This window comes from Apium graveolens, chromosome 4, assembly GCF_009905375.1.
Source record: "Apium graveolens cultivar Ventura chromosome 4, ASM990537v1, whole genome shotgun sequence".
In the NCBI taxonomy this organism is placed as follows: Eukaryota; Viridiplantae; Streptophyta; class Magnoliopsida; order Apiales; family Apiaceae; genus Apium; species Apium graveolens.
The window spans coordinates 302,934,110-303,006,198 of record NC_133650.1 but is presented as its reverse complement, the minus strand read 5'-3'; the positions used below and the strand labels follow the sequence as shown (position 1 = coordinate 303,006,198).

The window sequence follows — 72,089 nt, the reverse complement described above, 5'->3', positions numbered from 1 at the left end:
AAATGTTAACCTGTTGTATATAAAAACACAAACCAGCAGAAATATTGTTACAACACCGACCTCACTCACAATTCCACCTACTATTCCCTGCCATCAAAAGTAAGTCGGCATTACATTGTATTACTAATTACACGGAATACACATACCGAACCATTCCTAGTAATTAAAATAATACTTAAAAGCATAATCATACGTGCAATATTATTAATAAATTTAAACATATAAGTCAGATATATGGCTCCATATGGACATCTGGATCAAATATAATTTGTCTTTTAAAGGAGAATTGAGCAATTGCCAATAATACTGCTAAACTGATGAGCAGATCCAAAAAATTCAAATGGTACATATAGAATATACTGTGTAGGTATCAACCACGATCAAGTCATTAACATGGGATATTAGATCCTATAACTCCTTACATTCGCCATCTACTTGTGCCACTAACACCCACCAACATAGTTATCAATTAACCACCTGGTGACACTCTAGCGATCTCATGCATTTTTTTGTAAAATTTAGCGATCTCACGCATTGAGAAAGCTAATTGAAAGAATTTTTCAGAATTGAGACTTTTTTTTGTAAAATTTAGTGATCTCACGCATTGAGAAAGCTAATTGAAAGAATTTTTCAGAATTGAGAAAATTTGTTATATACTTTATGCATAAACTCGTATAGGTAGTTTGTCAAACACTGGTCTGAGCTGGTAGAACATTAGGATACAAAAAAATTTGCATGGAGAAAGAACTTGACACTATAATAAGAGGCAAATTAAATGCAGAAAAAATATACATACCTGTTTTGTGTAATTTTTTTGGATCCTTAATATAGTGCATAATTACTACCACTATAGCTCCCTTCCCGCATATTGGCTCTTAGAAAGCCATCTTCAAGCTAATAAATATGCACACTTTACCTGTAAATTATTAATAGTTGCACTTGAATACTAACAAATAAATATATACACTAAAGTTATAATGCGGGCTATTATGTATGATCAAAAATTGTGTAATCTAAAAATATATCTAGAAAGTGGTTTTTGCATTTCGGAGTTTAAATAAAAAGAAAGCAAATAGCCGACAAATTGAATAGCAAAATAGGTTACTGAAATTTATAAAAGCTAGTAGTTTTAATATTCAATTCCCTGTTAGGTCACACAACACTTTAGACGGGGGTTGAATACAATATTTATACAATCAAATCGATTTAACACAAGTATGTAACAAAGATCAAATATATTGAATAAACTCTGTTACAATATGAACTGTTGTTCTCTCTCAGTGATGAACAAATATCACTAAGAGCTGCTAGGTTACTATGTATAATCTTCTCGATAATGATAACGTATATAGTGTAAACCCTAATTCTGTTTTTATATAGTACACAGTTACAAGATAACTTCTAATTGATATGGAATACAATTCTGTCTCCTAAAATATATCAATTAGATATCTTCTACAAGTCTTCCAGTCTTCTAACTCTTTCCATGCATATCTTCTTTTGTTTTAGTCCAGATCTTCTCTCCTGTAAATCAGCCGCATTCCTTATTTGAAAGTCTTCCTGCACTTAAGTTCTGATATGACCTTAAGTTCTGATATTAAGTTCTGACTTCCAGTAAATCCTGATTTCAGTAAGTCCTGATTTGTCTTGTTGTTAAGTTCTGAAAACTAAACATAAATCATATTAGACATGACATCTCAAATATATCTAACAATCTCCCCCAACTTGTAAATTATGCAAAATATACAAGTTAATAGATTTGATGATGTCAAAAACACTTAAGTACAAATGTAATAAGAGTTTAAAGATAACTAACTACAACTTACAGTCCTTGTAGCTTTTACCAATCTCACTGAGTCAATCTGAATCCAAAATAATTCTTGACAAAGCTTGATATCAGCTTTTCTTCTTTATTCCTCAAGACTTGAGACATTGTAGCTTTGACTTGCTTCATCTCTTTATTCTGACTTCCAATCTGATAGATTGCAGTCCTTAAAGCAGATATATGGTTTCTTTCTAAATCATCACCCAGTATTATTACATTTGGATGAGAAGAATCTTCATTGTAGCACAAACATTTCTCATTCAGTAACACTTCAAGCTTAGCAGAATCCTTCTTCATTAGAATTTCACTTCCATCATCTTCAACAATATTAGGAATGAATTCTGTAACTCTTGAACCAGAAATTCTTGCTTTATCCCTGATGGTCTTCAATATGAAATTTGACCATCTCCTGGTAATATCAGACTTTACCTCTAAAAGGTAATGAAAGAATTGAAGTTCTTTCAGTGATTTGGTTAGCACATCTGATTCTGACATTTGATATGTCCTTCAATCTTCAAGAAATAGAATCAGATTTTCCTTGACATTGTGCTTGTCATGAACATCCAGTACCACTTGAACAGAGATAAGCTTATCAAGGTGTTTCTGTATAACATCTTCAAAAGGTCTGTCAGTTAGCAAAAATGGATCTCTTATAAGCACTTCAACTCCTGTTTTGATCTTAGCTTCATCAGAATCTAGTCCAGCTCTATCCCTTGCTTCTCTGGCTTTTAATCCAACAGTCATGAAATAAGATAACAATTGGCTTTTCTTTGGATCTGATGGTTTGACATTCTTCCACAGAAGTTTCTTTTTATCAACTACTTCCATCTTGTCTAAATCAACTTAAACTCTGTCAGAAGTTGATGTCTTGATGACTTTATCAGAACTTGTTATTTCTGTTGTAGCTTGCAGTTCTTCACTCTGAACAACTTGAGCCTTGTCAGAGGTTGTCTTTGATTCTTCAGAAATCTTCCTTCTTTTTAGAGTTTGAACATCTTCATCCTCAACAAGAATATCATTATGAACTTGAACCATGTTGCACACTGGTTTCATCAGGAGTTGAGGAATTTTCATCTCCAGTGGCTTGGTTGGTTCATTAACTTTTCCTTTCCCTTTATCTTTGGGATCAATCTCAGTCTGTGATCTAGTTTTGGGCTTTGATGCCTCAGTATTTGATTTCTCCTTGATCACAATGCCTTTTTCCTTAGGCCTTGGAGGTTTCTTTGTAACAGAAGCTTTAGACTTTAGATTTGTCTTTTCAGCTTTAAATCTAGCTTCTTCCTCCTTGAGATTTTCTAAATCCATTCCAGGATTATGCTTCAGAAATAATCTTCTAGCAATTTCCTCATCAAGTGTCTGAATCTTGGGATCCTTGAAGTAGGCTGTAGTCTGATTCCCCTTGAGCTTCGGAGTTTGCATAGACTTTTGAGAGTCTTGACTTCCACCTTGTATCAGAACATCAGGCTTTGTCATCAAACTTTGCTCATCAAAACTTGATATCAGATTTTGATTATCAGTACTTGCTATCAGATTTAGAGTTTGAGCAGCTTCAGAACTTGTCTTCTTTTGAATAGAAGATTTGATTGCATCAGTAATTAGTTTCCTAGAAGAAATCTTGCTGCTCTGTCCTTTACCTTGAACTTGACCTCTACCCTTGCTAGGGTTTCCCTGGTCATCAACTTCATCATCTTTTTTCTTCAGTACTTGATCATTAGAACATTTGGACTTAACTATCTTCTCCCCCTTTTTGGCATCATCAGGTAGTAGGAGAGAGAAGAAGTTCAACTGAACAGTGGATTTCATCCAATTGAGCTTTCTGAGAGGCTTGATTGTGTAGGACCTCAGTAATTTGGGCCTATTGCTTCTCTTGTATCTTCTCAATGGCTTCAACCTTTTCAGAAATAGGTCTGATAAACCTCTTTATATCAAGCTTGGTCTCCAAATCTAGCTTTTCAGCTCTTTCAAGAAGTTTGCCAACCTTTTCTTGAGTAACAGAGTGTAGACCTTGAAGATTTTTGGTAGACAGGGCTGTGACTTTGAGTTGTGTCTTGAAATCAGAATTTGTGAGCAACTCATCAACTTTTCCAATATGGTATGTTAGTACTTTGGAGCTTGGAATGAAATCAGTGTCATTCCACTTCTTGGTCCACTCCACACCTCTGTGAGTATCTTCCCAAGGAATAGGTGCAGCTTGCTCAACAAATTTCTCAATAAGTGCCTCCTTTCCCAGAGTAGGAGCTGGAGTATCAACAGAAACACTGTCTCCAGTACTGGAAGAAGACTCATCATTCTCTGATAAGACAAGTGTATGTGAGGCAATGGGAGATTCTGGAACTACCTCATTTAAATTCCGATCTTCAGGTTCCTGATCAAGAATTGGTGTGGATGGTATCTCAGCATTTAAGATTGGAGAATGAGTTGGAGATGGCTGAGCTGCTGTAGAAGCTTGCAGATAAAGAACAGTAGGTATATTCAAATTATGAATATCTATATCAGAACTTGTTGCTTGTTCTTCAGCATCATCTGTTGCTTTTATTAGAGAGACAGGAGGGGTGAGCACTGTATCAGGAACAGTGTCTTTTGTTGCTGGAAGGGATTCAATGATAATTAGTTCTTTTGAGATCAGAGATTCCTGATCCCCTTCCTCAGCTTCTTCAATATCTTCTGATGGAGGCTTAGCCAAATGCCTCCTAGCTCTCATTTTCTTCAATCTCCTTGATAGTGGAGGAGTTGCTTGAGCATCAGAACTAGCAGTTCTTTTTCTCTTCAAATTACCTGAACCATCAGCTTCAACATTTATCTGTTGGGTTGACCCTTCAGCTTCTGTTTCTTTCTAAAAAACCACAGTTTCAGCTTCAACAGTCACAGGTTCTGATGCATGAACCTGTGCTACCTCATCTTCACTATCAGATTCATCCCTGAGAATCATCTTCCTTCTCTTTGATGGAGGTTGAGGAACAGACTTTGCCCTCTTAGGCCTGGAAGATGAAGGTCTGATGGTAGGTGCTGATGGTTGTTGTTGTGAGGATTGAGCTGGTTGGAAGTATGTTCTGATGGTAGGTTGAGTTGGTTGTTGTTAGGTCCCAATTTGTTTGTAGAAGGGGGGTTGAATACAAACAGTACCGAATAATCGAATTAAATGCGGAATAAAAAATGTGAAACAAAATTCAAGTTAAATAAAAATATTATTAAACTTGAAAGGTGTTACAACAACTGTATCGATTACAAGGTATTAATCTCAAATCAATTATCACAAATCTAGAATAAATTCGACATGAACTTTTTCTATTTTTGTAATTAAAAGATCAAATGCTAAACGCGATTTGAGATTAAGTTCTAGGGATTTTGATCCGCTAGATTGTTACACAAGAACAAGATAAAGATTTCTAGTTGATTGGATTTAACTTTGCAATCTAGAAATTGATCTTTGAAATAAGCAGATGAAAAATGAAATATTTGCTGCGGCTGCTGTGTTCTTGTTTTTTTTTGACTTGTGTATTGGATGGATGATGTTTAACTGCTGCTTGTCTGCTTCTTTTTAATCAACATAATAGAATTGAACTGGCAAGACAATCCTGAGCTCAGCAAGACAATCGGTAGGACAATGGATTGAACTAGCAAGACAATCTGAATGAACTAGCATGACAATCAGAATGAACTAGCATGACAATCTCCTTCCTAGTGTAACTTTCGGTGAGACTATTGAAAATGGCCTAGCATGACAATCGGTATGACAATCCTGATTGTCATGCTAGTTCATTTTCAATAGTCTTGCTGATTTAATGCAGATTTTAATCCAATTAAAATTCTGAAAATCATTAATATTAATTCAGAATTAATTAATCAATTAATTCAATTAATCAATAAATTAATCTTTGCAGATATAATTTATTTTCGTAATTAAATTATATGTCTTAATTAATTAATAGAGAATTAATACTAATCTTGAGCAGCAACCATTCTTCTGAAAATCTTCTGAAAATTACTGTCAAGTATGAATCAATTCCACCACTTCAATGTTGACACTCGATGTACTGTCTGGTTCATGAGTGACTAACTTCCGTGACGTTTCTTCAAGTCTTGACCTTGATACTCTTGATTTTCTTCAGACTAAATCCTTGTAATTAATGATACTCTGACGAGATCTCTATCACTTGATTAAATCCACGATCTTGATTTATATCACTGAGGCATGATCAACTTCTTGAACTTCTTCCAGTGAATTACCTCCTCAAGTCTGTAGATGAACCTTGTTTCTGAATCCTTTGACAAATATTACTTTGCGAGATCTCTCTGACGGTCGATCCACTATTTACTTATTACATTCTTATTTGAGTTGAGTTGAATCCTCGAATATACAAATAGGTCTATGACATATGACTTACAATCTCCCCCTATTTGTTTGTTAGACAATAACACACAAATACCTAGAGGATAACTCAACTAACAAATAAGAAAAAGATATAAATATACAAGCAAAGTAAATAGTAGAAAAGTTCTGGACTAGATTTAACATTTTCCAGATTCCAAGTAGATGTTCCTCTAGACTGAACATATCTTCAAGTAGTTTCATCTTCTTTTGTACAACCACATTTCCTGTTGAGAAGCCCATATCTCTTGCTTCTCCCCCTATGAGAATCAACTGATTAAAGAAGATCACCTTCGTTTTACCACCTCTCCCGTACAATAGGATCCGCAGATAAAAACCAATGGTACTCCCCTAACTGCTTCTTCCCTTACTAGGAAATCACCTTGTGTTTACCACCTCTCCCGTACAATAGAATCCGTAGTTAGAAACAACAATGGTGTGGTGTAGTGTACATTTTTAGGATCTTTTTCTTCCCCTCCCTGCTATTTCTCCCCCTTAGTTGAGGAATCCTCCAAACTATTACTTAAGCTTTTATCTCCCCCTTAAAGAAGGAATGTATGCTGTCGTCTGAAAGAGTTCTCATATTTCACTTGGTTGGAAAAGAAATAACAAGTAGTTTCTCTTTCTTCCTCACTGTGAGTGTGTGATTGTGTTTAGTGTACCTCACATGAGTTTCACTCTTCTCTCCACTCGTGTTTACACTCATTCTCACAAGTGTATCACTCTTCTCTCATAGCTCCATAATCCAGCTGTACCTGCAAGGAAAATCACCTGAGCCATCCTTAAGGAGGTCATAGGTGGTGCAATGGGAGTTCGCAAATCCCCATCCTTGTTAAACTCGTCAGATGAATCTGAGTCATAATTTACAAGTTGCTAGTTTCCCTTTTAGGGTTCCAGATTTGAATTCTGGGAAGGTAAACAATGATCCAACGAATTTAGCATAAAGATCAAGGTTCCCTTCTAATGTCTGTGAAGACATTTCCTTGTGACTCATCAGGTAATATCTGAATCATTGTCAACAAGTTGCCGATCTGCACCTATGTCAGATCCACTATCCGCAGATGCATCCAGGGGATTTAAGCCTGGGGAGGTAGACACTGACCACTGACATATGGCTTTTGGATCAGTATCCTCTCCTAACACCTGTAAAGGCAATTGGTCCATTAACGAACCTTGAACAATCGAATCTGACCTTAAAATGGTCGAAACTCTTGTTTCCGTCAACTCATCCTTTGTGTGTGTAACCTCTTCTTGTGCATCAAGAATTGTTTATGTTTGAAGTGGTGACACTACATCGGATACCTTGGCCGACAGGCAAAATTCAATAGACTCACCCTGTTGAGAGAATGAATCTAGTAACTGTTTTTGTGCCTTTTCAGCCATTACATCTTTTTGAGAAGATGTATGGGGGCTAGCAGTTGTCTCGGTTTAAATACTACTCATCTATGTAGGAGACAGAGCTACTGGGTTGACTACAGAACCTTCCTTATGTGGTGCACTAGGCACTATCTCCCTCACGCTCATTCATACTACTTTTAGTGGTAAAAGAGTGTTGGTTGGTTCTGTTTTTGTGTTTGTCTTTACAGTCTGGGATAGACGTTGTGGGTTTTCAACCTCATGACTGTTAATGAAAGAAAGTCATTGGAGAATGAACCTGTAACACAGAACATATGGTAATAGAGTGAAAATAATTTACAATAGTGATTTCAAAAGATTTTACATGAAATAAGAAATCACTAATGTAGAAAGAAGTTTGATTTTGTTTTTCAATATGAATGAGTTTTTGATAAAACATTGATCACTTAGGGTAAAGTCTAAGTAGTTCTCATTCATATCAAAAGCTTACAAATATCTGCAACATAATGTTAACAACATATCATTGACCGATACTTGTCAAGTACTTTAGATACTAATTGTTATGTTGCATAAACAATATACCACTGCACATATAAAACAATATGATTGTGCTTAGTGATAAGATAGTTATTAATATGACGACTCTACTTATTCATATAAAATTATAACTTCTGTTAGAGTGCCATACCATGTCCTTGACGATTGCTTGAGCAGTATACTAGTTCATACCAACCTGAAGTGAGATTGTGAAGAAGAAATTGCATAGTCCAATAGATCTGCAGCTGCAAAGTCCATGAACTGTGGTGCATTGACTTCCTCTTTTGACTTACCAACCAGGAGTACACTTGTACACATCTTACTAGAGTACAATTCCAAGTGTAATGTGCAGCAGGTGTCTGATATGTCGTAATATTCTCAAGTCTCGTCACTGGTGCTATATGTTAGATACTGCTTCCTGATAATAACCTAGCACAATATACAAAATTACAATGATAACATTCCCAGCTTGCAAACAGCCATATCCCTCAGATAAACCTTTGCTGTTATCTCCAAAGGTAACCAGGGGGGCAGCTTTCTCAATCCTCATTTGATAGCAGGGCTCTATCTCCGGTCATATGTCTTGATGATCCACTGTCAAGAATCCACACTACCGGTTACACCTGTTTAATGCCCTGCACTACAAATGGATTAGACCTTCTTCGGAACCCAAACTTGGTTGGTCCCGGCATACTTGTAGAACTGTCCTTTGTCAGGCAAAACAACATTTTTAATTTTAATTGTCTCAACTTTCTCAATGACTGAACATTTGACCTTGTAAACAGCCTTAACAAATTTCTGTTTAAGCTTAGGCACAAATGTCTCCTTTCTAGCCTTAGAAGGACTGGCAGTCTTAGACCTATCATGCTTCTTGTTATTCACATGCTGACGAGGAGTAGTCTTATCATTAGACACATGCTTACCATTAAAATAAGCATACATCATATTAAAAGCACAAGACATACAATTAGCAACACCACATGCTTTATGAGAGTGATTAACAGCAGGTAATTTATGCATGGTAGACATGGCATTATTGTTATCCAACTCATGTGTGTCTGAGTTAGTCTCAGTTGCTTTCACAACTTTGACTGGAACTTTCGACTCACTTGACTTGGAAACAATCTTCTCATAAGCATGATCCTCAGCACGTATTTCTTCTTGAATAACAGAAGAGGTCGCATCAAATGGTTCAGCAATTGATGCTTTAAGAGGGGTTCATCAACACCCTTAAGCACATGTGGTACTTCCCTCCCTTTAGCACATACATGAGGAGGGGAGTTTATGCCTAATTCTCCAATAGCAGCATTGTAATCATATCCTATTCCAGATGTTTGATTAACAGCTTGCTTACTGTAGAACTCTTTAGCCTTCGAACAAGAATTGAAGTAGGCTCTAACCTTAGTCTCAAGACCGGTGATCTTGTCTTTGAGAATAGTTTCGAGTTTTCTATAACAGTCAACTCTATTCTCTAGAAAAGATACCTGTTCTTTTAATTTGTCTTGATTAATATGCACAAGTCTTAATTCATTGACCTCTTTCTCAAGGTCTGTGATCTTTAAACTTAACAGTTCATTATCACGACGTGCACAATCTAAGTTACCTCTTAGATGATAAACCATTTCAGCATCAGAAAGTTTTACCTCTATTCTTGACGATGAAGCTTTTCCATCAATAGCCATAAGAGCAAGATTTCCTTCATCTTCATCTTCACTGTCAGTATCATCCCAGCTTCTTCCCTTTGCCAGATAAGCCCTTTCAGAGTTCTTTCTTACTTGCTTTGGCTTCCTACATTCTGTGGCAAAGTGTCCCAACTCATTGCAGTTATAGCATCTAATGGTGCTTCGATCAACCATCCCTGTTTTGTACCCACCACTGCTGGTGTTGGAGGATGAAGATCCACCTTTCTGGAATTTGTTGTAGTTGGACTTGTACTTAAGCTTGGGATTCCTCCTGAATCTGACATGGGAGAATCTCTTGACAATTTGGGCCATTGATTCATCTTCCAATTGCTCCAGCTCTTCCAAGGAATAAAAATCATCACTTGATTGATTTGTAGTAGGAGGATCATATTCTGCTACTAACTCATTTTCCTCACCCTTGGAAAACTGTACCATTCTTTCTAACTGTTGAGATTGTTGTTGTTGTTGACCTTCAGCTACAAGTGCAGTAGATGTGCTGACCATTCTATCCTTCCCGTAGACTTCCTTCTGTTGAATCTGCTCCAACTCATAGGTTTTTAACACTCCATAGAGCCTGTCCAAAGAAATCTCACTCAGATCTCTAGCTTCTCTAATGGCAGTGATTCTATGTTCAAGATGAGCTGGCAGTGTTAAAAGGAACTTTTTGTTGACCTCCCTGATTGAATAATACTTTCCATTGATGTTCAGGTTGTTGATCAACGCATTGTACCTCTCAAACACTTCAGTAATTCCTTCTCCTGGATTTGATTTGAAATGTTCATATTCAGAGGTTAGGATTTCCAACTTGTTCTCCCTAACTTCCTCTGTGCCTTCATTAATCACCTCAATAGTTTCCCACATGTGTTTGGAATTTTTACAGTTCATCACATGTCTGTTCATCAAGGGATTAAGGGAATCAATTAATATTAATTGAAGGCTGGCATCCAAGGAGGCTTCTTCCTTCTCAGCAGGAGTAAAATCTTCAGGCTCTTTTGGATAGGTTCTAGCTTCAGTAGTCACCACACCATCTATTATTACCTCCGGTTCAATAACCATCGGAGTTTTTATACCCTTCTTTAACAAGTTTGAATATTTGGGATTTGCAACTTGTAAAAATAATAGCATCTTCTTCTTCCACATGATATAATTCTCTTTATCAAATTGTGGAATTTTAACGATTCCAACTTTATGTGAAGTCATTATGAATTTTTGAATAAATAAAAATTCAAGGAGTTGAAAAATCACAAAAGTCTAGGATCTTGATTTGTTCGTTAATCAGAAGACTCTGATACCAATTGTTAGGTCCCAATTTGTTTGTAGAAGGGGGGTTGAATACAAACAGTACCGAATAATCGAATTAAATGCGGAATAAAAAATGTGAAACAAAATTCAAGTTAAATAAAAATATTATTAAACTTGAAAGGTGTTACAACAACTGTATCGATTACAAGGTATTAATCTCAAATCAATTATGACAAATCTAGAATAAATTTGACATGAACTTTTTCTATTTTTGTAATTAAAAGATCAAATGCTAAACGCGATTTGAAATTAAGTTCTAGGGATTTTGATCCGCTAGATTGTTACACAAGAACAAGATAAAGATTTCTAGTTGATTGGATTTAACTTTGCAATCTAGAAATTGATCTTTGAAATAAGCAGATGAAAAATGAAATATTTGCTGCGGCTGCTGTGTTCTTGTTTTTTTTTGACTTGTGTATTGGATGGATGATGTTTAACTGCTGCTTGTCTGCTTCTTTTTAATCAACAGAATAGAATTGAACTGGCAAGACAATCCTGAGCTCAGCAAGACAATCGGTAGGACAATGGATTGAACTAGCAACACAATCTGAATGAACTAGCATGACAATCAGAATGAACTAGCATGACAATCTCCTTCCTAGTGTAACTTTCGGTGAGACTATTGAAAATGGCCTAGCATGACAATCGGTATGACAATCATGATTGTCATGCTAGTTTATTTTCAATAGTCTTGCTGATTTAATGCAGATTTTAATCCAATTAAAATTCTGAAAATCATTAATATTAATTCAGAATTAATTAATCAATTAATTCAATTAATCAATAAATTAATCTTTGCAGATATAATTTATTTTCTTAATTAAATTATATGTCTTAATTAATTAATAGAGAATTAATACTAATCTTGAGCAGCAACCATTCTTCTGAAAATCTTCTGAAAATTACTGTCAAGTATGAATCAATTCCACCACTTCAATGTTGACACTCGATGTACTGTCTGGTTCATGAGTGACTAACTTCCGTGACGTTTCTTCAAGTCTTGACCTTGATACTCTTGATTTTCTTCAGACTAAATCCTTGTAATTAATGATACTCTGACGAGATCTCTATCACTTGATTAAATCCACGATCTTGATTTATATCACTGAGGCATGATCAACTTCTTGAGCTTCTTCCAGTGAATTACCTCCTCAAGTCTGTAGATGAACCTTGTTTCTGAATCCTTTGACAGATATTACTTTGCGAGATCTCTCTGACGGTCGATACACTATTTACTTATTACATTCTTATTTGAGTTGAGTTGAATCCTCGAATATACAAATAGGTCTATGACATATGACTTACAGTTGTGGTTGGGAGGTGGTTGGTTGTGTAGTGGTTGGAGGTGCTGATGGAGGTTGGGTTGGTTGTACATCAGGATATTTAGTAGTGTATGTGGTTGGGTCAGAGTTTACTAAAAAATGTTTGACTGATGTATGAATTTGGAGAGGTCTCAAAACAGTCTTCTTATTATCAGCAGATAATAAGTCAGTAAATGCTCTCTTAGCAAGTTTAAATGGTAAAATTAACTCACTTGCTACTTGGGGTGCATCAGAGTTACAAAAGATGTAAATAAGTTGACAGAATCTAGCAAAATATACAGTATTTCTATCTTCTGTCATCATATCCCCTATGAATCCTAGTACAGTAGTAGCATAATCAAAATGAGATTGAGTAATCAGAGCATACCCAATATGCTGACTTAAGATAGAAATTGCATCAAAGTTTGAACACTTGTTTGCAAAGGTTCTTGTGATGCAGTCAAAGAAGAAACTCCATTCCCTCCTTATGTGGGGTCTCTTCAACTGTCCAAGCTTTGCCAAGGTCTTCTCATAGCCCAGATTGGCCATTAGCTGTTGAAGAGCTGGCTCCTCAACTGTTGAATAAGTGCAGTTTTCTGGCAGATGGGGTGTTTGTCGAACTGTGGCCAAAGTCACCACATGAGCATCCTCCCATGTTGTGAATATGATACTTGGGGACCCATTTGCACCACCATCATCATAAACTCCTGACTTTCAGAACTCCAGCACTTGAGTCCCTGAGATAGCTTCAGGTTGGGTCAAAACATAGCCTATTTCACTTCGAGACAAAAAGTCTTGGATGAAGTGAAGTTCTGATGGAGCTTCATCCTTAGAGATAATAGTTGATTAGTTGTTAGGAACAAACTTAGCTCCACTGAAAATGATGTCTTTGGGTGCCATTTCTTTGAAAAAACCAAATGAGAAAAAGAGTGTTTGCAAGGTGTTTGATAAAATGCATGTATGAAAAATAGCTTAAGAGAATATTAGTGGGTGAGAGAAAATAAGAGAGATGGGAGAATAAGAAAAGTAGGTAAAAGATTAGAAAATCTTTTAACTCTCTTATTTATACAGCCCATGTGATAACAACTATATTTTTGAAGCATGGCAAAAAATTTACACCTGACAACTTTTGAACAATCAGTAAAAAGTTAAAGCAGGAGTTAGTGGGCACGAGAACTAAGCAGTAATTAATTTGCACATGCAGTTTTTCAAGATAAACATGTTTCCCACTTAACCAAATGATTATGACTATTTTTATCTCACCTAATTATATTCTGATAAAATATGACCGTTTCAGTATTTACCACAAATAAGTCAAGTAAATAAATAATGTCATGTAAGCATCATAGTTTCCATTAGGATTTGCATCAGAACTTGACTAAAATCAGAATTTAACGGTCATTAGAACATGGCTTCTGTACTCAAAAAGTGAATGTTTGTTACTGTGATTCTTCATACAAATACTGACTTGTTTCTTCAGAGTTTAATCATCATAACTTGTCCTCAGAATTTATGCATATGACACTTAACTGTTTATCTAAAATAACTTAATCACCACAGTAATTTTCATCATTCATATGGAGTGATAGTGTGTGCATTAGCAGAATATCAGATAAAGATTAAAGTCTGATAAACTTCAGTACATCTTAGAAATAAGGCATAACTAAGAAAAGTGCTTAAAATCTGTCAGTAATAATGAAGTCTACTATAGATTGAGTTTATGCAAAAGTCCACCTCAACTGTTTGTGCTCATTTTATGCATCTTTTAAAATTCCTTTTTACAGTGTCTTCTCAGTGTAAGTGAGTCACAACTAGAGATGCATAAAAGGCCCACCGGGCCGGGTTTTGATCGGGCCTTAAAAAGCCTGAGCTTTGACCGGGCCGGGCTTTTTGGGCCTTGACTTTGACCAGGCCGGGCCGGGCTTTCCGAAAATATCAGAGCCCGTTTGGGCCCTCGAGGCGGGCCTAACCGGGCTTTTTTTCGGGCCGGATCGGATCGGGCCGGGCTTTTTTCTAATTTAAATCGGATCGAGTATTATTAGAGATTCCGAAGAATACATATGTTAGCAACTAGATCATCGTAAAAATATATTAGTTTACATGGAATATTTTATGAAAATATTACTTCGTTGAAAACATTTAAGTTCTCCAAAAAATAAACATGTTTATATAATAATATATTTTATCATTGTTATGATAACAATGATATCCAAATATATATAGTGTACTTATTATATCTTCTTTCATTATTTATGCAACGAAGTATATACATAATATTATTAATCACAAATATATAAATATATATGTGTTTAAAGTATTATTTATATTTATAGTAAATGTGAATTTATAAATATATAAGAAAATATATTAGAATAATCAAATTATAATCGGGCTTTTTCGGGCTTTTAATCGGGCCGGGCCGAGCCGAAGCCCAGGCTTTTAACCGGGCCGGGCTTTGCCTAAAAATATAGGGCCCGTCAAAGCCCGAAGCCCGGGCCGGGATCGGGCCGGGCTTTGACCGGGCCGGGCTTGACCGGGTTTTGACCGGATCGGGTCGGGCCAGATTTTCGGCCCCGGGCTTTTTGTGCATCTCTAGTCACAACTGCTATCAGAATTTATGCTATTATCAGAGTATTTTTCCAGTAATCAGAGAATGTGAAAAGTCGCCAAGAAAAATTTATTTGCTTTTCTAATGCATATAACTTAATACCAGCAATGCACTTGGGTCTTCCCTTCCACATATTTACTCTAGATCTTAAAGGAGTACCTGACTTCAATTTTCTATTCTTTTCTTTTCTTCAGACAAGTGAGGCTTATCAAGCATGTGGTTCATCCTTAAGATTTACTGACATCAGAATTTGACAGATGAAAAGCAAGAATCTACTTTGTGACTTAGTAATAAGATATAAAAAGTAAATTTGACTAGGCTCAAAATCAGAATTTGCTTGTGTTAATGAATTTCCACATAAACAACTAATTCAAACATGGGATTTCTAGTATGTTAAATACTACTAGGTCAACATTTAGCACAGTAATCCTCATTGGATTGAATAGTCACATAACATTCAAATCACTATCAGAGTATATTGATCCACATCATATAACAATCTGCATTTAATGTATTACAATTTAAGCACAGATTACATAAAGATAAGACAATCTATAAACACTAATCATAAAGTCTGATGCATGAGAACAAAAACCAAGCAGATTTTGAGAAAGAACCTGAAACCATTCCAAGTTCATTTACCAGTCTTGTAAATGTAGCTTCACATAGTGGTTTTGTGAAAATATATGCTAGTTGTTGATCTATTTGAACAAAATGTAATTCCACTGTACCTTCCATCACATGTTCCCTTATGAAATGGTACCTAATGTGGATGTACTTTGTCATTGAGTATTGAACTGGATTACCTGTCATAGCAATAACACTTTGATTATCACAGTAAATAGGTATTTTAGAAAATTCTAACCCATAGTCCAGTAACTGATTCTTCATCTAAAGAATCTGTGCACAACAGCTTCCTGCAGCAATATATTCTGCTTCTGCAGTTGATGTAGAAATTGATTTCTGTTTCTTGCTAAACCAAGAAACCAATCTGCCTCCAAGAAATTGGCAGCTTCCACTAGTATTTTTCCTGTCTATTTTGCATCGTGCAAAATCTGCATCTGAGTAACCTATTAGCTTAAAATCTGATTCTCTAGGATACCACAATCCTAGATCAGCTGTACCCTTGAGGTACTTGAAAATTCTTTTCACAGCTATTAAATGAGGTTCTATTGGATCAGCCTAAAATCTTGCATAAAGACAGGTAGCATACATGATATCTGGTCTACTTGCAGTTAAATAGACTAAAGAGCCAATCATACCTCTGTAGTTAGTAATATCTACTGATGAACCAGTATCTTTATCTAACTTGGTTGCAGTGGCCATGAGAGTGGATGCAGTTGAACACTCTTGCATTCCAAATTTCTTCAGTAAATTTCTGGTGTACTTGGATTGATTTATGAAAGTACCTTCTTCATTTTGCTTGACTTGAAGTCCCAGAAAATAGCTAAGTTCTCCCATCATACTCATTTGATATCTTGACTGTATTAGCTTTGCAAACCTTTCATAGAGTTTGGCATTTGTAGAACCAAATATGATATCATCAACATATATCTGTCCCAAAAGTAAGTCCTTTCCATGGTTGAGGTAGAACAAAGTTTTATCAATTGTGCCTCTGTTAAATCCACTTTCCAGAAGAAATTGAGCTAAAGTCTCATACCATGCTCTTGGAGCCTGCTTAAGGCCATTAAGTACTTTGTCTAATCTGTAGACATGATTTGGAAATTTTGGATCTATAAATCCTGGAGGTTGTTCAACATATATTGAGAAAAACACTTTTCACATCCATTTGAAAGACTTTAAACTTTTTGTGAGCAGCATAAGCCAAAAAGATTCTTATGGCTTCCAATCTAGCAACTGGTGCAAATATTTCATCATAATCAATACCCTCCTGTTGAGAGTAAATTTTAGCAACCAGCCTTGCTTTGTTTCTTGTAATTATGCCATCACTGTCAGTTTTGTTTCTGAACACCCATTTTGTGCCCATAATTGATCTGTTCTTTGGTCTTGGTACTAGGGTCCAGACTTTATTTCTTTCAAATTCATTTAACTCTTCCTGCATTGCTTGCACCCAATCAGCATCTTGAAGAGCTTATTCCAATTTTTTTGGTTCAGTCTGAGATAGAAAAGAATGATAGAGACATTCATTTGATGTTGCAGTTCTAGTTCTGACACCTGCTTCAGGATCTCCAATTATTAAGTCAGGTGTATGTGGTTTGGTCCACTTCCTTGCAGATGGAAGTTGATTTCTAGAACTGGATCCTCCCCCATGATCCATGTTTCTCCATCAGCATTTTCTGATGCTCCCCCTGTAGTTATGCTCTCTGAGACTTCAGAATTTAAATTGGATCCTTCAGGATTTGAAGAATCAGAGTTTCCAGAATTATCAGAATTTGGCTCATCAGAACTTGATGAATCTGAACTTGAAGAGCCAGTGACAGGTTTTGATGCTTCTTGAGAGTCTTGAGGTGTGGTAGGATCTGTAGCTTGCTCCCCCTGAACAGGTGCATTTTCCCTTGGGGTAGTTACCACAGTTTCAATGACATCAGAACTTAACCCGTCAGAACTTACAGGATCAGGATTTAAGTCACCAGAATTTACAGAATCAGAATTTAAATCTTCATTTTCAAATCTCAGCTGATCATGATCATTAAAATCTTCAAGTCCAGTAATTTTTTTATCATCAAAAGATACATTGATAGATTCCATGACAACCCTTGTTCTTAAATTGTAGACTCTGAAGGCTTTTGTGGAAAGTGGATATCCAACAAAAATTCCTTCATCAGCTTTTAGATCAAATTTTGACAGCTGTTCAGGATGAGTCTTAAGAACAAAACACTTGTATCCAAATACATGAAAGTATTTCAGATTTGGCCTCTTTTTCTTCACCATCTCATATGGTGTTTTTCCATGTTGTTGATGAGTGTAGCATTCTGTGTAAAATAGGCAGTCTGCACAACTTCAGCCCAAAAGTAGGTTGGCAGCTTTGCCTCATCAAACATAGTTCTTGCAGCTTCAATGAGAGTCATGTTCTTTCTTTCTACAACTCCATTTTGCTGTGGAGTTCCAGTTACAGAAAATTCCTGCTTAATTCCATGCTCTTTGCAGAACTCTTCCATGATTGAATTCTTGAACTCAGTGCCAATATCACTTCTTATAATTTTGACAGAATCTTTGACCAATTTATCCATCTTTTTGACATGATTAGTTAGAGTAGATGCAGTCTCATTCTTCTTGTGCAAAAAATACACCCAAGTGTACCTTGTGAACTCATCCACTATAACCATAGCATATTTCTTCTTTGCAATAGACATGACATTGACTGGACCAAATGGATCAATATGGAGTAGGTGATAAGGCTCAAGAACTGAGTAATCAGTTTTGCTCTTGAATGAAGATTTTCTTTGTTTTGCCTTTTGACATGAATCACAAAGGCCATTTATATTGTTGAAATTTAAATTAGAGAATTTCTTGTGTCAATTTCAGCTTTCTTCAATTAATGCTCTACTCAACAGACAGATTGCAGAACCATCAGAACTTGTTGAAAGTCTGGCTTCATATATGTTACCATGCCTGTAACCTTTCAGAACTACTTTACCTGTAGAATTGCTTACAACGTCACAGTGTTCTTAAAAGAAATTCACATGATAACCTCTGTCACAGATTTGACTCGCACTTAGCAGATTGTGTTTAAGTCCTGAGACAAGAGCTACTGATTCAATGATGACATTCCAAAGATTGATATTGCCATATCCCAGAGTTTTTCCCATGTTGTCATCTCCATAAGAAACTCGTGGGCCAGCTTTCTCCACAAAGTTTCTTTATTTCCAGTCATATGTCCTGAACATTTACTGTCCAATACTAGGATGTTTTTCCTATTGCCCTGCAATCACAAAGACCACTATTGATTAGTTTTAAGGACCCAGACTTGCTTGGATCCTTTGGCCTTTTTAAGTTTGTTAGCATTTGCAGCGGATTTAATTTCAGAGTTTATGCTAACATCCTGTTTATCAGAATTTATATCAGACTTTGCATCAGACTTTACACTAGAAGGAATAATACTCACTTTCTTCAAAGAAGGTTTTATTTGATAATAATCATAGTACAAACTATGATATTCCTTACAAGTATAAATGAAATGCCATAAACTACCACAATGAAAATAAGGATTTTGTGGATTAAACCTAATAGACTGACTCTTAACAACTGATTTAGGAGGTAAAGAGTTTATATCTTTATTTTTCCTGTAAAAAGAAGCAAGATGGCTAGAGTTTTCACAGTTATAACATTTCTTTCTAGGAGCATGAGGAACAGGCATATAGTTATTGCTTTTATTCACACCTTCCTTTGCATTCCTATTTTTCCTAGCTTCTTTTACCTTGTTCACATTTCTAATTTCTTTTAGCTTATGCTTAAACTGCTTCTTTGTCATTAAGCCTGTGTTAACTTCAGCTGGTTTATCCTGTTTTAATTTGTCAGAAGTTGACTTTTCTTTGACTTCTGTCCTAGACTCTTTCATCTTTTCAGAATCAGACTTTACAGTTTTTGTTACAAACTTAATAGGATTTACCTTTGGCTTAGCAGTCTGTTTAACAACAATTGGCTCAATTTGAACAGTTTCTTTTTCACTTTTATCATCTCCATAACCTAAGCCCTCTTTCCAGTTTCCACTACTTAGAAGATTCTGAGTTGTTCTGCCAGAGTTAGTCCAAGTTCTGATATTCTTTTTTTCCTTTTCTAAGTCACATTTTAGAGATTCATTCAATTTTAACACTTCATCTCTAACATACAAAGCGTCATCTCTTTCTTTCTTAGTTTGATGAAGAAAAACTAACTCCTTTTTCTAAATAGTCATTTCTCTTTTTAAAAGCAAGATTTTTAGATGTTAATCTTTCACATGTTAAAGTCTGATCTCTATAACTAATAAACATGGTTTTAAGATATAATCTCAACTCAGTAATATTATCAGTATGAAAAGCATAAGTTGTTTGAGGTACCTTCAATTCAGCAGTTTCAGGGTTGCTATCAGCATTTGCCATCAAGGCATAGTTCACCTCATTTTCAGAATCTGAAGTGTCTGTCCAGCTTTTCTTCTTTGTGACAAGTGCCTTGCCTTTGTCACTTTTTCCTTTCTTGTAGTCAGGAGATATATGGCCTCTTTCACCACAATTGTAGCATTTGACATTTGAGTTGTCTCCTCTGTCAGACTTTCCTCCTTTTCCTTCAGAATTTCTAAAACCTTTCTTATCAGAACTTACACCTTTCTTGGAAAACTTCTTGCCCTTTCTGAATTTAATGTATGCTATCTTTGTGATACCCTTCACCATAAGAGCACACAGTTGCATCATCTCTGCATCAGCATTCATTTCAGGTAAACTTTCAGTTTCTGAATCATCATCATCAGAATCTGATGACTCTGAATCAGACTTTATGATGAGAGCCTTTCCTTTGCCCCTTTTTGAGGCAGCCACTTTAGGAGATTCCTCCTCGGCCTCAAGAGCAACTGTCCTTGACTTTCTTGCATGCCTCTTGCTCCTTTGATCCATCTCAAGTTCATAAGTCTTGAGCATACCATAAATTTCATCAAGAGTAGTTTCAGTAAGGTCATAGTTGTCTCTTATGGTAGTAGACTTCAAATCCCAATTTTCAGGAAAAGCTAAAAGGAATTTTAGATTTGAATCTTCAAGATCATATTCCTTGTCCACCAGTGACAGATCATTCAAGAGTTTGACAAACCTGTCATATAAGTCAGTTAATGACTCATCAGCTTTTGAGTCAAAGTGCTCATACTCTTGAGTGAATATAGTCCTCATGTTTTTCTTGATTACATCAGTTCCATGGCATCTTGTCTCCAAAGCATCCCATATCTCCTTTACAGTCTTGCAATGAATTACCCTGTTTGACATGACATTATCAATGGCACTATACAGAAAATGCATTACCCTTGCATTCTTAGCAATTGATGAGATGTCTTCAGCTGTGTACTCACTTTTCTCCTTTGGTATGGTCTTTGCTGGTTGATCATCAACTACAATAGAGAGCTTGGTAGGCTTATGTGGTCCTTCATTAATTCTGTCAAGGTATTCTGGATCTGTAGCTTCAAGAAACATAGCCATCTTCACTTTCCATATGGGATACTCAGAAGGTCTCAGTATGGGAATCCTAATAGTCTCATATCGACTGTGGGTTTGAGTGTTTTGAGTTTTGGTGGGCTTAGTTGGGGTTTGTGCTTCTTCAGACATGATTGTTTGGATCTTTACTGTATGTTTGTTAACAAAAAAGCTCTGATACCACTTGTTAGGTCACACAAAACCGTAGAAGGGGGTTGAATACAGTGTTTATACAATCAAATTGATTTAACACAAGTATGTAACAAAAATCAAGTATATTGAATAAACCCTGTTACAATATGAACTGTTTTCTCTCTCAGTGATGAACAAATATCACTAAGAGCTGCTAGGTTACTATGTATAATCTTCTCGATAATGATAACACATATAGTGTAATTCCTAAGTCTGTGTTTATATAGTACACAATTACAAGATAACTTCTAATTGATATGGAATACAATTCTGTCTCCTAAAATATATCAATCATATATCTTCTACAAGTCTTCCAGTCTTCTAACTCTTTCCATGCATATTTTCTTTTGTTTTAGTCCAGATCTTCTCTCCAGTAAATCAGCCGCATTCCTTATCTGAAAGTCTTCCCGCACTTAAGTTCTGATATGACCTTAAGTTCTGATATAAATTCTGACTTCCAGTAAGTCATGATTTCAGTAAGTCCTGATTTGTCCTGTTGTTAAATTCTGAAAACTAAACACAAATTATATTAGACATGACATCTCAAATATATCTAACAATCTCCCCCAACTTGTAAATTATGCAAAATATACAAGTTAATAGATTTGATGATGTCAAAAACACTTTAAGTACAAATGTAATAAGAGTTTAACTAGATAACTAACTACAACTTACAGTCCTTGTAGCTTTTACCAATCTCACTGAGTCAATCTGAATCCAAAATAATTCTTGACAAAGCTTGATATCAGTTTTTCTTCTTTATTCCTTAGGACTTGAGACATTGTAGCTTTGACTTGCTTCATCTCTTCATTCTGACTTCCAATCTGATAAATTGCAGTCCTTAAAGCAGATATATGGTTTCTTTCTAAACCATCACCCAGTCTTATTACCTTTGGATGAGAAGAATCTTCATTGTAGCACAGACATTTCTCATTTGTTGGTAAAATAGTGGATCTGGAATAAGTGGAGTAGCGTGCACACTTGGTTAGTAAATGGGTTATTGGTGGATAATCCATGGATCTCTACTTTTATATGTTAAATGGGTCATGGGTAATTTTTTTTTACTCATTGAGTAAATTAAGGAGAATATATAGATATTAGATTATTCATTTATCGAGGTCAAAAAAATATTATTTTGGGATCAACATTTGAGGAGAAATATTCATTTATCGAGATTCTACTGTAGGTGGAGAAAAGTGGGTTAAAATACAGATATAAGAGTTAAAATTAATGAATATAAATATAATTAATATTTATTAAAATTGGAGCAAAGTGGAGAAAAGTCAAGAATGCTCCCCCTTCCCTTTTTACCGTTAATTTTGTAGCATTATAGTTTGTATTTTCAGTAGTATTCTTGTTAGGCCTGTCAAACGGATAATTATATCCGTATTCGTATTTGCAATTGTTGAATTCATATGGATAATATCAAATATGAATAATATCCGCTTTTTCTCGGATTCGAATACGGATATTTCGGACGAATGTCGGATTTTTTGATTCCCCTACCGTATTGACAATGATTTTAGAACAATATTTTTACGAATAAAGCTCAAATGATATTTTTATATATGTAAAGTATTTGTATAATTATATAAAATTTGTAAAAATGTATTATTTAATTCATATACATACACTACAAGTTAATTGAATAAATTTCTAATTATATATAATTATATTTTATATAATTTAAATAACATATATGTATTTAATTTCGGATTCGAATATTACGGAATCAGATCTGCTTTATTTCGGATACGGATAATATCCGTTTTTTCTCGGAAACGAATGCAAATTTTTCTAACGGATATCGGATTTTTAGAATTCTTTTGACAACCCTAATTCTTGTCATTATGCGCCATTAAAATTAATGAATATAAATATAATTATTATTTATTAAAATTGTTTTAAAACTTTAGTTCACTTCACAAATTCGAAATTGCAAAGTAAAAAATAATTTAATAAAGGGAATTATTTTCTATAATTATCTTATATATGTGAAAAATTCACTATAATATTTGAGAAAAAATTGATTTAATGTTGAATTATAATATAATATAAAATATACAGCGTAATAAATTAAATTATTTTTTACTATGAAGTTTTAAATTTCTAAAGTGAATTAAAGATTTAAAACGTCATAATAAATATTAATTATATTTATATTAAGTAGTATTAACGGTATTCATATTCAATAATTTTGGTAGTGCTTAATGACAAAAATACTCTTATAAAAGTAAACTTTAACAATGAAAAATTAACGTTAAAAGGGAAGGGGATGCATTGTGATCCGTTTTTTCTAATATGCTTTTATGAAAGATGTATATCAAAATGAATTTGTTGTAAAGGCAGGGCTGCAACCTACATTTAATTCTAATATTAATAACTAAAATTTTAAATTAAATAAAATATTTATATTAATACATTTTTTACATGTAAAAAAATTATAGCTATTTTTTTATTATTAATTCTCTAAATTAATCATAATTCTAAATAATAAAAAAATATTTATCAAACAAAATTTATGTTTATATGAAAATCTAATCATAGTTAATCATAAAGGTTCTAAAAATATATTTTTCGAATTTTTAAAATTATATCTAGTAAAATTTAAAACAATTGACATTAGTATTATTTTTATAATTTGAAATCTAACTTTTAGTTTAATCTGAAAAATATATATTATTATTTAAATGATATGCTTAATTCCAATTTTACTTTCGAATATATAAATATTTTAAAAAAAAAATGTCAAAGGGATACATGTATTTGATATCAAAAGTTAAGGGTTGCAAACTGTATCAAAATATACAGTTTGTTTTTAAATAAAAGATGGGATTACAAAATGAAATTAACTCGTTTTTTTAACCTAACCAATTAGCCATTTGGCACTAAAGTCTTTTTTTTGGACGCTATGTGTTGTTTCAACATTCGTAAACCTTTAACTCTAATCAAGTACTTTATCACTAATTTGTTTGATTTATCAACCAGCCGCAAAATAAGATTAAGTAGGTTGTTTCATCTATCCCTAAACCTTTAAATCTCATTAGGAAGTCTATTACTTTGTTCGATCTATCAACCAGCAGTAAAATAGTAGTCAAGTAAATATTAATCTAAGCCTTAAGATAAAGCTGGTTAAAAGCTGGTTAATGAGTAAATTTGTTAAATTGTATTGAGTCCGCCATTTAGCAAAAAGAATTTAAAAAGCCATCAAGCCTTAATAACTGATTACTCGCTTGTGAAATTTCTTTTCTAGATTCATTTGTAGACTACTTTGTCGATGAAATGTGCTTTTAAAGCCGACATAAACAAAATAAAAAAAATTTAGTATAAGATTTACAAAAGTGATAGGTGGAATAATAAAAGAGGGAGGTCCTCTAGCCCCAAAAATGGAGGCTTAAAAGGAAAAAAATAAAATCTCTGAGACTCTTCAAATGAGAGTCAACATATATCACTTTTACTGAAGAGGATGCGAGGTGGATTCACCATCCACATAATGATGCTCTGATTGTCACCGTGTCAATTGGAGGTCTGAATGTGCACAAGGTCCTCGTGAATAATTCAAGCTCAATTACTCTTATTGCATACAACACCTACAAGAAGATAGGATACCTAGATAAGAAATTGAGGATTGCATAAATTGTGTAAGTGTTGAATAGCTTCATTATAGACCTCCCGGTAATCTTAGGAGCGGAACCTCGTATAGTTACATAACTTGCAGAATTTATGGCTGTGAATGAAATATCTCCAATAATGCTATCATAGAAAAATAGAGAAAAATTAGTACTTAGAAATATACATTAATATAAAATTGATCATATATTATTTTCAATCAATAATATACAATATTTCAACATGAATGGCATTATTTGGAATTTGGATGATGTATTGGATGATAACTTTGATATTATATGAAATAGACATTAAACTTTGATATTAATATGTAATCTGGAACGATATACCCATATACCCAATTATCTCATTTACTTTTTGAAGACGAAAAGGTCATTAAGTTGTAGTTACTGGATTTATACTGTTATATTCATTTTTCGGCTTTATGCTTTAAGGGCCGAAAAGTTCCGGAGCCATTTTTTTAAATGTCTATTATTTTCAGTAGTGCTCTGTTTTTCTTTTAAGGCTTGCATGTTTTGTCATGTGTTAATTTGTGTACAATGTACCGTAAAGAAGAACATGAAAATATAGAGATACATGGACTCTGATATGAAATTTAATATGAGGAGAAATCAATTAATATGCTACAGAAAAGGGGAAAACACTATAATTAAAATTTGGTAAGTCGCATAAAAGAATAAGCTAAACTAATTGTTAGGCCGAGAGAATTTAAAATTTTGCAGGCCGAGGAATATTTTCTAGGACAAGGATAATAAAAGAAGGAATTAAACATTATATCCAGGACCGACCCTGAATTTTGAGATGTCCTATGTCATCTCAAAAATATTTGCCCCACAATTTACTTGAAAAAATTTCAAAATAACTATTTTAGATTCTTGAACACGAGGCCAATTCATTTTGACCCTACGAGAGGGCGAAAGCGAATGTTGCAAGCTAAAATCAAAGTACTTTGATCTGTTTGCGCTTCTCGCTTTCGAGGGGCGAAGGTTGCGCCACTAAGGTCAAAGTACTTTGATCTTTTTGTGCTTCTGACTTTCGGGAGTCTCTTTGACCTCGTTTGTTTCAAAGATTTTATAGTTACGTGGTAACTTAAATTCCATGAAACCTAGTTGCAATGTACTAGTTACTGTGAAGAGTAGAAACCTGTGTTTGGTTTGTAAATACGTGATTCATTATTACTTTATTTTTTTAAATTTGACTTACTGTCAAAAGCTATATTATTGATTATTATTCATCTAAAATAATAAAAATAATTTACTTGTTGAATGACAAATCTATTTAATTATAAATAATAATAATTAAATAAAAGAATATGAATTTTTATGTAGCAATTAAACTTAAAATAAGATAGTAAATAAGATACAATATATATATAATAATAATAATAATTTAAAGACAAACAAATATATATAATGAAATTATCAATATAAAATGTTAGTTAATGAATTACACACAGGGGATGAATGTGTTTTTGTATTTTTATACTTTTCTTGAAGTATTTATGTTTTGAACAAAGTAAATGTAAATCGTGCAGTGATATATGTTAATGCGGAAATTAAAATAAGTAATAACAGTGAACACAGATCTTTCAAAACTCACTTAATTTTATATTAAAAAATAAGAATATTTTGCTACAAAATTTCTAGGCTCTTTATTAATAAAGAGCTTAGCTTCTTCCTTGAGAGAAATACAAGATTTTTCTGATCTAAATTGTTACAACTAACAAAGGACCAGTGTTAACTTTATATCACAGTTAACTGCTGGTTTACACAGTGTATAATAAGAGATGTTATTCACTTTAGTAAACTGTCACTTATCATTTCCATTTTAGGAAAAGTATATCTTCCATTTCTGGCTTAGCATATCTTTGCATACGGTGTTAATCTTGATCTTTCTTTATCAGTTAATCTTCACCCTTGATCTTGCACACTCTTCAAACTGCTTTTTGTAGACTTGCTAATCCAACTGGTTGGATTGTTTGTTGATTGTTAATCTTGGATATTGAACTGGTCTGTAATTTATACTTTGAGATTTTACCTCGAGATCTCCAGTTAGGCATATAGAGATCTTGACATCTCAATAAGTATATTAACTTATCGAGATCTCTAATACTCCATATTTGATTTGACTTGTAGAGGTCTCTGGGTTCTCTATAAGAGAATTTGGCTTATCGAGATCTCTCATCTTCATATCTTCACTTTGGCTTATCGATATCTCTGAGTTCTCTAGTGACTTATTGACTTGTCGATAACTCAGAGTTCTCTAGTCAAATTTGACTTGTCAATAACTCAGAGTTCTCTAGTGAATTTTGGCTTGTCGATATCTCTGAGTTCTCTAGTGAAATTTGACTTATCGATAACTCAGAGTTCTCTAATGAATGTTGAGTTGTCGATAACTCTGAGTTCTCTAGTGAAAAATTGACTTGTCGATATCTCCAATCTCCATATCTTCAATTTGGCTTGTCGATATCTCTGAGTTCTCTAGTAGCTTTTCTGAGTTCTCTATAAGTCATTCTGGAGTTCTCGAATGACTTCTCTATAACACTAAATATGTAACTTGTAGAGATCTTAACTTAGAACATTTTTCCCAAAACAGATTTATTCAACTCCAAGTTTCTTCATAATTCTTCTGAGGCATGATCTTCTTGATCATCTTCCAGATAGAATCCTTAGGCTTGACATTGTTTAAAGAAAAAGACTCAAGTCTGCTCTTTTGACATTTTTACAAACCTTAAATGTTACAAGTACAAAATGCAAACTAAGATTACAATACTAAGTGTTGTCAATTTGACTTAGTCTTGTTAAAGTACAGGCATGTCTTGCATAACATAAAATAATATATAATTTTATATTAAAACTAAAAATAATTTAAATTTATACTTATATATATAATATGACAATATGAATAAATTTTAAATTGAAATTAATTTATTTTAACACTTAATCTAATTTAAAATTTTTATTTATTTTATAAAATAAGAGTTTTGGTAATTGATATATGATACCAGTTATAAAAATTATGAATATACGACAAGTAGGTAACTCTGAAAAAGCACATATCACATAAGTAACTAGGTTACAGTATTTTTTAGGAACTAGAGGTACCATGAAACTTTGATTTACTTAGCTAAATCTAAATATTACACAACCAAATATGAGATTTTAGGAAGTTCCAATAAAGTGTGAGCGTTGGGTTACATTGAACCAAACAAGGCCTTTGTAGGATATACGACCAAAGTGTAACCAATTAGCCCATAAGTAAATATCTCGAAATTTGAAACTCTTTGTTATCCCGTATGTATAGGAATTTAGTCAAAGTCATTGGGATTCGTCGGTAAAAGAATTGTTCCAATAGATAACTTCTCCTCCCGAAACATTTTTTAAAATACAAAAATAGTCGTGAGGATGGTTTCGGTGAAATTGAAGCTTATAAAGTAAAGACATAAATCACACAAACATAAACTAGTACCAAAAGTAAGTTATTAGGTTTAGATTTTTTCATGTTGTCAAATAGTTGAACAATAATTTCTTTGACAAGAAAAGAATGTTGTTATTTATAATAAAAAAAATACTATCAAATATGCTCTCATTACATAAAAATTATAACAAACATATGATAACTCATAATTAGAAATTACTTTCCTCGCATTTTTGGTACAAAAATCTTTAATTAAATCTTTAAAATAAGAATTTGTTAGGATTTATTTCTGGATCGATCACATAACCAACATATACAACAATTTCTTCAAATACAAAAATTGTCATGAGGATGGTTTACATGAAATTGACGCTTATATAGTAAAGACATAAACCATACAAACATATAATAATACCAAAAGTATGTTATTATTGAACCGTACAGCACATGGTACATAGCTTTAGGTTTTTTCATGTTGTCAAATAGTGAATAATAATTATTTTGACAAGAAAAATATGTTGTTATTTATAATAGAATAGAAAAAAAAGCAATAGTATCAAATAAACTCTTATTACACAATAATCATAACAAGCATATGTTAACTCATAACTTAAAAATTACTTTCCTCGCATTTTTGGTACCAAAATCTTTAATTAAGTTTTTAAAATAAAATTTTGTTAGAATTTAATTCTGGATCGATCACGTAACAAACATATTCAACAATTTTTGTGATAATACTAGAATTGAGATATGACCTAATCAATTTCAAATTCCAAAGCTCCTTTATTTTTTCTTTCGTAATTATTATTTATTTTTTTTTAAAAAAAAATTGCCTCTGAATTATAAATGTCCCATGTAATGTCTTGTATTGTTTGTACTCGAGACGGCATATATAATCTGGTTTACTAACTGTGGTTACTCGAATAAAAATTAGATTCCCGATCTTACTCCCCCGTTTTGCTACAACAATATTTGCTATCGGCGGCTTTTACTCTTTTACAAAATGTACTTGTTTATTTTCATAACTAATTGGAGCTTCCAAATCTATGTAACTAATTCTGAAATTTTGAAATAAGATTTATACAAATGACATTACACCATAAAACTTGTAGCAATATTTTTGAAGATAAACACTTACACTAGTATTAACATGACCGACTAAAATGGGCTTTATGCATCTTAAAAACTAGTTAATAACCCGTGCTTGGCACGGGTCGAGATCAAAATATTAATATTAAATAATAATTATAGAAATTTATTTTAAATTATAATTAAAATTGTACGATTATTGCAATTTTTCTTTTAAAATTATATGTATTGTTCATTAACTCAAATCTTATTAGAACAACAAACTCAACGTTATTATGTATCTGTTGTTCAAAATACATAACTAATATTTTACAACAAAACTTTAGTCAAGTAATGAGCAACACGACGACTGACGAATAATTTATCAAAAAATTAATCCAACATTATTAAGTAATTGAATATTAAATTTCTTTTTGTTAGTTGAATTTGTGTTTTTATATAGTTTGTGTTTGCATAATTTTTTCTAATAAAATATTCATTATATATGTATAAATTTGCATTTGGTGCTAAAATATAATTTTATAGGTATGAATCTGGAAATTACAATATATATACTATTTAGTTTATATAAAAACAATATAAATATGTTGTATATAAGAATCAAAAAAAGGTAAAACATTACATATAAAATTATAAGTCATATAGGAATAAAAAAAGAATAAAAATTATATATTTATAGCTATAATAAGATTTAAAAAGGGATGAAACCAAAAGTTCTTAAAACCGAAAAGAGGTGAAACCAAAGTATCCGTTAAAAGAGGGCTTCCTTATTAATTAATAATAACAATGTATAAAGGATTCCATTTTATTATTTTAATAAAAAATAAAAAAAATATGAAAAATAAAAATATCGTAATTATAATATGATTTCAATCTATATTTTGTTAAAAACTAACATAAAACTCTAAATGAAAAAAAATATAGGCATGAAAATAAAATACGGCGTTTGTAAGATGAAATCAAGTACCCTATCAAGAAATAATTTTGAGTTCTATGCATAGAATTTCAATCATATTACGGTTCGAACAATTTTATTATTTTCTAGTGGTGAAACCAAAACACAATTTTTATAATATTAATATCATTTTATTAAAATGGAATTCCATCAACAAATTAAAAAATTCTAAATTAAAAAATTCCAATTAAATACATGGCATATTTACTTGGTCGTGATTTATATTTTTCGGAACTTATTTAGTTGGGCCAATTTATGAACTTATTTATTTTAAAATACAATAAAAATAGGATTCAAACCTATAAAAATAATAAGAAAGCATGGCTACAAAAATTTAAAAAATGAGTAAAAATAACGTATAGAAATATAGAATAATATGTTGTATAGGAATTAAAAAGAATAAAAATAATACACTTAAAATTATAACATGAATCATAAAATGTGAAACCAAAAGGTGGTGGAACTAAAAAATAAGTGAAATCAAAGTGTCACTTAAAAATAGGTTTCATTTATTAATAAAGAAAAACGGGTAAAAATAATACATATATAATTATAAGTCATATATGAATCAAAAAAGATAAAAATAATGCACATAGAGTTATAACATGAATCTTAAAAATTAAAACCAAAAGATGGTGGTAACAAAAAATAAGTAAAATCAAAATATCACTTAAAAAGTTTATTAATAAAGAAAAATGATATATAGAATGATAAGTCATAAAGGAATTAAAAAAATAAAAATAATACACTTAGAGTTATAACATGAATCATAAAAGGTGAAACCAAAATGGTATAACCAAAAAAATAAGTGAAACTAAAGTAACACCTAAAAAGTTTATTAATAAAGAAAAACGGGTAAAAATAATATATATATATATATATAAAATTATAAGTCATATAGAAATATAAAAATAATATAATTAGAGTTATAATATTAATCATAAAAAGTGAAATCAAAAGGTGGTGGTAGCAAAAATAAATGAAACCAAAGTAACACTCAAAAAAGAGGTTTCTCTATTAATAAATAAAAATGGGTAAAAATAATATATATAAAATTATAAGTCATATAGGAATCAAAAGGATAAAAATAATATAAAGTTATAACATGAATCATAAAAAGTAAAACAAAAAAGTGGTGGTACTAAAAATTAAGTAAAACCAAAGTATCACTTAAAAACAGATTTCGCTGATTAATAATAGAGGTTATTAGTGCTGGAATCATCGATTCATAACATATAAGATGCGAAGTGTATAAAAATATTTAAAGATACAATATACTATAGTTTGTATTTTGTAAAGTTGAAATCAGATGAGAAATATATGAAAAGGGCACAAAGAATAAGAGCATCTCCGATGATTTTAGCTATAATTGATTGGCTAAATTGAACTTGTAGGATAATTTGTAAAATTTGTTGAAATTCTAAGTCATTGTACTTCGATGGTATTGACTATTATTGGTTAGTTATATTTTAAAAATAATATATTATTAAAATTTTATGTTGTTATAAATTGAATATATTACTTTAAAATGGTAATAAATGATTATATTTTTTTTAGGTATTTTTTACAGGTATGAATGGTTCAACAAATATACAACATTAAAAGGTTGACTATACATAAGCTCTATATTTTCTATTTATAATATGTATTAATGATTTTTAGCTTCTATGTGGTTGGAAATACTCTAATTTGTATATGAGGAATTTATTACATGAGTAGTGCTAGGTGTAGAGAATTTTGTATAAAATATTTGTATATAATGACATGGCATTTGATGTGGGGTGTTTTAATAGGTTTTGTTAATGTAAATGCAGGGGCATTCCAATTAAAACACACTGCTGTTATTATGTACAAAATTTGGTACACCATTATACCATTATGTACACCAAGCATTTTGTTTATTACATAACTAAATTTAAGATAGAATTAAGTGATATATAATCCACATTATCCACAAAACTCCACATAAAAGCCCAGAAAGATAGAGGCAAACTGTCAATTTATCAGCTTCTTAGAAAATCTGGGGAAAGTTTTGTCAAGTTGTTGAGAGCAGAGGGAAAATCAGGGGTGGAGAATGTTCTTTGTATCACATGGGCACCCAACAGCTCTACCTTCACTCCTTCCCTAATAAATTCTTTGAGTTCATCATGACTATATGTTTGCCTTTGTAGTACAATCTGAATTCGATCTCCACTTCGAACTGAGATTTCATCTCCTCTTATGCATTTTGCCACATAACATACATCAACATCTCGAATGTTTTTATATACAGGAATCAGACAGGACCTTGTTGTTCCATTTGTTTTATTGGTAACAACAGCTTTTATGCTAAAACCAAATTTACCGGTTTCGCTCCTAAAAAGAACCGAGAGAGCAAGACCTAAGAAGTTATCAGCTGGCATTGTAGGGATATCAAAACAGACTGAACGCCCAGTGCTTTTATAGCTGATCCATTCTGCAATCTTAGGTAGCTTAACTTTATCGGAACGGGGGAACTGTTTTCTTAAACCTAATACCTGCAGCATAAATAATCGAAGTTATATTTATAAAAGTGTGATTCTGTATAAAAGGAGGGAGTTCAGACAGAAACCAACCTGAAGGAAACTCGAACCAACTGGTTTCCGCATGTTAAACATACCAAAATTCAAATCCCTCAATTCCCTCGGCATTGACAAGTCTGATAGATGTGGTAGGCTTATGCAGTCATAAACTTGAAGTACTTGAAGATGAGGAGGAAATGATGAAACGCGGTTGAAACTCTCTATCGCCAACTTCTTCAACTTTTTCAAGCTTGATAAATTGGGTAGATGTACTAGCATTTCATTGTGACCTAGGTATAAGGCTGATATATTAGGAGGAAGATTCGGAAGTGATGGCCATAAATTTGTACAGTCATTCAATGCTAGAAACTCTAGGTTGTGAAGCATAGAGAGACTCAATGGTTCGGACGGTTCGGTTATAGAAAAACTCTCAGCCCCAGCAGTAAGAATTAAAACTTTCAAACAAGAGAAACTTGAAATCACAGGCAGCCATGCTCTTACATCACACTTCAGACACAAAGTTACCAACTTTGTATTGTTCACTGTAGCAGGCAGATTAATTATACCGATGTCCTCTTGGAAAATATTTAATTGAATAAGTGATGGAAGATTCCATACACTATCTGGCAGATTTTTAAGCTTGTTGCAGCGAGACACCTCCAATATTCTTAACCTACTCAGTAGTCCTATTGTATCTAGTACTTCTTCGATGGCTGTTCTGGCTGCATACAGCTCTTCTAAAAATTGCATCTTCTCCAATTTATGAGGCAATTGCTTCAGCTTTAAACACATATTGAGATCTAGTACTTGAAGCGACTTGAGCTTCCATAGGCTATTTGGAAGATATCTTAGATTTTTGCAGCCACTCAAATCCAGTATCTCCATATTAATGAGGCCTGCAAACGAATCTGGAAGTTGTTCAATTGCAGTACTACTTGCACGGAATGTCCTTAAGCCTTCCATATTCCCAATCTGCTCCGGCAGCTTTCCAAGCTTCTCGCAACCCACCAAATTCAAAAAATACAATTCCTTGAGTTGGGTAATTGAATCTGGCAGTTTCTCAATTGCAGTGTAACTTGCATCAATCGCCTTTAACCATTTCATTCCACCCAATTCCTTATGCAATTGTCTTACATTGATACAGAAACCTAAATCCAAATGGCGCAGTTCACTTGACTGACCCAGTGATTCAGCCAAAAATTTCACAGGGCTGCATTGGTTCATATTCAACATACGCAAACCAGTTAACTCTCTAACTGATGGGTGGACTTCTTGCAAGCTCTCACAACCACGAAAGTATAACCACTCAATAGATCTTGAATTTCCGAAGTTGGGAGTTGTTTTCAAGTTCACTGAGTATTGAACATTTATCATCTTCAGGCTCGTGAAGGGCTATTCAAAAGAATACAAAAGACAAAAAATTTAATACACAGTTACATTCCCTTTAAGATTATTTTAGTAAAGAAATAATCAAATTTGCTAGTTCTTAGTAACAAATTTTTACATATTACTCTATATTTTATATTTTGGGATAAATAAAAAACAATATATATATATTATTATTTCAATATTAAATGAACAAAATATGTATAAATTCTATTTTTATAAAAGTAGTGAATAAATTCTAATTCATACCGTTGCATCATCCCATAACGTCTTGAAATTGCCGTGTTGCATATTCATAGAGACCAACTTTTGTGGTCGAAAACTCCGAGGCAACCGTGTCCACGTACAATAATTCCAATAGATACACCTTAATTCTTGAAATGAATTTTTAAAATACCCTTTAATGCCGTCAACATTACGTATTTCGAGTAATCTTAATTTTGGGTAGCTTCTCAAATATTTGGGAATTGATGTGTTTTTCAGTTGATTGAGTTAGATCTAAGACGAGACCTTCAATATCGTGCAAACACAAAAAATAGGTAGGATAAGTATAGTTTGTCTTTACACGGACAAAAATGTTCATTTAATCACAATTCAGTCTTTTCAAAAAAATTAAAATTAATTCATAACTTTTTAATTTGATGATAGTTTATTAATTTTATAGACTTAAAGCTACTAATCTCCTTCCGATATCAATTCCATTGAATTAGGATTACTCATATTTTACAAATTTATATGGGTTTAAGTTACCTTCCAATTCTGCATATACTCCCCAGCATTTTCTTGCAAGAATAAGTGTTTGCCCTTTGAAACTTCTCTTCCCATATCTTGTATAAGATCATGCATCCCAAGTACACCGGATCTATCAATCGTAAGTGGACATCTTTCCAATAGTTCCAGTATACCAACTGTTGGAGAGTAATCACAAGATATAAATACGATATCAGCCTCATATTTGAACTTTCCAACAAAGAAGAATGCAATATCCCGAAATATTTTGCATTCTCATCCAACTCCTTGTAGCTCAGTTGAAGAATTTCCATTATCTTGTTCTCTGGATTTTTATTAACTTCCTCAAGTTTGGCTTTCCAGAATACCTTATCCTGAGTTCTACCTCGCAAAGAAGAACCCAACACTTTCAAAGCTAGCGGAAGACCTCCGGCATAAGTTACAAAGCCAACTGAGAGCTCTCTTAAACGGGCGGGCGGTGTTACTTCTCCGAAAGCGTAATAATTAAATAGCTTCAAAGAATCATCTTGTCCCAATTCATTCACCATGTATAGCTCTACATGTTTTAAATCAATTTTTAACTGATTTAGCAGGTGTACATTTCTTGACGTAATAACAATTCTACTTCCTACTGAAAACAAATTGCAGTGCTTTGATAGAAATTCTGAGTAGCTTGATTGGTCCAAATCATCGAGAACTATGAGTGTTTTCTTGAAACGGAGGATTTGTTTCAATTGTCTAATTCCTCTGTCAACATCTGATGTTGACCTTATCATCCTTGAGTTCGAGAAGCACAGTCAATAGTTTCTCAATTAAGGGAAGTAGAGGACTACCTCCCTGTGAATATTGTTTGACATTTTCAATAAAGCAGCAACTATCAAAATTGGGATGATATTTGTTATAGAAAGCTTTGGCAGTAGTAGTTTTGCCAATTCCGCCCATCCCACAGATCCCAATGGCACGTACATCATTTGATTCCATCTGCAGCTTCTGATATATTTCTTCTACAGCAGAATCTATCCCAAATAGTTCTTCTCCAACGTGTACGGCCTTTGTAGAATCTATCCCAAATAGTTCTTCTCCAACGTGTACGACCTTTGTAGATACTTTTCGTGTGATGTTTTCTACAATGCTCTGAATAATTTCTGATTCATTTCTGTTTGTAATACAAAATACAGACTTATAGTCATATAGTAATGTCAAGATACATTATTATTCTAATATGTGGAAGAATAAGATAAAATGACATACTCTTTAGCTTCTTTTTTAAGATGGTATCCTGATAGCGCCGCGATTTGAGCAAGAGCTGATTTCCACTCGTCTATCATCTCAGTAGAGTAACGCTTGTTCCGATAATGATAATCAAGTGCGTCTCCAAAACTCCCGTTTTGGTTACGGACATCTGATGGATGAACGTTGTAAAAAATGGGAATAACCTGATTCTCAGTTTTCTTGCAACTAAGGATATCAACGAGCTCTTTAAGGCACCACGGGGAACGAGCATAGTTCTCGGAAATAATGAGGACAAACATCTTTGAATCTCTGATTGCATCAAGCAGCCCGGATGAAATTTCTTGGCCCTTTTTAATAGCAGGATCGTCTCGGAAGGTTACAATTCCAGCTTGATCCAAAGCAGCGTAAAGATGTGAAGTAAAGTTTTTGCGGGTGTCATCACCGCAAAAGCTCAAGAACACATCCCAGGCCTTTGGTGGAGATGATGATGAAGAAGAAGGGGCAGTAATTTCAAGACTACTAGTAGAAGCCATGTAAGGAAAATAGCTAGAAATCGAGAAATAGCAAAGATGTTCTAAAGAAGAAGAGGCGGTTATCTTAAGAATACTAGTTGTTGCTATGCAAGAAGGAATGGTTGTGAGTAAAAGCAGGACTGTAGTTATAAATTTGTGCAACATTGAAGTCAGTCAACGTTTCTTTGTTTGGCCCAGTAACCCTGGACGAAAACGCGTGGTGTTTACTACTTTTCTATGTTCTTGTATTCATCTGTTTCAATGACATGTAGGACATTGATCTGAAAATGGCACCAGCCAGTACCCCTGGACGAAAATGCAGAGAACTTTCTCACTTCTTCCCATTCATGATAAATACGAATACACTGGCCCACACGCCCAGTGGCCTGGACACACGCGATTCTATTACAACAAAACTTTCGACGACAATGTGAACCAGTACATTTGATAAGTGATTTTCTTTCACATATAATTTTCTGTGCACGAGACATATTTACTTCGTGTAAAAAGTGTACATTTGTATCTCCGATCTCGTAGTTTATTTTGCAAAAAAAATATTCCGAGTTTCCAATGTGAAGAGAGAACTTAGAATAAAATGGTTAGAACTGAGGCAACCCGAATTTTTAACTTCCTAGTTTGTAAAAATGTGTTGATCATTTATACTTTCGTACACAATATATATTAATAAATTATTATTGAAAATATGGGAGTTAAAATGCAGCCAACTTTCTACATTTCTACGTATTCATGATTCATGAAACATAGTTGTGAAATCACTCGTTAAAAAATACAACCAGTTTTCGTAATAATGTTATGTAGGACATAGATATGAAAGTGAATTTCTTAGCACTAGCCCTAGCCCGGCCCGGCTTTCTAATAATTTTACGTAGGACATGGATATAAAAGTGAATTTCTTAGTACTAGCCCCGTGGTCCCACGTATTCATGATTGATGATACAAAGATATGAAAACATTGGTCAGGTGGCCCTGGACGAAAATGCAGCGAACTTGTCTCACATTCAGCATATTCATAATTCAAGAAATATAGGCATGAAAACACTCGCTCAGTTGCCTGAAAATGAAGCAAGGTGACTTAAATCAAAACGTAGTATATATGTCTCTCTGTAAAAGAGGTATATTTAGTTAGTGTAAAGAGTACTGTCTCTACAAAATTTGAAGCTCGTAGTTCATTTTGCGACCAAAAGTGTATGTGTTACCGCAAGGACCTAGCCAAAGAAGATGAGAAGAGAGATAGCAAACCTGGTAATCCAATTCGTGACGTCTGTATTCTTACGTCGATAGTTTTAACAGTTAACCTCGTACTATTTAGTTATTTCCTATATTATTTTATTCTGTATTTTCAATAATTATTCTCCGATTTGGAGAGAAATAATGAATATTTATGATATGCGGCCTATACAAAGATCTTTAAGGAGAAATAATGAATTAAGTTTTATTTTATAAATTATAGCGAATTACCGAAAACAATTCACTATAGTTTCAGAGCATAATTCTCTTATGTCCACGCCTCTGACCGGATCTTATGCTAAGGCTCACAAGTCCAAAAAATGACTTATATGGTGTCCTAAATTAAAATTTAGGGTAATGGACAAAAAACATAGCTCCAATAATGTGTAAATGTGCCTTAAAATATTATGACACATTTCAAATGCCCTATTTTTTAGGCTAATTTTGTGAAACTCTGTTTCACTTTTAATAATAAAAAAATATTGTTATATTATTTTCCACCCTTCATTTCTCTTCACTCCAATATTACATTTCCAATATATTATTATTATAATAATAGGGCATTTAAATATTTATAATATTTAAAAGACAATTACAAGGACACTCTTGGAATTGGTCTAGGATCTTTACCGTCCCAAACGGTCTTTGCGCCATTATAAGTAGAAAATCCCAAAGGCTCATATTATTTATACACGAATGCATAAATTTTTAATTATAACAATACGTTGCTAACCAAAGATATAATAAAATTTAAGAATACAATTTACAATAGTTTTTACTTTGCAAAGTTGAAATGAGAAAAGAAAATCTAATATATGTTAATGAGCACTAGTGAAGAGACCCAAAAATTTGTACTAAGAATGACATTTTTGTAATTATTTTGACCCATATATTTGAAATTTGACCAGTGGGTCGACCCATATTCCTAAACATACTAATTTATATACAAATTTGCATAGATCCATGGACTATCCACATCTTATATGGTATTTATAATTATTAAAAAATCAATTTTCAATATTAAAAAGATCAAATATATTATTAAAATAGATTTGTTATTATACCAAATCAATTATATATCCACAATTCATGCTTTCGGTAATTCAAATTCAAAAATCATTACTACTTTTCTTAATAATGATTATCTTCTTCTTCTTTCTTTGTTACAGGCCATATCCATGAATCTGAATAATTGTATACATCAGCATCTCCTATCGAAATTGTATTACCGATGATTTGTTATCTATTGTGCAATCGTACGTCCGATCATGTTTTAACAAAACCTAATTATTTTATTTTGCAGAACCCGAAATTCAGAAGACTAATTGCATAACCTTGAAGCTATGAATGGGAGCAAACGTTCTACTACCTTTGAAGACAACAAGCCTGGTATGAATCAACATGATCATACTATATCTTCTCTGTTTTTTTAAACGTTGGTATCATTATTTTGTAGTCATTGTTTATGACAATTATTATTCATTTTAGCTGTTAAGCGACGAGGTCGTGGATAGATATGTGATCCGATTCTCCAACCTTTGGACGGAAACAGATCAGAAATCTGACGAAATATATTCGAGCCCGTAACAACCACAGAAGCATCTGTACAGTCCGGTGATTACATTCTATATCTTTTATTAAATAAATGAATGATCTGTAATGTAGTCAAATGATTGTGTTTAATAATGTATAAATCAATTTGTCAGTGCAGTTTGTCGAGGTCTCGTGAGTCAGCTTTGGACAGATTTCTACGTAATAGGTTGCTCAACATGAATCGTACGGTTCAGGATAATCAAGGTATTCTATATTTGCAGCATATCTTAATACATTGTAGTATTACATCTTTTATTGTTGTTTTTTGTCATATCCAGGTATTATTATGCAGTTTACTCAACAGATACAAATAAAGAGAATTTTGCTCCAAACAGCCTGGGTATGTCACCTGATGACATTGTGGTGTCATATATATTCTATACTATATTGCCACAACTAATTTGCGATCTGATATCATTCTTCAATTATCAGGTTCTCCGCAAAGTGATATAAGAAGACATTCTACATCTAGCAAAATCTTGACAATAATTTCATCGATATCTCACACTGTCAATAGTTGTATGTTATGTAGACAACATTTAGTTAACATTTAGTATGTTACATTGATATCTCATAATATCAGTTCACGTTCTACAAGTTTGTTATTGGAGATATTGTTTATTTGTAAATTGTTTTTTTTCTTAGGGTCTGGTAAAGCTAAACTGAATCATACTCCGCTTTGCAATAACAGTCCAATACTATCCTGTATTTCTAATCGTAAGTGTTTAGTTCTTAACGCTTTTCTAATCCAGATAACATATATATAGCATACTTTACGTGCAACTATGCTTTACGAACTGATTTATGTAGGATCCACTCCACCAAGTTATATGTCAGGATATCCCGCGTCAAGCAACAGTACACCAATTATGTCATCGAGATCATACAATGTCAGAACATCTACGTTCGTTTGAAAATTTATTCATACTTTTGGGGCACCGATTTAAGATATGTTATTTAACCATGTTTTGCATAACAGCTTTGATGTCTCTATGCAGATAAAATTTCAGAGCATATTTTACAGGTTTGTATTTAATTTATTTTAGTGTATTTTTTTTGCTTAGGCTCTGGTCAAGCGATAATGAATCACACACCGCTTTCCAATAACAACCCAAACATATCCTGTATATCTAAACGTTAGTGTTTAGTTCTTATTCCGATTTCAATAGCATCCCAATATTATGCTATATATATTTTCTTAACGAAGGTATTTATTTAGGTATCACTCCGCCTTCAAGTCTCAAATCATTTTTTTTTTAAAATGTCAAAGGGTTGTGTTGAATCTGACATACCAGGTAATAGTTTTCTTTCAGCTTTTCCCACGATACATGAGATAAGGAATTATTACAATTATTATATTTTTGAATACATGAGATTATTTCTTTTTCATAGAATCGAAGAGACGTTACAGAGGCCCTAACATATCTACAATTCTACATAACAAAGAAAAAGCAAAGGAAAATATTGATCCTGCTTCACAGAGTATGTGAAGCTGAATTTTGTCATTTCCATCTTATTTCCAGGATTGGCCATCATTATCACTATTTTTATTTTCCAATTTAATTTGTTTATTTTTATTTTTATTAAATAACGTACCCACGTTATTGCAGATTTGTCACTTAGGCAGAACTCCGGTATGAGCAACAGTCGATTACCTTCTCCCGTGGCTGCCAATCTGATTAATAATTTTAATGAAGCATATGATGGAACACATGTGGAAGAACAACTTTTTGACGAAGGTATTTTTCTTATTGTTTGTTATAAATATAAATTATGCAGTTTATGTTGCATGAAACTAAATAAATGAGTCCAGTAATAATGTTTTTTGATTGTGGTAAAACTGTAGAAGCTGAACACAAGGATATTCCTGGGATTGATCTTTGGGAAGGTTATGTTAATATTGGTTCGTCAACCTCGACATGTGTGAAGTGTGGTGGCCGTATGTGGAACATGGAACGTAACAACAAATCCAACAAAAATAAATCGCTTACCTTCTCTATATGCTGCAAAAATGGATAGGTTCAACTCCCACCTCAGAAACAACCTCCTGAACCTTTAAGATCATTGCTATATGGAAACGACAGGACAATCCACTTCAAGTTAAACCGTCGTCTTTACAATTCATTATTTTCGATGTGTTCAAGTGGTGGTAACATAGATCAAAAAATTAATAATGGAGAAGCACCCTATTGCTTTAAGGTCAAAGGTCAAAATCTTCATCTTCTTGGTAGTCTGCTTCCGCCAGATGGTGAATCTCCCAAAATTTTTCAAGTATACATGTATGATACTGATAATAAACTGGAGAATAGGATGAACCTAATAGGTGGATGCAGAGATGAAATTGATGAGAGCATTGTTGAAGCTTTGATGGACATGTTAAATCAGCTAATGAACTGGTCAGTCAATTTTATACTGCATGTGAGCGCTTCAAAGACAATAAATAGGATGAGTTTAGATTAGTTCTCTTATCTTCTCAATCAGCGAGTGGTCATCCTAATATAATTGGACCAACAGATGAGGTTGAAGGTCTTATAGCAAGTACTAATGAAGACTCATTGGATTTTCATGATACAATTGTGGAAACGCGTACAAAATCACTTCAGAAGGTTGGGAAACTGATTTTTTTTATGCAGCTACATTATCCACTTTCGTTTCTGCATGCAGCTGGAGGTTTTCATACAAAGATTCTATTAAATAAAAACAAAGGTATCAAAGTCAGCCGATATAAATCCCGATGATAATAATTTGGAAAGAAGCAGCGAGAATATGTTTCCATGAAAGAATATCATTGCTATAAGTTGATGATTCTCCTTTCTGAAGGTATACTGGATATTCGCATATGTTTAGTTTTTGAATACTAGTGTTTAATAGGTTCATGAACTTATTCAGAAATTTTTATATACCACATTAACTGAACCAAAGTTTTGTCAATCAGGGTTGACTCTTCATTTATCAGGTCATTTGTGGCAACAATATGTCGTTGATGCTTTTTGTGCAATTGAACAATATCGGTTGGATTGGGTTACTACATACCAGACAACTATAAGGTCATATATGTATACTTCCATCTGCGATGCTTTGCGGAAAGGTGATCACGATCCCAAGTATGTTGGAAAAACTGTTGTATTACCTGCATCTTTCACAGGTTCACAAAGGTATATGTCACAACATTTTAAGGATGCACTTGCGTTATGTAGGGCTATTGGATACCCTTCTCTTTTCCTGATAATGACATGTAATACAAAGTGGCCTAAAATAACCGAGTTGATGAAATCTTTACCCGGTGTTGATGTGTGCGATGCACCTGACATAGTGTCTAGAGTTTTTAAACTCAAGCTGGATCAGCTCATCCATTCGATAAATAAGAAAAACTACTTTGGAAAATGCATCGGAGGTATTTTTTGATGAACCTTTCCGATTATGATAATTTTAAAACTCTTTATTCTGAAAATTTTACTAAAACACATTGTACATTTATGCATGTAATAGAATTTCAAAAACGGGGTCTTCCACACATGCATATGTTGATTTGGCTACACCCGGATGCTAGGCCCAAAACTGTTACTCAAATAGATGCTCTGGTCAGTGCTGAAATCCCTGACAAAGATACAGATCTTGTTGGTTATGCCGCTGTCAGCAACTATATGATTCATGGGCCCTGGAGTTGACAACACATACTCACCTTGCATGGTTAAAGGAAGATGTATGAGGCACTTTCCTAAGAGGTATCATAAAAGTTATAAATTGTTCATTTTTATTTTGATATATTTTGATGAAATCATTTGAAACCATGCACACATTACTATAGTTGGAAACTTACAAATTCTCCATCAGAAATCGCGTAAGTTGTAACTAATGAAAGAAATTTCCGGCCACTTGCATCTTTTATATCTACACAAACCATTTATAGTACGAGTAAATATTATGATAAATATGTGAGTGGATAAACAATTTCAAAATTCCTTTTATAACTATGAAATTAATTATCGTATAAACCTTAATTGCAGAAATTGCCCACCAACAGTTTTTTTGGTAGAACATAATCAACTTCTGAACCTTCTTCACATAATATATGAACCCAAAAATTACCAGAACCTTGATATAAAACAACAATAATACTCCCTCTAGTTCTCTTTAGTTCTTGAAACAGAGGTAAAAGATGAGTAATAGTGTTTATTTTATTATCAAACTTGCCCTTTATTTTGCGGCCGCTGGGTAGCCGGATTTGTGCATTACACGGAATGTCTTTTCCTATTTCTGAACTTATTGATTTTGGTATAATCTGTTAAAAAGAATCAATATAATTGAATTTGCTAAAATGGGATTATTTACTATAACTATTCAATTAAACATATCATTATTTTACCAATTTATGTTTGTCACGTGTGTGTGGATCAACAAAAAGAATAAATCGTGTCGTCTTTGGCCTCTCTACTTCCATCTATTGAGAATAAAATGTAAAAATATAATTAGTACATAAATAAACAGTAAGGCATACATCTATTAACAATTAAAAATAAGTACAATAATTGTGTTATGAGGTATTAATCTTATTTACATCTTGAAGTTGCTCCATATCAGGTTCTTGAATTGTCCTTTATGAACCAAAAACAAGATGGTGTTACACAAGTTATTATATAATTATGCCTTGCAATCAAGCAAAAGCATACTGCATTATACTCGATAATCTATTTGTGGTTTTGTTCTTACCTGGACCAAGACTTTGTAGTGTTTCAAAACCATCAAAGAATTGTCATGCTCCTATGCGTAAATATAAATCATACATTAGTGTCAATGCAATTTCTTTTTCAAGTGAGTTTAGAGTTTTAAATTATTAATATTAACAAAGTCTTAATTTGGAAAATATAAATGGCTTAGATTTGTATTACGGTGACTAAGTTCAAGTTTTGCAAATATTATATTCAAAATCTAAACCCATAACCCCAATTTGCAAAGCCTAATTTTAAAATCTAAACTCGTAACCTAAATTGGATGGCTAATTATATTAATACAAGTAATTTATAGCAATGATTTCAGAAACATGGATTGACATTGAATATACGAAAGAATATATGACAAACGTGCATGTTAAATGTGAGTACAAATTAAATATGAACTTGGAAGAATGAGTAGTTACAAAGTAAAATAAACTTGACATAATCATGTATCACCTGCAAGAAAGTCGTATAGGCTCAATCTAAATAAGAACAGAACCGAATAACTTCATTCTCGGTAAAAAAAGTGGCATACCTCCATCGATGAACTTTGTTAGTATTGTGTACTTTGCGTAATCAATCAACTTGGTAAGCGTATAGGATGTTTGATGGTTTCTTTTCTGTTTCAACAGGATATCATATATTGCCTAATTGTAAAGCAATTAGATTTTAAAGTTACTTTTATGTTTCAACGATACTAGCCTATAACCCGTGCGATGCACGGATTGCTTTTAACACTTGAATGATTTATAATAATATAATTATATCTTAAAATTATTATATTTTGACATATACTTTCAATAGTTGAAAAATAAATTCAAGGACATAATAAGTTATAATAAATGTTTTGTGATAATTTGAGACTTGACTGGAAATAAATAATATAATATAATATATTGTTCATGGGACTCGAGCCCTCAACCTATGGAAATTGTTAAAATAAAGACGGGGTTCGAACTCTGGATCCAGGAGAGCAGTTTAAATATTAAAATAATATTATTTTATTATTGTATCCCACGGTTCCCATCTATCTAACGGTTGTTATTTGTCGTACCAAACAACTGTATCGAACAACCGACTACCAAATAGAGGATGTTTTGTGATAATTTAAGACTTGACTGAAAATAAATAATATAATATTATATGTTGTTAACAGGACTCGACCCTGAACCTGTAGAAATTGTTAAAATAAAGGATATAAAAGTTTAAATATAATAAGTTCTTGACAGGGTTCGAACCCTGAATCTATGAGAGCAGTTTAAATATTAATATAATAATATTTTATTATTGCATCCAACGGTTATCATCTATCTGACTTTAGATCTGACGGTTGTTATTTGTCGTACCGAACAACTGTACCGAACAACCGACTACCAAATAGAGGGTGTTCTGCTTGTAATAGTATAGTATAGATATCATATATAGCCCCCAATCGTAAACCACTTATATAACAAGAGTTTTACGTTTTTCGACTTGGATATAAATTCAATATCAATTCATTCTATTTATAATTTTTTTAAATTAAAATATAATCCTTATATTTTTCTTAAAAATATAATGTATAGTTATAAACGTATGTTATTGTTCTATCTTAAATTCCACCCGATTACTTCTAAATTATATTTATGAATTTATATATATATTTAAAGTTACAATTTTGGAAAAAATAAATATATTGTTAATGTATAAAATAAGGAGGGAATAGAATTTAAGTTTTTAATGTATTATTTACCTTTAAATTTTGTATGACCTTTACTATATTCTAATTAAATTCATCATTGATAAACTATTATCATTTTCGATCAAATGTATTTTACATTAAATATAAAATATTGATAAAATTTATAAATATAGAAGATCATTTATCATTAGTTTGTTTATATTATTTCTTATACTGATATTAAAGGCATAATTTATTACTAATATTAATTAAAAGAAAATGTTATCATTGTATGACAGACTTTATATTTTATCATAACATATTTTATGTTAACATATATGATATTAAACCAATATTACTTAATTTTAGATTGACTGAAGTTAGATGTAATTAATCAATTTTTCAAAAGTTATAAAGTATGGTAATATCGAGATTTAACTGTTTGTACAATTAAAAAAACAGGCATTGTTAAACACGGCATGACATTTTTAGGGACATTATAGTTAAAGCCTTTTATATATTGCATCTCCCAAGAAAAATAACGTCATGCAAAAGACTAATGTAGTAAAGTGTAATTATTATGGCACATATTACACACTAAAGTATGATGAGCATTTTTACATCATCAATTGCAAAATCTAAATATAAGATCTTTTACTTAAAAATACAACCATAGAAAGTGAAGAGTCTATTTGGCCTCACTGTTACACATGCATGGATTCAATTTGATGATAAGTTCATTAAGTATAATTATAACTAATTTAACACAACATTTTCATTATCTCATCTAGACACCTCTTCACAGTGTTCTTACTCTATCATATCATCTATTTCATACAACTGTCAATTCTGAGAATAACCAAAACAATGGAAAATCTTCAATCGGACATTATCAGTTTGATCTTTTCTTACATTATTATTCAGACAGATGATTTCAACAGTTTTGCAAGATTGTTAATGGCTTGGCTAAATAGGCAAACCTCATTCAGAATCAAAGAAGTGTTGGACAAGATGGATTGGGAGGCACTGTATCAGTTTCATCAGAATCCATTCGAGGTTACACGCAATCGATTTCATGGTTTCATAGCTTTTGCAGTTCGTAACAATGTTGAGCATGCGATGTTCTACAACTTAGTTCGGGATCTGTTTTTGAGGCAAAATGTTGATCACCATCTCGCAATGTCGGCTCATCTATCAGGTAATCATTTTCCATCTTTGTTCGGCTATATTTTCTTTAAAGCTATATAGAACTGACATGAGGTCGAAGTTGATAGAAATTTTTAGGTTGTTTGAAGAGATGTATGCTTACATTACAGATAGAGACTATCTTCTGCCTGTATACAACTTTTGCCCAAAGTCTATGGGTGAAACCAAAATACGGCGTAACCGTACTAAGATGAAACCAAGTACTCTATCAAGAAATAATTTAGAATTCTACGAAAATAGAATTGTAATCATATTACGGTTTGAACAAATTTTATTATTTTCTAGTGGTGAAACCAAAATACAGTTTTTATAATATTCATACCATTTTATTAAAATGGAATTCCACCAACAAATTAAAAAAATCTAATTTAAACACAAGGCCTATTTACCTGGTCGTGGTTTATATTTCTCGGAAACTATTTAGTTGAGCTAATTTATGAAGTTATATATTTTAAAATATAATTAGAAATAGGATTCAAACCTATTAAAATAATAAAAAATCATGGCTTATAAAAATTTAAAAAATGAGTAAAAATAATACATATAGAATTATAAGTCATATAGGAATAAAAAAAGGATAAAAATAATACACTTAGAGTTATAACATGAATCATAAAAGGTGAAACCAAAAGGTGGTGGAATTAAAAAATAAGTGAAACTAAAGTACCACTTAAAAATAGGTTTAGTTTATTAATAAAGAAAAACAGGTAAAAATAATACATATAGAATTATAAGTCATATAGAAATTAAAAAGGATAATAATAATACACTTAGAGTTATAACATGAATCATAAAAATTGAAAATAAAAGGTGATAGAACCAAAAAATAAGTAAAACAAAGTATCACTTAAAAAGTTTATTAATAAAGAAAAATGGGTAAAAATAATATATATAGAATTATAACTCATTTAGGAATCAAAAAGGATAAAAATAATACACTTACAGTTATAACATGAATCATAAAAAGTGAAACCAAAAGGTGTGTGGTACCAAAAAATAAGTAAAACCAAGGTACCACTTAAAAAGAGATTTCGCTTATTAATAAAGGTTATTAATGGTGTGAATTTTCAATGCATGTACACGGAACAATGTAGCTCTAACCGATTGCATTTCAAATTATATGTGTTATTACTTTTTATTATTAATCATATATGATTGGTGAAGTAGTTAGCAAACAAGGATTCCAATGTTAAAATCGCCTTAATCTTTCTTAGTAGCACCATTGTTGCCAAAACTGACAAAAGTAACCTACTAGAATTCAAGAAGTAAAGAATTTAATACTTCTCACTATTCCTCAAATTTGCACCTTTAGAATATTATGCGGACTAACTACTAGTACACTCTCTAGTGTGTAAAATTTTAATTAGTAATCTTATTGATTTCTAATTTAATATTGTCTCATACATCTTTGCATGATAGACTTCATAGCAACCATTCCTTTAGTATGTAGTTAGCAATCTTATTAGGCTTCAGGTTCCAAAGAAAAGTTCATGAAACAACTAATCTTCAATCTAGCGATAAGATTCTGCCAGTTGAATTTTGATGCACCATATGAAGCCCAGTTTTTAGTATATTTGTTAAAATCTTAAGATTGAAAATTTATTTTGTTAAGCACTAATATATGATAGTTAATCCCTCATGTTGTATCTTTTCATTAGTTCACTTCATATATAATATTAGCCCTTTAGTAATCCTCAAATTGATCATCAACACTCTGTTTGTCATCGTTGGACATTTTAAGCATTAACATTATGCACTATTGGACTTTTTAATCATTGTCAGACATTTCCAAAAATATCAATGAACATCATATTGTGCTTAGTATAAAGAGTATAACAGAAAGTTATGACTCACGCAGATGAACATTTTTTGCCACTAACATACCTGTTATGCATCATAATTAAGGTAACTAGCATAATAACCCGTGCTAGGCACGGGTCATTTTCTAGATTTTTTTTATGCGTCATGCAATTATAATGTTCTTAGTTGTTTTCTTATTTTTAAATGTTGTACAATGTCTAACGTATATTAAATACAAGTTGATTCTTTATCAACATGTATTATTTTCATACAATACATTACCAAATTACACAACATTTCTAATATAGCTCATTAAGCAAAATATATAAATTTTTGGTTGTGTTGTAAAATTTGTATTTAATGAATGTATATAAACAGGATAGTCGATGTACGTTTAAAATAAAACGATTAAACTTACTCTGTCGAATGTCGTCACTATGTTTACAAAAAAAGCTAAAAATTAACATATATGTTCAATATAAAGTTGACCAAAAATTTTGAGTTTTATTTAGATAAATTATATGTACTGCTAAGTTCACGACTAACTTACAATTAACTTACGCAATTTAAAAAGGTAAAAAATACATAAATGAAGTCAGAATGACTTGCAATAATAATATACAATAATGTAAAATTTACAATACTGTCAATATAAAAGTTGATTTTAATGAAAAATATTACTTTTTAAAATATAACGTATGTATGTATGAAAAAATGTTATTTTTTTATTTACATTACTGTTAAAAAGGTAAGATTAAGTTATATGTGTATGTGTTAGCATGTAAATTATCATATGTTACAATTCTGAGTAAATTATGATGGTTCAATTATTTATATACTAAATATATGATTTATGCACATTTATATTCATTATTAACATTTACTGAGACAATTGATTACTTAAATAACATGCATTTATAATTATTCAAAAATTAAAATTATGTAATAAATAAATTACAATAACTTAGATTTGGTATTCACATTATCACTAACAAACAATCCATAACTATTTTTTACGCAATCGAGTACCAATCATGGTTGTAACATAAAATTAAATTATAAATTAAAGATTTATTATTGATATTCATTATTTTTTTCAAGAACTCGAAGGAAAAATTATATTTATATCGTAATTTAAACTGTTTTTAAGTTTCTTTAATTACGACTTTAATATTTCTTCATGTAATAATTTGATAACATTGTATAATATTCTCCTAAAATTAAATATTTTTCAATTCGATAAAGTTTTATAAGTATCAGTTGAACTGGTTAATTCCTTCAAATTATTGAACAATATATATATATATATATATATATATATTTCCCTTTAAATAGTATTAAATGCATTGAAACAAGGAATTTTTGCATAAATACCCAAGTTGCAGAAATTTTTTGCAAAATATGGATCAACCTCATATGCAACCACATATGCAACCTTTGTCCGTATTTTTACAAATATATTCATAAAAAATAGTATTTTGGTAAATTTTGAATCAAGGAATTTTTGCATAAATACCCAATTTGCAAAAAATATTTGTAAAATATGGATCAACCTCATATGCAACCACATATGCAACCGTTCAACCTCATATGCAACCACATATGCAACCATTGTCCGTATTTTTACAAATGTATTCATAAAAATAGTATTTTGGTAAATTCCCTTGAATCAAATGTTATAATATAGTAAAGATATAACTTTTATTTGTATAATTTAAAATATTAAAATAATTCAAAATATTTGTACAATATTTTCTTGATCAGTGAATATTACTTATCCAAATGAATTCTTTTTAAAAGGCTAGTTTTTTCAAGTGAAAAATGAAAAATAAATATATTAAATATATCATCGCAGTTTTAACAAATCTCGTGAGATCTTATATCAAATTTTGATATTTTTAAAATCGAGACAACTCCCAAGAACAATTACGCTACCAGTGAATTTAGTAATTTTAATATCAATTGACTTGATCCAATCAAGACCTCAAATACATTAATTTATATTAAGATAAGCTATTTAAATATTTTACATTATTGATAAGATATTCTTTGCGAGCTTGTAATTTAAATTTACTAAACGTAGAATGTGACGATGTTTTTCTGCCGGGTCATGTAGTCAAATTTTGAGTATTTTTTTAACAATAAGCCAAGTTTTCATTTCAAATTCGAAATAAACTAAAATGCATTGTGTAATATCCTGTAATTTTTAAAATTAGATTGATAATAGAATAATAGTATAAAAAGGATTAAAATCAGATAATGATTAGGATATTAAAATTGGATTAGACTAATGAGCCTAAAATTTGGATTAGATTCTAATATGGATAACTTGTAGGTTAAGATATAGTGTTTTGTATTCGTCCTCCTCGTTTTAATTATTAAAATTTGTAGGGCTCTTTTCAGCATAAATCAGATGTATTGTAAAATTCGTAGAAAATTCATCGTAAGTCAGAATTCAGTGATCCTGGACTTTTCGGAAAGGTCTTTTCGTTCTCTACAACTTTTATGTTTCGTGTTTTTCAAAAAAACATCGTTTAGAGCATCAAAAAGGCTAATTTCAGATCTGATCAGGCTTTGAGGTAAATACTTTTTGACTTACTTTTATTTTCGGAAAAGTTTTGATACTCTGATTTTTGAATTTCGTATAAGTTATAAGAATTCTGTTTCGAACTGTATAAGAAATAAGATACGAGAATCTTTTGAAACCCAGTCTCTACGTTTTCGAACCCGTTCATAATTTACACTATAGTTTCAGAACTAGCCTTAGATTCCCTTAGTAGGCGCACAAGTGTGCAACTTTAGATACCTAAATTTAATAACATTTTGTTAATGGCTTATCTATTTGGTGACTTGCTAACTGAATATATGTTGTTAAATTTAATAACAATTTAAATAACACTTTTTTACCAACGGAATCCAAACAAAATTATGATTCTAATTTTTTTCACTAAACCTGTACATATTCAACAAAAGATAACAAAAGATAGTTGTGTTTTATTGATAACAAACCATCATCTTGCAATACAAGATGAGCAAAAGATAGCAGATGAGCATAATTTTCTCTAAAGTCTTACCATCTGCCCAAAAACTACACCATACCAAGATATCAAATCTAAATACAGAATTACCAAACCTAGTAGCTTTTAACTAGTACAAAACCATGCGTCCATATTATACGCAACATAAATAGTCTAGGTCAAAATGCATAGTGAACCAAATACTAATTTCCATCATCTTGACCATCTAAATCAGCACGGGAACGAGGAAGTCGGACTGAATTAGCCTCGATAATCACAGCTAACTGATTTTCCATCGTTTTCATCCGTTCGTTCAATTTTGTTAGCTGGTGCTTAAGCTTTATCCTTACGAGTATACTTGTAACTATACTCGTAAGGATAAAGTAAAGCTTTAGAATGAATTAAAATAGTTGTTAAACGTTCCGGAACGTCGAGTGGAAATCTAATTAGGGTTTGATTTCGGATTGTAGATTCGGATCGTGAAGGCATTCAGACTAGGAAAGGGAAATGTATTCTAGGTGGCAGTAGTTCAAACCCCGTGAAATAGGAAAGTGGAACCAGGAAAGTAACTCTGCCTTCTCTTGTGAATTATTTATAGAGAGGAAATTATTGATGCCATGATTAACTAGAGGCTTTTTATTGAAATTGTGATATAAATGTTATTATTTCTGAGAAACCCTGTTATTGTTCCTTGTGAACCTGTTATTAATTCTAAGAAATCCTGTTATTGTTCCTTGTGAACCTGTTATTGATTCTGAGAAACCCTGTTACTGTTCCTTGTGAACCTGCTATTGATTCCGAGAAACCCTGTTATTGTTCCTTGTGAACCTGTTATTGATTTTGAGAAATCCTGTTATTGTTCCTTGTGAACCTGTTATTGATTCTGAGAAACCCTGTTATTGTTCCTTGTGCACCTGTTATTAATTCTTGAGAAACCCTGTTATTGTTCCTTGTGAACCTGTTATTGATTCTTGAACCCTCATGTTGATACTTGTGCTATATCTATCATTGATCCCTTGAAATACCGTAATATTTTTCTTATAATGACTTGATATGATTATTGTTCAACCCTTTATAGTAACCTTTTTATTCTTATCCTGATCACCTGTTGATACCCTGAATTCTCGTAAACCCTATAAGAACCTTTATGAACTCCCTTGCGTAATATCTCGATTATCCCAAATCCTTCATTCCTTTGTCTATCTTATTCTGTGATGATCCTCAGAACTTTTTTGATTCCCTAACTTGTATTTCTTATTTATCATTTGATCAAGATCCTTAGTATTGATCCTTGCTTACCATTGATCCGTTCACTTTCTTTGAATTCTTGAATTGAACTTAAGAATGATTTTCGACTTGAAAGAGTCCGAATGATTTCATATTCTTGGTAATGATAAAGTAAACTTAGTCAAACCTTTCTTTTCCAACACAAGGTTTTCCAAATGAATTCCTGAGGGATTGGATTGAGACGTAAGAGACTAGTGGGACTAGTCCAGTCATATAAGAGGCTAGCGGGGCTAGTCCAAATTTAAGGCTGAAATTATGTCATAGGTACCTTAACGACCAGATGGAGGTCAGTATGGGTTGATCACCCGTATTATTATTTATGAAAGATAAAGTAGTCCAATCAAGGGTTCCCTATCACTTTATAAAGAGAAATTGAATACCTTTACTCAATAATTGCTTCTTTGAAAATGAAATGATCTAATATGATTTGAGATAAGTTGATTGTGTTATCGTTTAGCATACAGCTTTGAGAACCCTGATTTTATTCTAATATTGTTATCAATCATATAATTGATTCCCAGAGTTGAATAGATTCTTGCTTTCCACTTGAAAGATCCATGAGATCATGTTAATGATTTGTGATGAATATCAGCTTTCAGCATATCTTGAGCCTTGATCCCTGAAATCCAAACCTTTCTTCATAACCCTTTCATAGCCCAAATACAGAAATCTGCCACCTAGAGATTTAAAGAAAAATGCTTCAAGAGTTATTTCGATATTGTAATTGCTGCATCATAGAACTGTCATATATTACTTGCGGAGCTTTATATGCTCATATATTTTGCTTTGTTCTAACCATGGCAGTTAAGCGAGAAGATGGCCATACTTAGGCGCACTGCTCATAAGAGCGTACCTGGTGGCCCCTACCGTGCGTAGGCTTCCAGATGCCAGAGCAGGTAGTACAGGTTGTGTGAGCAAGCACTTAGTTGAAAAGTTTGTAAAGATACAATGAGTTATCTGTTGGTTCCAAGTCGGAATCGATTGTGTAAAATAATTATTATTTTGGGTTGTAATATATATTATCTGGTTGGTAGTTGTAATCGTGTCTCAAACTTAATCCTGTTTAGATCATGTTAATAGTTAATCGGGGTTTGTGCTTATTTATTGTTATTTTAATGGTGTGTGGGTCCCCATTTTCTAACCCTGAGATTGATTGCGTCACAATTGAACATCTAATGTATACTCCTAGCCAATCTCTTCTCCTAGATCAACCTTTTGAGATTGATCAAATGTGACTATAATTTGGTATGTTTAACATTTGAAAATCTTGTAGAATTTTTTTGGATGGTCCAATTATTTATCTTTTAATAGTTTGATTTTGGGTTTTTTCCCCAGATTATGGATGATTAATAGTTTATGGATACATTGGTCCATGACTTGAACTTTTTGGGGAAATGATGTATTAGATTAGGCCGATTGTTGTCGCATTTAGCATACCAATATTTCATGTAAAACTTATATTTAAGTATTCACATTTTGCTTGTTAAATTTGACCAAAACCACTTGATTTTATAAATTTGACCGGAAAATCAAAATGACAAATTATAAAATTCACTGAATAATTTTGACCACTGGACTTCATATTTATAAATTTGACTAACAAAAATGGGGTCGAAATAATAAAGTTAACCAGAAAACTAATCAGTCAAATTTATAAAACTGACTAATAGCCACGAGGTCAAATTTGTAATTTTGGCCGCCGTTGGTCGTATTTCGGTACAAGAGGTGGGAAATTCAAATTATTTTAAAATTTTGAAGTCAGGAGTCAAAACATTTATATGACTATCGTCGGTCAATTTTATTCGAACAAATTTAATCGGTCAAACCTATTTTGCTAAATTTGACCAGCGTAAAAAAGACCGACACATTTCGGTCATATTTAACCAAATATGACCAAATATGACCGACGACAGTCAACTTTAGTTAAATATGACCGAAAAATTTCGGTCATATTTAACCGTTTTTCTTGTAGTGGATATAAAAGATGTATAACTTTGCTTGACAAATAAAAAAAGGAGGAAGAAAATTAAAAAAATTGTGATTCATATACCTTCATTAAAATAAAATAAAAAGAAAGAAAACATAATATATATAGGCAAATGATCAAATAGAAACTAAAATAAAAATAAAAACTAGAAAATAATCTAAGGCATTACATTAATCTAATCTAATGGCCCCCCTAAAAGCACCACACTCAACTAATATGCACCCTCTCACACACAATCTCAGCTTTTCCCCTCCATTTTTAATTTGATTTTTCCCATCAAACGGTAAGCGTTTTTTAAAATCCGACTTCACTGTATTTTTCTCCATCTCTCAACGATCGATTTACATACCATATATGATATATTTCGAGGTAATTTAAAAAAAATATTTAATTTATAATTTTTATATATATATATCAATTAATATCTTAAGAAAATATATATTAATAATTTTAAAAAAATCTTTATAATGATATCTTTTATGTGTTTAAGATATTACATATTTTGTAGACTATAGTTTTATTATCCATAGTACATAACTAATATTCCTATATAAATATTAATATTTCAATTCACATTCGGTTCGGTTCAGTAGGGCTATTTCGGTCGGTTTAAAGGTAAAAGCCGAAATCATCCGAAATAATTCGGCTTTTAAAATATCGAACCATAACTAAACTAATCTGTAAAAAAATTTAAAATCATATATTACCATATTGAATTAATATATTCTATTTATGCACAGGTCCAATTTAGCAAATCAGTTATAGACAATACCTTTGGCGATGCTCTTAACTTCTCTTTTTACATTTCTATAGGATTTATCCTTGATTTATATATATATATATATATATATATATATATATATATATATATATATATATATATATACTAGCTTAAAACCCATGCGATGCACGGAATGCACATATCTTATTTAATATTACATAATTTTAGAAAAAAATACTTGAATTCAATTCTTAATTTTATTCATTTAAAATTTTAAATGATATGATTTCATGATAAATATATAAGTAAACGTATATGTTCATAACTTTTTAGAACATTTAAATTTATTTAAATTGATAGCATTTGTAAGGGGAAAATATTATTATAATGAAATTATTATTTTATTGAGGGTAAAAATATAATGTCTCCATTATGTTGGTACCTTAAAAACTATTATCTTATCATACTGATTACTTAATCGATTAATTATAACTCTATAAAAGATATTTGAAAAAGACAATATTACTGATTGAACGATATAGTTTTATTGAAAATTCTAAGTGTATTTAAAAAAATTATGTTTTAAATAAAATTTGATTTTTTATTTCACATGAATAGGATACGAATTATACTTGGTCTAATATTAATTTGATTTATCTCGGATCAGTGATTTACATTATTTTATTTTAGTCCGGTGCCCAATACACTTACCAAATTAAACTAATTATTTTTAGTTTAATTTTTTAAATTAATTCCGGATCAATAAGATAATTTTTGTTTTAGACTGAATAATTAGTATATATGTTTTTTTGGTCGAATTGTATTTTTATTTTAGTTTTGTGTTAGTCTCAATCAATTGTGTATTTTTTTATCCTAGATAAATAAAATAATTATTTTGTTTATCCAAGTTAATTAGTATAATCTTTTTAGGAGAATTGATAGTATTATTATTTTATCTTAGTGCGAGTCACATTATATATCAACTAAATCTTAAAAATTATATTTAGTTTGTATAAATTTAATTTAGTCCGAAGTAACAACTTAGAATGATATAGAACTCGATATGAATTAAAATTTAAATTGGTAGAAGAAGTTGAATTTAATATAAATTATAGTGATACAGAGTTCGATATAAAATAGAATTAAAATTGGTAAAGTAATAGAGGAACTTGACTTCAATGTCAATTAGAATTAGAATTGATCGACCCAATAATTAGAATTAGAACAATCAAATAAGGGTAATTAAGTAATTTCAGCAAATACCGACCGATCGACTACCAAACTTTTAATGTTTCGTCTATTATAATATAATATAAATATTTATTTATTTATTTATTGTTACAAACCGTAATTTTGTAAAAAAATTCAGAATATTTTAAAATTTTAAATAGCTTAAAAAGATAGTATTTTTTGTAATTTCTCTAATTTTCAATGCATCTTTACATAATCAGAATTGAGTACATAAAGTTTTAAAATTAAATAATACAATTGCTATAAATTCTTTACTGAATACTCCCATAATTACCAAAAATATTATTTATATTAACATATCAGCGGGTTTGGCATATAAAAAACCTAAAACCTAACGTGTCCACTAAGCAACTCAATCATATATCTTTGATGAGCATACTATTGCCCCTGTTGTCTCCAAGCTCTATAACCACCATATTAATGGAGCCACCCTCCGATGGCAAAGACCTTATATCCGAGCTTCCCGACGATTGCTTGGCCTTAATATTACAAAGGGTCAGGCACAGATACCTTAATTCCTGCAACCTTGTTTGTAGTAGATGGTTTTTGGTCCAATGCCAGAGCCAACAATATCTTGCCCTGTCTATCGCACAGATTAATAGATCATCTATCCCTAACCTGTTTACAAGGTTCAGCTCTGTCACGAAACTCGTTATTCAAGGCGGAGTTCATCAGAACTCCAAAATTAATACTCTAGGCAACGAAGAATTAGAATTGATCTCAATCAAGTGCATTAATCTAAGAACCTTGAAACTCCTCTATATGCAGCATGGGGACGTAGCGGCCGTTGGTATGGCTGCATTAGGTACTCATGCAACACGTTTGAAAAATTTATCATGTCGATATTGTGGTTTTGGTGCTAAACCTTTGAATGCTTTGCTCTCCCACTCTTCTTCTCTCCAGACAGTTTCTCTTTGTAGATTTGAGCCTCGTGAATTGCTCATATATCCTGGTGCAGCAGCCGATTCATTAAAATCTATAAGATTGAAGCATTTATCTAGTAACCCTCAGTGGTTCGAACCACTTTTAATTGGATCAAAGAACCTAACATCTTTAAGAATTAATCAATGCCATTGGGACTGGAGTGGTGTTTTGAATATGGTTGCCAGTAGAGACAACTGTGTGTTTAAGGTTTCTTTGTATGAAGTGGAAGTGATCAAAGATATTGGTCTTTCTGCTCTCTCCAATTCCTCGAAATTGGAATATCTGAACGTAACCTCCTGCTACAGAAGTCTAAACGACGAAGCACTGATTGCAATCTCCAACAAGTGCCTTAATCTTACAACCTTCAAACTAACTGATCGATGTCACTTGGTGACTCACCTTGGTATGGCTGCTTTAGGAATGCACGCGAAGCGTTTAAAAGAGTTTTGGTGCAAAAATTGTAATTTCGGGCCTAAAGAACTGAATGCTTTGGTTTTTAACTCCTCGTCTCTCCAGAAAATTTCTGTCAAAGACCTCCATGGAGTACATAGTGCAGACTTAATTTATCCTTGTGCGGAAGGCTCTTCACTAAAATCTATATGCTTGGAAAATCTTTATGAAAATCATTGGCCTCAGTGCTTCGCACCACTTATAACTAGATCGAAGAATCTGACATCATTAACACTGTTGCGATGCAAAGGCAAATGGGATAATGTCTTTAGAACGCTTGCAACTAGAGAGAGTAGTTTGTGTGAGGTTAATTTGAATGAGGTACATGTCACTGATGCAGCCTTATCTGCTCTATGTAGTTTTTCGAAATTGGAGATTTTACATGTAATTGCAACTCCAGATTGCACAAATCGCGGTATTGTATCAGTTGTGGAGCACTGCAAGTTATTAAGGAAACTCCACGTTGAGAAAAGGAGGATGAAGCAGAACCTTAAAAAAATTGCCTGTATTCAGTTAGCAAGTGTTATGCTAAGCTTCAGGTTGTCATACACCAAGCCTAAACAGGTACTATGCAGAAATAGTTAGTCCTAAAACATTATTTGATCTTTATGTTACACAACGCAAAATTTACATTAGGCGGTCATGTTTGGTTCGTACAACCTTAATTAAGTGCAGTAATCTTACAACCTTCAAACTCGACAACGTTACCGTGTTTGACGTTGGCATGGCTGCATCAGGTACCCATGCAACGCGTTTGAAAAATTTCTCTAGTGCAAATTGTTGGTTTGGTGCTAATTCAATGAATGCTTTGCTCTCCCACTCCTCGCCTCTCGAGGCAATCTCCTTTAACGTAACTATTTTGGAGGGTGAATTATTACCTGCTGTAACGGCCTCTTCGCTAAAAACTATACAATTGAAGAATGAATATCCTGCAGTCCGAGGTTTTCAGTGGTTAGCATCACTGATAACTGGATCGAGGAATCTGACATCATTAAGAATAAAGAATTGCATAGGTGAAGAATGTAGTAATGTTTTGAAAATGCTTGCCAGTAAAGAGAACAGTTTGGTTGAGGTTTGTTTGAATAAATTGCTATTCAGTGATATTATAAATATTGCATTTTCACTTGTACATAATTTCTAGAAATTGGAAATTTTACATGTAACTAATTACAGATCCCCAATATCAAGGTCTAAACGACAAAACATTGATTTTAATCTCCGCTAAATGTCCTAATCTTACAACCTTCAAACTCTATGGATCTCACTCGGTGACTCACGTTGGTATGGCCGCTTTAGGTAGGTATGCCACTCGTTTGAAAAAGTTCTCGTGTAGAAGTTGTAAGTTTGGGGCCAAAGGTATGAATGATTTGTTCTCTTGCTCCTCGTCTCTCCAGGAAATCTCTGTGAAGTTCCTCCGTGGAGATAGTACTCAGCTGATAAATCCTTGTGCCTTAGGGTCTTCACTAAAATCTATACACTTGAAGGATCTTTATGGTGATCACTGGCCTCGGTGCTTTGCACCACTTATAACTGGTTCAAAGTATCTAACATCATGCAGACTGTTGCTATGCTTTGGCAATTGGGATGATGTTTTGTATAAGCTTGCAAATGGAGATAATAGTTTGCCTGAAGTTTATTTGAATAGGGTGCAAGTCACTGATGCTGGCCTTTCAGCTCTATCTAGTTTTTCGAAATTGGAGTGTTTACGTAAAATTGGAACTCCAAATTGCACAAATGCTTGTATCTTATCAGTTGTGAAGCAGTGCAAGTTGCTGAGGAAGCTTCACATTGACAGTTGGAGGACGAAATGGAATCTTGGAAAAGATGGTCTTTTTTCAATTGGCAAGCATAATGCGAAGCTACAGGTTGTCAAACACTGGAAGAAAATGAACGTCTGTTCTGATTCTTAAGATGATTCATAATTAAACGTATAGCCTTTATTCGGGTCTGCCTAATTTACTGAAATGAAGGTTTAGCTCTAACTAGTTTATTTACTCATACTATTGCAATATTGAACTACATTTGGCTCATAACCTTATGAATGAGTATTTGTTCTCATAAATTCTTGGGATGAGCGAGGATCGAACCCAGGATCTGGGACGACAGAAGATAAACTCTTAACTATTCAACCGTGCTCAGATGCTAATAGTTTTAATTAGGCTACAATTTATTGAATATTATAAGTTTCACATGACTTCAGTTTGCGTACTTTTTTACTGTCATAGTGGTATTTCAAATCCCTGTCGTTTGTCGGTGTCTAAAGTTTTAAGCTAATGGAATCATTTGATATTATAAGTTTTCATCTGACATTAGATCTGTGTTTCTCACCATCATAGTTGAATCTAGGTAATGTTTGTAAATTCCAATACTTCTGCAGTTAGGGTCAATAAAAACTTGAATGGCACCTTCATTGACATAATCCCTATTTAAAGGCCAGAGTAGTCAGGAAAACTGAATGTCTTATAACTTCTGTATTTTATAGCCCTGAATTAGGATTAGACCGTGCATACAGCTAACTCTTCTGTACCTTACTTTCGAGTAGGACATACAAAACTGTACACTGTTGATTTTTTAGTTTGGCAATGTTCATGTTTTTTTGTTGATCATTTGAGCGTCTCCTTTGTCTAATTCCTCCATGATCCTTTTCTTACATTTTATGAATATATTAGCATGAACTATGAAGCTTAAACTTGTGAACTATGACTCTGCAGAAGTTGCTAGTGAATCAAGATGATGCTTCCACTTTCTCTTTGTCAAAGTTCCTGAAAAATGACACAGAAGTTGTCAAGGTCTGAATGTAATCGTGTAACTAGTTTGATTTGGACGGTCATTACCTTCAAGATCACCAAAAAACCAGTTACATAGATCATTATATAATCACAATGCACTCTAGAAATGCATCTTCTAGTCGATTATTGTGAATTTTTAGATCGTCGTCGGGGATAAACGGAGAAGAAAAAAAAAAGCTGAGTTAGTTTGAGGTAATTGCAGGAGAAGGGATCGTGATGGTGTAAATTGCTTTTACACACGTGTAGGGGAGAATTTAATAAGGGACAGGGGCACGTGCAGCATTGTTGCTAGACCTTGCAAAGCAGAGGTTTAAGTGAAGTCTTAAGAATGCTGCTCATTTTATGCAAAGGCAAATTCACTTATACGAGTTGGACTTTTTGGTATATACACCGTGTCCCTGGACACTGCAATGCACAAATTTTTACCAACAACCAGTGTTCCAGAAATCAGCCGTATTGCCGATAAATCGGTCGAAATATCAGCCAAATCAGTGCTACCGATATTATTAATATGAATCGGAGCAAAAAATGTTCTTGTGAGATCGGGTCAAAAATCGGCTTAAAATCGAAAAAACAAACAGGTCAAAAATGGGTTTCAAACTCAATGCTATTTTGATACTGTTAGGTGTCCTAATTTATGGTTTCGTGGGTGGCAGAGTTTGAGTTCATGCTACAAATAAGAAGTTTGAATTTTATTTATTAGTGGTGGTCTGAATAGGTTGAAGTAGTCTTAGGTTGAAGTAGTCTTGGTTGTTGCTAAAATAAAGGAAATCATGGGCATACCCACGTTTCCACTAGTTTCCTAGTACTTAGGATCAGTAGAAGTTCTTCTATATATTGTGTATTTTGCTTTGAGAGTGATATGAGAAAATTGCCCCAAAACTCTCTTTTCTGCTTTCTTCTATTTTCCTTCTTATTTCTAGGCTATTGGAGCAGCCGTAGGTGCCACCATAACAGTGGTATCAGAGCCAGGCCTGATCCAATGGAGACACGCAAACAAACTTTCGAAACTTTCCAGCAAAATACTAATGAAACGCTTGAAAAATTGACTACTATGTTCCAACAATTGGTGACTGACGTCCAGGCTATTAAGGAGAAGAATGTCGCTTCACCCTCAGGATCCGGCCAAGGTACCATTATTGGGAGGGAAACTAAGCCGTACCTGAAACTCTATTTTCCCAGATTTAGTGGTGATGATCCTACGGGGTGGATTTACCAGGCTGAACAGTATTTCGCGTTCCAGAATGTAGCAGAGGGTGACCGCGTCAGCTTGGCTTCGTTCCATCTTGACGGTATAGCCTTACAGTGGCACCAATGGTTTGCGAAGACACGCGGACCGATGTCATGGGCAGAGTTTACCAAAGCATTGTTGCTTCGATTTGGGCCAACTGAGTATGATGACCCTTCGGAGTCCTTACACAGGCTCAAACAAAGTACTACAGTTGCGACTTATATTGAGTTTTTCGAACGGCTGTCGCATCGCATTGAGAACCTACCAGAGTCGTTCTTACTGGGTTGTTTTGTGGGGGGCCTGAAAGAAGAAATTCGTTTGGAAGTAAAGCTCAAGAAACCACGTACTATTGTGGATGCAATGGGATTGGCTCGGCTGGTTGAGGAGAAGATGGGGTTGCACCGTCGGGTTCCTCCTTTCACTCGAGTCCCTAGTTTCCAACCTCCATCTTCAACACCTCCATCTTCAACACCGACTACCGCGGGACTTTTAGGCCCAGCGCCATCTCAACGTTTGGCTTTACCGGCTCCTAACCCAGTCCGCCGTTTATCAGGAGCTGAGGCCAAAGAGCGTCGGGAAAAGGGGTTGTGTTATTATTGCGATGAACGATATATGCCAGGTCATAAATGCAGCAAACCCCAGTTCTTCATGATCAGCGACGTGGAGGCTGTGGAAGACAGTACCAACCAAGGAGAAGCTGTTACGGACGTTCCTTCTGACCAGGACCATGCTGAGATATCTTTTCATGCCATTTCAGGTTCTTTTCTGCCTCAAACTTTACGATTGCCTGGCAAGCTTAATAACAAAAATGTGGTGCTTTTAATCGATGGGGGGAGTACCCACAATTTTATCGAGCAGTCAGTGGTGGAGCGTTTTGGGCTACTGGTGGACACGACGGCCAAGTTAGAGGTGGTTGTTGCTAACCGAGAAAAGTTGTCTTGCGTGGGACGAGTTACGGGTCTTACAATTCTCATTCAGGGTTACAAGATCACCACAGATTTCTTTGTTCTACCTATTGCAGCTTGTCCCCTTGTCTTGGGAGTTCAGTGGTTGAAGACGTTGGGCCCTGTCGAGATCGATTTCCAGAATTTTACAATGGGGTTCCGTCAAGGTGGTACAACACACAAGTTGCAAGGGTTGCAAGGTACGGAGCTGACTGCCTTCAAACCCAGCGAATTGATGGGAATGCAAGGGTTTGCCTTACTTCTTCAGATTTCTCCAATGGCAGCAGAAACTCCTCATGACTCTATCCCTTGTCCAGAGGTCCAGCATGTATTAACCGAATTTGAGCAGGTCTTCCGCGAGCCAGAAGGGTTGCCTCTTCAGCGTTTCCATGATCACCATATTCCTCTCATGCCTGGGTCCAAACCCGTGAGCTCCAGACCATACCGACAACCTTACTTACAAAAGACTGAAATTGAGAAACAGGTCGCGGAATTGCTACAGAAGGGATTGATCCGCCCCAGCCACAGTCCATTTTCGTCACCGGTCTTGTTAGTAAAAAAATCTGATGGCACGTGGCGCTTCTGTGTAGACTACAAGTCCTTAAACGATATAACTGTCAAGGATAAATACCCCATTCCTATGATCGATGAACTCCTCGACGAATTACATGGTGCCACTATTTTCTCCAAGCTCGACCTCCGTTCCGGCTATCACCAAATTCGGGTTAGTGAGCCAGACATTTCCAAGACGGCCTTTCGTACGTATGATGGTCACTATGAGTTCATTGTTATGCCTTTCGGCCTAACTAATGCCCCGGCTACTTTTCAATGTTTGATGAATGACATCTTCTGGCCACATCTACGTAAGTTTATTTTGGTCTTCTTTGATGATATTCTTATTTATTCAAAATCTTTGACAGAGCACCTTGATCATCTACGTACGGTTCTGAGTTTATTATGTGCTAATCATCTCTCTGCCAAGCTTTCAAAATGTTATTTTGGAGTGACCCAAGTTAACTATTTTGGTTACGTTATTTCTTCGGGAGGTGTAGCTGTTGAAACTACGAAGGTGCAGGCTGTCCGTTCTTGGCCGACTCCAACGAATGCCAAAGGGGTTTGAGGGTTCCTTGGGCTGGCTGGGTATTACCGGAAATTCATCCGGGGATTCGGAGGTATTGCAGCTCCTCTGCACAAATTAGTAGGACACGGGCCTTTCAATTGGGATGACCAAGCAGAGACAGCGTTCCAGACTTTAAAGATGGCCTTGACAACTTCCCCGACACTAGCTTTACCTGATTGGACGCACCCGTTCACAGTAGAGTGTGATGCAAGTGGGGTGGGCATTGGGGCCATTCTGACTCAACGAGGGCGACCACTGGCCTATTTTAGTGCCCCTCTAAAAGGAACCATGTTGTCTTGGTCCACATACGAGAAAGAAATGTTAGCCATCGTCAAGGCAGTTCGCAAGTGGCGTCACTATTTGCTTGGGCGGCCATTCGTGGTGAAAACTGATCATGTTAGTCTCAAATACTTGCTGGAACAACGAATCACTACTCCTGCTCAGTCCAGATGGTTACATAAGCTGCTGGGGTTTGATTACCGAATTGAGTATAAAAGTGGGGGTCTCAATCAAGTCGCGGATGCACTCTCGCGACAGGCTGAGTGTCAATTCCTCGGAGTTTCACACCCTTGTTCTACCATCTGGGCAGACATTCAAACTGAGGTTTGTACTGATCCATTTTATTCCAACCTGTCTACAACTATTCCTCGCACAATATGAGGGAACCTGGTAAATCGTGATGGTGTTTGGTTTAAAGATGGTGCTATTTTGTTGAGCTCCAAGTCCCCTCTTTTATCTATCGTGATGTCTCTGTGTCACGCGTCAACTGAAGGAGGCCATTTTGGGTTTCATAAAACACTTGCCAAGGTGAAACAAAATTTCTGGTGGTTGGGCATGAAGGAGTATGTGAAGCAGTACATTCGCGAATGTCAGCCTTGCCAACGAGCTAAAACAGATAGTATGCGGCCTGCTGGGCTGCTGCAGCCTCTTCCTGTTCCGGAACAGATTTGGGAGGATGTTAGCATGGATTTTGTGGAAGGTTTGCCACTCTCCAACGGGTATTCCGTCATCATGGTGGTTGTTGACCGTCTTTCTAAATATGCGCATTTTGTTCCTCTTCGGCACCCATTTACAGCCTCCAGTGTCGCTCGGGAATTTATTTCAAACATTGTTCGTTTACATGGTATTCCTCTAACCATTGTAAGTGATCGTGACAAGGTGTTTATTAGTTCCTTTTGGCAAGCTCTCTTTAAGTTGCAGGGTACAGTTCTTTGCATGAGTTCGAGCTATCACCCGCAATCGGACGGACAGACTGAAGTTGTCAATCGGATTTTAGAACAATACTTGCGCTGTTTTGTGTGTGACAGGCCAAAGAAATGGGTCGACTGGTTACCCTGGGCTGAATACAGCTATAATACTTCAACCCATACATCCACTAAGCTCACTCCTTTTCAGGTGGTATATGGTCGTTTACCTCCCAGGCTTTTGCCGTATATTCCGGGTACAACTCAGGTGCAAGCTGTTGATGATTATCTCCACGACAGGGAATTGTTGTTGAAGACTCTCCGTACTAATCTTTTGGACGCCCAGAACCGCATGAAACAGTTCGCTGATCGTCACCGAAGGGAGCTAGCATTTGAGATAGGAGACTATGTTTATGTTAAGTTGCAGCCGTACAAACAGACAAGTGTGGTTACACGTTCTTCGGCCAAGTTAAGCCCCAGGTTTTTTGGTCCCTACAAAATCCTGGCTAAGTTGGGTTCTGTGGCGTACCGGCTGGAGTTACCTCAGGGTTCTTTAGTTCATGACGTTTTTCACGTGAGTCTTTTACGGAAGCATGAAGGTCCTGAACCAGCACCGTTTCCGTTGCCTGTTAGCGAGCCTATTCGGACAGGGCTAGGACTTCAGCCAGCACATATATTGGAGGAAAGGGTTGTGCAAAAGGGGAAGTATCGACCTAAGACGGAGATCCTAGTGCAATGGGAGGGACAGACTCCTGAGAACGCTACCTGGGAAAACAAATGGCGATTTACTCGCACTTTTCCACAGTTTCACCTTGCGGACAAGGTGTCTTCCAGTGGGGTGGATTGTTAGGTGTCCTAATTTATGGTTTCGTGGGTGGCAGAGTTTGAGTTCATGCTACAAATAAGAAGTTTGAATTTTATTTATTAGTGGTGGTCTGAATAGGTTGAAGTAGTCTTAGGTTGAAGTAGTCTTGGTTGTTGCTAAAATAAAGGAAATCATGGGCATACCCACGTTTCCACTAGTTTCGTACTTAGGATCAGTAGAAGTTCTTCTATATATTGTGTATTTTGCTTTGAGAGTGATATGAGAAAATTGCCCCAAAACTCTCTTTTCTGCTTTCTTCTATTTTCCTTCTTATTTTTAGGCAATTGGAGCAGCCGTAGGTGCCACCATAACAGATACTTTAGGAAAAAAAGAGTGAAAAAGGCACAAAAGAAGGAGATGATGATATATGCGAGAGAGAGAGACACTGAGAATGGGGGAGATAGGGAAGAAACTGTAGAAGTTAACCGGCGGAGAAAAAAGTGAGGAGCACAATTGAAATAACTTTTTATAAAGTAGAAAGAGAAAGGCCAAGGCAGAGAGAAGTAATAGCTAAGAACATCTTCAACACGGGTTGCCAAGAAGGTTGTCAAAACTTATGTGGCATGACACCCTTGATTGTCTACCTATTGGAGTTAGGAGGTTGCCAAAAGGTTGTCTACTAAGGTTGCCAAAACTTGGCAACCCCCGTCAACTTCCTAAATTAGCAAAAAATCATAAAAAACATCTAAAGTATATATTACTCAACTCACTTATATATTGAACTAAATATAAAATTAATATAGATGGACCACATGGACAACCTTTAAAGTTGCTTAAGTATTGGAGCAAAATTTTAATAAATGTTGGTAAGAGTGATATGGATGTGAGAGACAATTAAAAAATAATATATTTAATAATTTGTCATGTTTTGACAATTTTGTTAGCAAACTTCATCAGAGATGCTTTGAGGGAGAGGGAGAAATGAGGGAGTACTGACGCTGAGTACTATTTTTGATATAAAAAAAAAAAGAATTAAAGGGTACTACAATTGTTTTTCAATTATTGTACTAAACCATATACACGTGTTTATCTATATCATTAATACATGGTGATTATTAAGAGGCTTATTAAAATTTTATTTTAAAAAGTTTAAAGTTATAATTATTTATACACACATATGAATAATAATAGTCTAATGTTTTATATATTCTATAAAAATAATTTAAAATATATTCGATTTTATTCCGATTTATGATTCTGATAAATCCCCGATTTCCGATAAATCGCAAATCGGTAACTCAACCGATTTAGTCCGATTTCCGATTTTTATAACACTGCCAACAATATGTATTATTTTTTTATTTTTTTGCTAATTGACAAAATGTATTAAATTTGTTTAACATTAATATCAAATTAATGTCTGCACTCTTAAAAATAATAATATTATTTCTAAAATAATAGTATACACATTTTTCTTGTTGATATTAAATGTTTTACGTTTTCCAATTGTTTTGTTATTCTTACCGTCCTACTTCTAAACGATCTATATATCTATATAAAGTAAGATCTCGGGAGTCCTACGTGGCGCTGTCAGGATGTCTATTTTGCTTTTCCTATTTTCTCAAGCTTTCACCATTTTATTGATCAAGATTTCTCATCCTTGTCCATATGGTTCCACTGCTGTTGCCGTTACTGAAAATATGAACGGACAATCATTTATATTAGTTTAGCCTTTTGATCTTCTTTCTTCCAAGTCCGACTCATATACGTGCACAACTATTTAGCCTCAAAGTTTTTTCCCTGCCCACGGTAAGTTCATATTCTTGTTTCTATTTTCACACACATGATGTGAGGTCTCAATTGCACCTCAAATGTTCGATAAAAGTTCAAAATAATATAATTTCGTATGTTTTATTATGGATAGATGTTTTATTATTTCTTCCCGATCTCAGTAGAGTAGCATATGGTTCTGAACTACATTCCATGTGTTACTTGCTTCTATGTTTTTAACTGGGACATAGGTTGCCGACAGTGATAGCAAACTGGGCCAATAGGTTGCTGGAAGTGACATCGATTTCTTTTGAATGCTCATATTATTTCCATTATAGATGTTAAGTAAATCAATTTATTTGTTCAAGTTTTCTGTTAAATTTCTAGAAGTCGGTGATGTAGAAGCTTCCAAATCTTTAACCAAGGATCAATTTAAATTGTTCAAGAAACTTCGACTATCATGGCCTTATTCGAGAAGAAGATTAAAGATATTTAGTTCTCTTTAGATAAAATTGGTAGGAGATTTGTATATATGTTGATATCTCTTTACTGACAAGTTTTTCCATGGTACCACGACAAGGTACTAAAATTTGGTTTAGAATTTTTGTACGCTCTACCGCTTGTTAATTTTTTTTTTTAAAAAAAATTCTCATGTTGTGAAGGGAATGTAAGATGCTAACTAAATGATTACAGGAATGGAGTTATCTAAGAGGAGGATTGGCTACAATTGATCGTGATTATAGTGGATTAATAAGATTGACATTGCTGAAGTACTTGGACTGTCATGGCCATCTCTTTGCACCTCTTTACTTGGGTGAATGACGTGACCACCTTTTTGCACAACTGCAATACATGCCGGTATAACACTTCATTCAGCACTGCCATCTCTATTCTAATAATTTTTCATATATAGATTTGTAAGCCAAAAATCCAGAGAATTGTCTCTGAATATGGAAAGCAATATATTTAAAATTGATTATAATTTAGTATACTTGATCAATTCAGATAATTTTGAAGAGCTTATATGCATCTCTGTAGCTATGTTGTCGTACTAGAATGCTACGTGTAATGATTAGGAAATAAGAATGCGACACATCACACATACAACCTGCATAAGTATAAAATGTCGATAACTAGATTTTTATTCTCTTTTTCAAGTATTTTTTTGCTTCAACACCATTCTTATGTACATTGAAATTTTGTTTCAGGCGGATATGAATAACATTTCAAGCAGTTCCACAATACAAACCCATTGCCCCACAAACAAGACAACACAATTGACTTTAGGATTTGATACAATTAAAATCATAAGCCGAGAGTTTAAAATTCTAAGCGATGTCAAGACAAGTGTCTCCTTTCTTCACTCCAGATTTATCACATGCCAAATAGAAAATTAGTTTTCAAACAGAGAATTATGAAATTAGATTTTTTTTTTACCCGAAGATGTAGCTTGTAGTAAATTAAGGAATTTTAAAAGATGTACTTGCTGCGATAACCTGGTTCGCTCTCAGCAACTATGATGATAAGAAAAAGGGTGAGTAGAGAGCTAACAAAGCAGCTCTACTGTTGTTGTTTAGGTTTGCCATTTCAGATTACTTTGAGGGGATTTAATTAATATTTTTTGTTTATATAATGACTTAAGCAGAGGTTTCTTTTTACACTAATATTTCTTACTTAAGACTTCTTAAGTAAGACAAACATTTCCGACAAATTATGAAGCATGGTTACCTGAGATCTGATTGGCTAGCTGTTCTTTTACTCATTCTATTCTAAAAGTTAATTACACTGCTAAAATAATGAAGACTTTTTTGTTTCGATAGCATTCTTATGTGTGTTTTTTGTGCTTCTAGGTGTTGAAAAGTATGAGAGAATTCAACAAAATTCTGAATCTTCCTAAAGAATCAGCAGGTTGATTGAGTGCTTGTCACTCTCAATCCTATTCTAAAATTTAATTGCACTGCTAAAAGAATGAAGACCCATACCAAGTGCTTTAGGAACGTACAATGTGCTAATATATGATCTTGCAAAATGTGGCAAAGTTGGGGAGATAAAAACATACAGGAAGAAAAAGAAGAGGCTCCAAGATGCTACGAAATTTTAGCATCAACTTCTTGAACAAGAAATGATATGCAACTTTCTCTTTGCTAGGATTTGCTACCAGATTCGTGCATGATTTAAATAGGCATTGTAGATCACCTAAGTGCGATAATACATGATAAGATTATATGACAGGTCATCACATAAAAGTTTCATTTCATTATGAGAGTAAGCGGCTACCTGGATGACCAAAAAGAAAATAGATTGTTAAAGGAGCAACAAAACTCTATTATTGACAAGGAAGCTTAGGCCATGCAAGGTTCGTATACAATTCGGGTTAAAAAGATTTATCATTTAAGCATATGATTTCATATTTTAATATAAGAAAGTGTAATTAGTGTCAATTTTCTTCATTGTTTCAAAGAAAAGTTCTCTCCTTTTGATCATCAGGGAGAACTAATCTCGTATATGTTATAGGTCTCCAAGTCTAAAGGCCTGAATGAGTTATGTATACAGCAAAATCTTGTCATCAAATCTATATCTCTTATCTCTCGGCTGTGTGACGTGGCACCTCCCAGGCTCTTGGTCTAAGTTTTGTCTTCTCCTTCAATTTTTCCTATTTTTCTTACAATTATTTTGGATTTATGGATTTCTATATTATTGTACACTCACCGAATTGCGTATGTGTATTTTATATGTATGATGTGTTCATAATCTCAATGTGCAGGATTTTGAGGCAGCTAACTGGCTTACGATCAACGGGTGGGACTCCATCAGTACGAGGGACATCAGTTTGATAATCATGGATATGATATGCATAGATGAAAAGGTGTGTACTATTCCACTCCCCCAACTTCGTCTCTGATAATTTTGCATAGAATTTGTGTGAATTTAACTAATTGGCATTTCTACGTGTTTAACTCTGTATGTTTGTTTACTGCATTAAAATTAACACCTTAAGACTATAATTATGAGTTAGAATCTCTATCAAGAATTTGGTAACTTCTAGAGCTTTTGTTGTCAGCTTTATGTTGGGAATTTTGTGTAGTGTTATAATCATGAAATTCAATCTAACCACTGAGATTGTTCCTTCTCTTGGCGTTTCTGCGGGGTTTTTGGGATTTTTCTTTGTTAAGACATGGACTAAGTTCTTAGAAAGATCAGGTATGTTAAAGAAACCAATTACCACACAGGGAAATACTGTGATTCAAATCCGCATTATTGCAACAACTGGTATTGCTTTTAGTGGCATTTCCTTTTTTCTTTATGTTCTAATTGTGTGAATCACCTGTAAAAGAAAAAAAAACCTAATGATGCAGTTATCGCCTTTTATAATGATTTTTAAAATAGAAGTAGAAATAGATTTGATATACTACCATCTCCACCATTATATTGATATCAATTTTGTATAGATGGTTAACAGCAGTTAGTTGTATATTAAGTAGGAGGATTTAAAAGCTATTTTATTTGCAGTAAGTGAAACAATTAGCAAGAAAATAACAAAAGCTAATGATTCTTAGAATACAAGAAGCCTGAGTTTGGGGTGGATCATTGACAATCTCTTCATCGTCAGTTTC

At 33.2% G+C, this 72,089-nt stretch overlaps 3 protein-coding genes across 4 annotated transcripts; 1 reads left to right on the top strand and 2 right to left on the bottom strand.

The window, feature by feature from the left end:
• Positions 1 to 32,155: 32,155 nt before the first annotated feature.
• LOC141721458 (uncharacterized) lies at positions 32,156 to 36,980 on the bottom strand. 2 transcript variants are annotated; one of them, XM_074524394.1, is made up of 4 exons: positions 36,280 to 36,980; positions 34,549 to 36,184; positions 32,968 to 34,305; positions 32,156 to 32,889 (listed from the first exon to the last, which is right to left on the bottom strand). In XM_074524394.1, exons 2-4 carry the CDS (start codon positions 34,594 to 34,596, stop codon positions 32,377 to 32,379), a joined length of 1,899 nt encoding a protein of 632 aa, XP_074380495.1. In that variant the 5' UTR covers positions 34,597 to 36,184; positions 36,280 to 36,980; the 3' UTR covers positions 32,156 to 32,376. The 2 variants fall into 2 exon arrangements, with proteins under 2 accessions (XP_074380495.1, XP_074380494.1); XM_074524393.1 differs by having other exon boundaries at positions 35,050 to 36,184; positions 36,280 to 36,977.
• Positions 35,779 to 37,264, bottom strand: LOC141719983 (disease resistance protein RPV1-like). Its single transcript, XM_074522345.1, has 3 exons — positions 37,005 to 37,264; positions 36,280 to 36,807; positions 35,779 to 36,184 (listed from the first exon to the last, which is right to left on the bottom strand). Exons 1-3 carry the CDS (start codon positions 37,262 to 37,264, stop codon positions 35,779 to 35,781), a joined length of 1,194 nt encoding a protein of 397 aa, XP_074378446.1.
• A 25,139-nt stretch (positions 37,265 to 62,403) lies between these two features.
• On the top strand, positions 62,404 to 64,716 carry LOC141719982 (uncharacterized). Its single transcript, XM_074522344.1, has one exon. It carries the CDS (start codon positions 62,404 to 62,406, stop codon positions 64,714 to 64,716), a length of 2,313 nt encoding a protein of 770 aa, XP_074378445.1.
• Positions 64,717 to 72,089: the final 7,373 nt, after the last annotated feature.

Coding starts and splice junctions, on each gene's coding strand:
- LOC141721458 (XM_074524393.1), bottom strand. CDS start 35,145: ATGCATGATCTTATACAAGATATGGGAAGAGAAGTTTCAAAGGGCAAA. Junction 34,306..35,049: donor AGTATATGCAGAATTGGAAG/GTAACTTAAACC, acceptor TCTTTTGAATAG/CCCTTCACGAGCCTGAAGAT. Junction 32,890..32,967: donor TTGGTTCGAGTTTCCTTCAG/GTTGGTTTCTGT, acceptor TTTATGCTGCAG/GTATTAGGTTTAAGAAAACA.
- LOC141719983 (XM_074522345.1), bottom strand. CDS start 37,264: ATGTCTCGTGCACAGAAAATTATATGTGAAAGAAAATCACTTATCAAA. Junction 36,808..37,004: donor GAATACAAGAACATAGAAAA/GTAGTAAACACC, acceptor CTCGATTTCTAG/CTATTTTCCTTACATGGCTT. Junction 36,185..36,279: donor CTTAAAAAAGAAGCTAAAGA/GTATGTCATTTT, acceptor TATTACAAACAG/AAATGAATCAGAAATTATTC.
- LOC141719982 (XM_074522344.1), top strand. CDS start 62,404: ATGGAGACACGCAAACAAACTTTCGAAACTTTCCAGCAAAATACTAAT.